General features: G+C 46.7%; 1 protein-coding gene across 1 annotated transcript; it reads left to right on the top strand.

The window, feature by feature from the left end:
- Positions 1 to 15,977: 15,977 nt before the first annotated feature.
- Positions 15,978 to 62,123, top strand: ESD (esterase D). The gene is made up of 9 exons (XM_075334392.1): positions 15,978 to 16,060; positions 22,827 to 22,897; positions 39,662 to 39,750; positions 42,634 to 42,732; positions 45,136 to 45,260; positions 47,500 to 47,619; positions 54,486 to 54,584; positions 54,727 to 54,894; positions 60,759 to 62,123. Exons 2-9 carry the CDS (start codon positions 22,830 to 22,832, stop codon positions 60,837 to 60,839), a joined length of 849 nt encoding a protein of 282 aa, XP_075190507.1. The 5' UTR covers positions 15,978 to 16,060; positions 22,827 to 22,829; the 3' UTR covers positions 60,840 to 62,123.
- The last annotated feature ends 9,966 nt before the right edge of the window (positions 62,124 to 72,089 follow it).

Below are 72,089 nucleotides of genomic sequence, written 5' to 3'. Positions count from 1 at the left end.
TTACCGGCGTGGTTGTTAAGTTCAACCAACAAGAGGGGTATGGATTCATCCGAGAAGTAGAGACCGGGGATGACTATTTCTATAACAGAGTTCATCTGGACATAGAAGGACTGCCCAAGCGACTTCATACCCTGTGGCCGGGCGAGCGAGTTCAATTCCTGCCGGACGCAGGCAGCCGCGGCCTGTTTGCCGTCTGTGTCTCCCGCATGCCAACCACCCGGGAAGCGGAGCAGTGGCAACAGGAGATTGACTGGGAGGAACAACAAGAGCGACGCCGGAGCCACGTCAGACCGACCCCGTCTGCGTCCTCTCACCCCCGGCGCATCATGGCTGCTGACCCGGAAACAGCGACCGAACCGATCCTCGACCCGGAGAAGATCCCACCCGTGGTAGCGGTAACACAAAATGTTACCAACAAGCCGGTCATCATGCTGGACACGTCGCCATCCGCGCCACCACCGTCCCGGGCAGCGACGCCTTCACCACCGCGAGGAGCTGCCGCAGCTGCGCCTGTGGAGCCACCTTACGCCCCTGTTTCCTTTAGGAGGATCCGCCGCCAACCAGGACAATCTCTGGGGGCATACATCCAGGCGCAAGCGGAGGAATGGAAGAGGGCCTGGCCCCCAGAGTAAGTCTCCACTGTTCCTTGTTGTTAAGTCCGGTGCTGTTTGGCCGGCAGAAGTTCTTTTAAAGTTTTACGGGCCGTTGCCCCATTCTGTATGTTTGTACGGGCAGTTGCCCCAACTAAGACCGGGAGCGCTGTTGAGCCTCCGGGCGCCCAACTAAGACCGGGAGCGCTGTTGCCAAGCCTCCGGGCGCTAATTGAGAAGGACCGGGAGCGCAGCGGAAGCCGCCGGGCGCGGGACTGGTGCCCTCCTTGTGGGTGCTGCGCCTATTGTGGACGGTACTGCAGATATTATGTGTTCCTGTGTGTTTTAAGTAAGAGCCGTGCCGGGAGGCTCGGGTTTTAAGAGGGGAGGCATGTAGTGGGTGGCCATAACCCCCTACTGAAAGACCCGGAAATGTTATTATTAAAAATGTTTTAATATTTTATGTGATGTGTTAGGGCACCCCCTAGTGGCCGGGTGGGACGGCTGTTGCCACCGGGGAGGAGGAGTCGGCCGGATATCTAGGGAGAGTCAGTGTGTGTGTGGAGAGAAGGATCCGGGACAGCAGACAGGGAACATCTTGAGCGGCAGATGTGAGTGTGTGAGCGGAACATCAGGGGACACCGGAGATAAGGAGGTGGACGCAACCTCAGGGTCTATTCCGCTGGTGTGGGTTCCAGTGTGTGCTTGACCGGAGAGTGGGAGCCCGGAGAAGAGGAGTATCTAGGGCATATCCCCACCAGAGGGCGCGTTTGGGCAGGTTGTCCCCAGCTCCACCAATTCTGCCGGATTCTGCTGACCGGAGTGTTGTTTTTCCTGTGTGAATAAATGTCGGTTTTATTGCATCTTAACTTTTGCCTGAAGACTTTTTATGCATCGGCCGATGAAGATATTGACACACACTGTCCCTGCATTGAAGAAGTGATGAAGCCAGGGATGTGCCGTGAATACAGTGCTGCCACGACTACACAGCCGGAGGCCTCCCTGGCTGGTCACTTCATGAGCACCTACTTGTACTTTACAGTTTACATTCAGGAACCACAAGAACCAGTTTGCATAGAGGCCAGTCAGCAGCACTCCTCTCCTGGCTTGGTAAAGCCATTTCATGCTGTACGTCTCTGTTCCTCACTTCAATGGGGTAAGTGAATGCAGGAAGAGTGACCTGCCACAGGTTGGTGAGACAGGAGGAGCTGAGCACAGGTTCGCATAGTGGGAGTTACTCTTTGCCACGTTGTTGAGTACAGAGGTCAGTGGAGTGGATTTGGTTTAGACAGCTTCCTCCATCCCCCTTCCTGGCTTGGTATCGCCCACATTGCGCTATACATTCCTGTAAAGCACTTTAATGTGTGGGTGTATAGCACAATATTGTCCTCCCTCAACCACCACCCACTAGTGACTGCAAATCAAAGCATCCCCTATAATTAGGTGTCAACTCCCCCTCGACTGGTCCAAATATATAAATATGTTGTGCACATGCTGTGGTTTTGATGTGTTTTTTTTTTCAAAATCTGCACCAAAATCTGCATGCCTTTCCTAAAGCCAGCAAAGTCTATGAGATTTCTGAAGTGCTGTCTCAACATTGCATTTTTTTCCTTGCAGATTTGGTGCAGATTTTGATCCAGAAAAAATATGCAACATGTCAATTGTTGGGGCATTTTTTCCTTTGTTTTTTTTGCCCTTCCAGCCATTTACGTCACTAAAAAAGACAATGAAAAAAGCACCAAAACCCCATGCGTTTTTTGGTGCATTTTTCTGCCAAAAACTGCAGTTTTGATGCAGAAAATTTCTGCACAAATCTGCAATGTGTGCACATAGTCTTAAGGCCACTTTACACACAGCGACATCGCTGGCGATGTCGCTGGTGAAAGCACCCGCCCCCGTCAGTTGTACGTCACGGGCAAATTGCTGCCCGTGGCGCACAACATCGCTAACACCCGTTACACATACTTACCTGCCTAGCGACGTCGCTGTCGCCGGCGAACTGACTCCTTTCTAAGGGGGCGGTTCGTGCAGCGTCACAGCGACGTCACTAAGCGGCCGCCCAATAGAAGCGGAGGGTCGGAGATGATCAGCTGGAATATCCCGCCCACCTCCTTCCTTCCTCATTGGCGGCCGCCGCAGGTACGATGTTGTTCCTCGTTCCTGCGGTGTCACACATAGCGATGTGTACAGCCGCAGGAACGAGGAACAACATCATACCTGCAGCAGCAACGATATTTGAGATTAGAACGACGTGTCAACGATCAACGATATGGTGAGTATTTTTGATCGTTAACGGTCGTTCCTGCGTTTCACACGCAACGACGTCGCTAACGAGGCCGGATGTGTGTCACGAATTCCGTGATCCCAACGACATTTCATTAGCGATGTCGATGCGTGTAAAGTGGCCTTTAGAGTATCATGTGATCTTCCAACCACATGGTGACAGTACTTCAGTTACAAACTGACACATACGATGTTAAAGAAAACCTGTCAGTATAATTTTGCATTTTAAAGGCATGGCCATAATGGCACTGTTGTACTGAATAAGTCAAAACCTTTAGTGAAGAAACCTGCTTTCTGGTAGTATTTTAATCTGCTTTTGAAGTTTTCATGTAATAAGGGTTGGGTGCAAATGGACAGGAATGTGGTTAAGGTTTTGGCTCCTGTCCCGCCCCTCCACCTATCTCTGGTGTCTGTATGACAGGTCACAGCCTTCTGAGTGACCTGCCTCCTATCTGAAAGTTTGCACCTTTGGTAAGCTCACTGCGGATGGTGCTTGAGCAGATTGTATGCAAGTATACAAGTATGCGACTTGTATACTTACCGTCATATTCCGACTAGTTATACTCGGTCCCTATCAATACAAGTGAATTGAGCGAGGTGGTACAATCAATACAAAATAGAATGGAAAAATAGACAATAATCCAACACAGATTTGTATGAGATTCACTGCTGTCTAATAAATAACTAAGTAGATCATAATACTTCCAGAAATTCCAAAACAGGTCTTTTGATGCTGGGTACAAATAATCAGTTCACAGATTATAAATAAATTGCAGGTGCATTAAAGAGCTGACAATGTAGCATAAGCAATATTGTTAAATGAACAAGGTGTAAATGCTGAACCAACAAGGTATACTGCTCCTGTGAAGAATATAACATCCACACGCACTGTAAATATTATATCAAATATTAAACACAGGACAAAAAAAGTCCAAAACAGCTCAAATGAAAGGATCCAGATTAATCCTGTAAATGTTTACAAAGTGCAAATGCTGAGGAAAAATAAGCAAGCAGTGTATCCTCAAAATATATTCAAAAACAAAGAGCAAATGCTGGATCAATACAGGTCTGCTGCTCCTGTGGAAAATAAAATCTACACATATGCTATGCCTGTCAGTATGTAAGCTATAAAATGCAGTACAATGGTCCAAATGGCCCCAATAGAAAAACATCTGATGAACGTTAGTAAAAAAGTACCCACAAGGAAAAAGCTGAATATAAAAGGTTTCCCTATCATGAGATATATATATATATATATATATATATATATATATATATATATGTGTATATATTATATGTATATGTATATATATATGAGAAAAAATTCCAGCCGCACACTGTTAAAAACTAAAGTAAATTCTACCTTATACATAAATGGAGGTATTTAGATTAATATGGCCATTGTAATACTAGCCCAGCACCCCTTCACGGCACCCTCCTTTGCTGGGTCCTACACTGCATCTTCTCTGGGTTTTAAAAACCTACAAGATCAGCTGGTGAACAAAAAGGAGGCTAATGAAGCGGCCAGGAGCTGGGGTGCAAATCCAGCAAACAGAGCACCACTCCCTGTTATATGCATTATACAATAGAAAAAAACAGAATGAAACAGGGGTTCCCTCGCTGGTTTCCCATGCTGGTACTAACCTGACTTCAAACCGAACCGGCAGCACCTTTATAATGTGAACAGGTGCGTATCTGGATAATGTATAAATACTAGAAAAAATTCCAGCCGCACACTGTGAAAAACCAAAATAAATTCTACCTTATACATAAATGGAGGTATTTAGAAAATTATAATAGCCATTGTAAATGTGTAATATATATATACTGTACTGTATATGTAAGGGCCATGGAAATCATAGATTAAATAAATCAGTACCATATTCCCACCTTTGAGAGAATGCACATCTAACCACATAAGTCACATACATAAATAAGTCACACACAAAAAATTACCACAATGCATATGCCACTGGAACCCCCTGACGTACGTTTCGTGAGTGTACTTCCTCAGACGGGGTTTCACTCCTACAAAATTCCTGAACTTTTGCAAGTGTACCTAGACTTGATTCAGAAGACCAGAGAACCCTCTTTAAGGCCTCCTTCACACATCTGTGCAAAACACTAACTTTTTGCACGGTCCGTGGTGAAGGTGCCTATGTGTGTTCTACGTGTGCTGTACCTGTGCTATCTGTGTGACATCCAGATAGCACACAGACAGCATGAGCTGGTATACTTACCCGTTTCTGTCTCTGCTGTCTCCGGCACTGCTATTACTTTAAGTTCTGCAGTGAATATGCAATGAGCATAATGAGCGAGCCCGGAAGCAACAGCAGTGCTAGAGACAGGTGAGTATAACAATTCTTTATTGTTATTTCACCTGTCTTTTCTCCGGTACGTGTCACACAGATCACATCAGTGTGCAGGCCGTATGACACCAGTGCTGCTGGCAGAAAATGAACATGTCGCTGTGTGGAGCACACGGACATACAGTGCATGTCAAAACACGGACGTGAGCGCAGACCCATTGATTTTAATGGGTCTACGTGTGTTCGTGTTTCCAGTATGTGTGAAAATGGACTTCACACGTTCCCAGAGACACGGATGTGTGAAGGAGGCCTAACTCAAATTGTCTCTCCAGGAAGGAAGGAGAAAAACTCTAGCGCCACCTATTGGAAGTAGCAATCCTACAAGTCAAAAGTGGCCTTTCAATAAGCCTTTTCATATGACTTAGGATTTATACTAGATCAGAACCCCAATTTGCAGACACAGTGTTTTGGAATGATTGCCCCTCGTCAGCCTTCTGAATTCTCGCAGTGTGAACACTGCACGCTGTCAGGATTCTCTGATGCCGGCGGTGAGAGTGGGAGGTTATGAAGCTGCAAGTATGCGATTTACATAGATGTGGTCACGTGCTGAACAGACATGCTCAATGAAAATGAATTGACTGAGGCTGGAACATCAAATCAGAATGTGGCCACAAGCATACCACTCTCATACTTGTGTGCTCATATTGTCCACTCTCTCCACTGGCACCGGCATTCCCCCCCCCCGCTCCTCAATGTCGACCGGCGGCGCCTGACAGCAACATCCCCCGCTCCTCGCCTCTGGGATGAGTACCGGCAAATATTTTTTTACAAAAAAGCACTGAAGAAATGTATTAATCTTTTAGGTGCTTCACAGGAACTAAAGAAATGTAGAAGGAAAAAATTAAAATGTAGCTTTTTCCCTCCAAAAAATGATACTTTAGTCCCAAAATTCACAAGCGTAACAGGACAAAATGCACCGTACAATTTATTGTGTAATTTCTTCTGAGTACGCAGATACCCCATTTGTGGTAGAAATCTACTTTTTGGGCGCACTGCTGGAAAGGAGCCCCATTTGAATTTTAGAGCGCAAAATTGTGTGGTATAGATAGCAGACACTATGTCGCTTTTGCAAAGGCCCTGAGATGCCTAAACAGTGGAAACCCCTCACAAGTAACCCCAATTTGGAAACTACACTCCTCAAAGAATTTATTTAGATGTTTGGTGAGCACCTTGAACGTGGAGCTGTGAAAATGAAAAAATACATATTTACCAAAAAATGTTGCTTTAACCCCAAATCTTTCCTTTTCACAAGGTAACAGGAGATAATGGACCATACAATTTGTTGTGCAATTTCTCCTGAGTAGACAATACCCCATATGTGGTCAAAAGCTACTTTTGAGGCACAGAACAAAGTGAAGAAGGGAAGGAGCGCCATATTTGATTTCAGATTTAATTTGAATGGTTTGCAGGTGCTATGTCACATTGGCAGAGCCCATGAGGTGCCAGAACAACAGAAATCCCCCACAAGTGACCCCATTTTAAAAAACTGAATTCCCCAATGTATTCATCTAGCGGTGCAGTGAGCATATTGACATTACAGGTGTGTCACAAAATGTTATACTATTCAGCGGTGAAAAAAAGGCCCTATAATATGTTACACAATTTCTCTTGAGCATGGCAATACCCCACGTGACTGTATAATACTGTTTGGCCACACTGCAGGGCTCAGGAGGGAAGTAGCGCCATTTGATTTTTGGAGCATACATTTTCCTAGAATAGCTTACGGATCCCATTTGCAGAGCCCCGAAGTGCCAGAACAGCAGAAACCATGTCAAATAACCACATTTTTGTGATTACACCCCACTGGGAGTTCATCTACTGGTGCACTAACGATATAGTCTCTGGAAAATACCAAAGAAGTTATATGCAATGAATGTTTCAGAATTAAAAATTGCAAATAAGCCCTTGTAATGATCAGTACATTGTAATGCCCATACAGTGTGCACAGCTCGTGAATGTGAAGACACACACCTGGAAATTAAGTGGGCTCTCCTCACGACAACAATGCCAAACATGTGAACGTTAGTGTGGTTTAGACACATTTTGGTGCTTAGAGGGAAACATTTAGATTTGGAAGTGCAGAATTTCCTAATTTCCTTTTGGGGGGGCAGGGGGGCATAGCACTTTTTGAGAGCCTTTGTGCTACCAGTAACATTTACGCTCCCAATACTTTCGTTAACATATGATGGACCTGAAAGGTGACTTGTCTTTTTGTGGGTTAAGTTGAATGCTATTTGGTGGCAATTTGGGTACAGAACATTTTGGATTAGTTGCCATTTATCCTGTGCTCTATGCTGAGCACTTAGTTCAGGGCTTCCATATATATATCTAAAATACGTGATTCATATAAAACAGCGTCTCCCATTCATACACCACTTCCTCATCTCGCCCCCTATCTGTCGGTGTCCCCCAAGGTTCAGTTCTTGGACCCCTGCTGTTCTCCATCTACACCTTCGGCCTGGGACAGCTCATAGAGTCCCACGGCTTCCAGTATCATCTCTATGCCGATGACACACAGATCTACCTCTGTGGACCTGACATTAACTCTCTACTAACCAAAATCCCACAATGTCTGTCTGCTATTTCATCCTTCTTCTCTGAGCGATTCCTAAAACTTAACATGGACAAAACAGAGTTCATTGTCTTTCCTCCTCCTCACTCATCTCCTCCAACAAGCCTTTCCATCAAACTTGATGGTTGCTCACTCTCTTGAGTCTCACAAGCTCGTTGCCTTGGAGTAACCCTCGTCTCTGCTCTATCCTTCAAGCCACACATCCAAGCCCTCTTCAACTCATGCCGATTACAACTCAAAAATATCTCCCGGATCCGTGCTTTCCTTAACCAAGAATCAGCAAAAACATTAGTGCGTGCCCTCATCATCTCCCGCCTCGACTACTGCACCCTCCTGCTCTCTGGCCTCCCTTCCAACACTCTTGCACCCCTCCAATCTATCCTAAACTCTGTGGCCCGCTTAATCCACCTCTCCCCTCGCTATTCCCCAGCCTCGCCACTCTGCCAATCCCTTCACTGGCTTCCCATCACCCAACGACTCCAGTTCAAAACATTAACTATGACATACAAAGCCATGCACAACCTGTCTCCTCCCTACATCTGTGACCTAGTCTCCTGGTACCTACCTGCACGCAACCTCAGATCCTCACAAGATCTCCTTCTCTGCTCCTCTCTTATCTCCTCTTCCCACAATCGCGTACAAGATTTCTCCCGTGCATCCCCCATACTCTGGAATGCTCTACCTCAGCACATCAGACTCTCCCCTACCGTGGAAAGCTTCAAGAGGAACCTCAAGACCCACCTCTTCCAACAAGCCTACAACCTACAATAGCCCTCAGTCCAGTAGACCAATGTGCAACCAGCTCTGTCCCCACCTATTGTACCATCACCCATTCCCTGTAGACTGTGAGCCCTCGCGGGCAGGGTCCTGTCTCCTCTTATACCAGTCTGTTTTGTACTGTTAATGATTGTTGTACGTATACCCTCTTTCACTTGTAAAGCGCCATGGAATAAATGGCGCTATAATAATAAATAATAATAATAATAATAAAACCCCCCAACAGATCCATTCACTAATGAGGCAGCAGAGTTACTCTGGACTCCATTTGGCCTCTGTTCAGTGGTGTCCATCTTTTTAAAGGTGCATAACATTGTTGTTGACCACACTTTTGCTTACGCCTCACAAAATGTGCAAGATGGTACACCACTGATCCACAGGCCAGACGGGAGTTCAAAGTGATGCCCTCTGTCTTGTTACTGTAAATTTTCCATTGAGAATTTTGTCTGAATCATGTTCTTAAGAGATTTACATGTAATTCCCAGTGTAAGTGCTTAGAGTAGAGTGCAAGGTAAATGTGAGCCGTACCTTACTGAAATCGTTGGATAAATAAATCAACAGCAGTTGACTAATTGGTTCTTTTACTATTTTTTACTCTGCTCACATTGTGGTGTACATGAAAAATAAAGGTTTTTTGCATCACCAGATTTTGAACCCTTTTTTTTATTCCTTGGTCAACAGTCATGGGAGGGCTTGTTTTTTGTGGGATGAGTTGGAGTTTTATTCGTACCATTTTGAGGCACATCATGTTTTTTGATTGTTTTCTATTCCACTTTTTGTGAGGCAGAAACAAGTAGAAACAGCAATTCAGGATTTTTTTTATGTCGTTTATTGTGTTGTAAAAGTGATCACATGGTTTATTCTTTCGGGTCAGTATGATTACAGCGATACCATATTTATATTTTATGTTTTGCCGCTTTTACACCATAAAAACAATTTGATAGAATATAGAGATGCAAATACTATTTTTCTTCTAAGAGCTATAGCATTTTATTTTTTTGCTAATGGAGGCATATGGCAGCTTCTTTATTGGGGATTAACTAGTATTCCAGTTTTATAGATCGGGTTGTAAAAGACTCGGCAATACCAAATATGTGTATTTTTTTTGTTTGTTTTTCTTTTTACATAAACATACATATTAGAATATTTTTTATTGTTCCTTATCTTTTAAAAATATTCTTACAACTTTTTTTACTTAGTCCCTATATGGGACAGTACTTTTTATTGTGCTGATATAATGTATTTCAATAAATCAACAGTTCACTATGGCAACGATCGGGCTTACACGATGACATTGAGGGGGCACTGATCGAAAGAGAGAGTGAGCACACTCCCTCTCCCAGCCCCCTAAATGCTGCGATCGATATTGATTGCAGCATTAAGGGGATTTAACAGAATGAGATGACGTGGGGACTGTCCCTGGCTGTGAAAGTCCTGTGGCGATTGCACAGGCACAGCTGTTATGATCCGGAACCATGGAAGACCACCATAAATCATTGTAAAAGGTGACAAGAGCATTGGCAACTAATCTGGCCGCCATCCCCTTACTAACCATCAACACTAGAAGTAGCTGAGGGGTGAACTAACATCCTATGCACCGCGAACCCAGCCGGAGAACTAGCTATCCTAAAGGAAGGAAAGATGAATAACTCTCTGCCTCAGAAAATAGATAAAGAATAGCAAGCCCCCCACATTCAAAGACTGCGGTGATATAGGAAAAAACACAATACACAGATAGATGATAGGATTAGCAAAAGGTGAGGCCCTACTGACTAAATAGGACAGGATAGGAAAGGGACTGATAGTGGCCAGAGAAAAACCCTGCAAAAATCCAAAAACCTGATAGTACAAAAGACCCTCAGATCGCTAGATCTGAACTCCGTCCTATACCAGGCGCTCTTTTCATACCAATGAACAGAAAGCAGGAACCATTACAAATTCAAGAAGCAACAAACACATTGACTAATAGGAGCAATACTCCAAACAGAACTGCAGGGAGCTTCCCAGCTAAGCAACTGGGAGGGAAGATCCCTGCATGCAAATAAAGTGACAATAACCACAGCAAATGACAAACTCAGATAAGAGCAAAAAGAACCAAACAACAAATAAAGAGCCAAGCACTTATCTGGGGTAGATGTGGTCTGTAGCAGGATGAAGCAGGCTGGTGAACAAAGAACAACTGACATCTGGCATAGCCTGCTAGCAGACCAGAGTTTAAATAGGCAGAGTTAGCAATGGAAACGCTCATTGCTCAACACACCTGGTCTCTGTCCAAACCATTCCTGGCCACAAGAGGGAGCCTCACAGCAGCAAAAGCATAACTGACATTCACAACACACAGCTCCTGTGCCTGCACGATCTCAAGGATGTACGAGGGGCTGCTGATAAGTCTGTCTTTACCCAGAAAGAAACTAAATAGGATAATGAAACTTTACATTTATTTCACATACTCTTCACTGATGTCAACACTTCTTACATCGGTATTCCAAGTTCTGGAAGTCTAGCAAAAAGAAGGATTTTGGTTGTGCCTCAAACCAGGGATCCGTAGCAGCCATGGCATCAGAAATGGTGTGAAATTTGGTACCCTTGAGGTGTTTCTTCAGGTTTGGAAACAGATGATAGTTGAGGGGAGCTAGATCTGGTGAATAAAGTGAATGGTCAACCAGCTGGAAGCCAAACTCTGCCAGTTTTGTCATGGTTGCTTGTGCAGTGTGAGCGGAGGCATTGTCTTGCAGGAACAGGACACATAGAGACACTGCAGACTTTTCATTTTTGCCCTTTAAAATTAGGTTATTAAACTGCAAAATTCTGCTACAAAGGTGAGGTCATGGAAGTCAGTTTCAAAGCTATAGCTTAAGCCCATAGAAGAGAACTACACGGAAAACACAGAATAGTGACTGTATGCTTATCACATACAGCTCTTCTGCATGTACATTACACACAGCTCTGCAGCAGGCACATGTTACACACACCCAGATCTGCCTCTGCTGCATGCACACATTACACACACAGCTCTTCTGCAGGCACACGTTACGAACACACACAAGTCTCCCTCTGCTGCAGGCACACGTTATGCACACAAACAGCTCTGCCTCTGCTGCAGGCACACATTAAACACACACACAGCTCTGCTGAATGCAGGTTACACACACAGCTCTTCTGCAGGCACATGTCACACACAGCTCTGCTGCAGGCACACATTACACACACAGGTCTGCTGCAGGCACACATTACACACACACCTCTGCCTCTGCTGCAGGCACACATTACACATACACGTCTGCTGCAGGCACACATTACACACACAGCTCTGCTGCAGTCACACGTTACACACACAGCTCTGCTGCAGGCACACATTACACACACACCTCTGCCTCTGCTGCAGGCACACATTACACATACAGGTCTGCTGCAGGCACACATTACACACACAGCTCTGCCTCTGCTGCAGGCACACATTACACACACAGGTCTGTCGCAGGCACACATTACACACACAGCTCTGCCTCTGCTGCAGGCACACATTACACACACAGCTCTGCCTCTGCCATACCTCCCAACCGTCCCGGATACAGCGGGACAGTCCCTCTTCTGAGCCTTTGATCCCGGGTCCCGCCCGTGAGGCTGTTTATCCCGGCTCCACCCACCCACTGTAGCCCCGCCTCGCTGTTTCTCCCTTCTATTCATTACAGAGCCGACCGCGCACCTACTCCTGTGACTGCTGCTGAGGTATGAATCACCCCCTGCAGCAGAGCGACCCCCCTGCAGCAGAGCGACCCCCCCCTGCAGCAGAGCCCCCCCCCCCCCTGCACCAGAGCCGACCCCCCCCAGTCCCGGAGCCTGCGTTTCTCTGCAGCTGTTCTCTGATTCCCCGTGTGCGGCTTCTCACTGCTGCAGACACGCGGGGAGTCAGGAAGCTGAGGAGACCGTGCAATCAGCACTTATCTCCTGCAGATAGCAGTGACAATAACCTATGCAGAGTGGCATCTGCAGACTTCTATTAGCTTACCGATCAGTGGTCTCCTGCCTGTGGAGCTGCTGGGTCCTAGCTTCCCAACAGCTTCAGCTCTGCTTTATCCTGGCTCCCCTACCAGTTAAAGGGAACATGTCAGCAGAAATTTCACAATAAAAGTAATAGATTCCCCTCTGCAGCTCCTGGGCTGCTTCTAGAAAGGTTCCTGTTGTTATTGTGCCCCCTTTGAGACCTACAAAAATACTTTATGAAGTCTTACCTTTTTGTATGCAAATGTGTTTTTATGGTCACGGGGGCGGGCTGTCTGGCGTCCATTATTCCCCCTCCTGCCGCTTTACGCAGTCCCCCATTGCTCATTTACATACACAAGGACGCCTTCCTCATGTAACTGTCCTCCCGAAGTTTTGCGCATGTGAACGCTTTTTCAGGTGATTGCGCAGGCACGAGATTATGGGCGGCGCTGTGATTGTCATCAGCAGCGTTAACCAAGTACCCGCCCATAATCTCGTGCCCGCACTTTTCCCTCTGACTCCACCGTTATGCGCAAGTGCTGGCCATATGAACCATGTTACCTATTACTGCTTGCACGAGATTATGGGCGGGTACTTGGATGACTTTGCTGATGACAATCACAGCGCCGCCCATAATCTCGCGCCCATGGTAATAGGTAACGTGGTTCATATGGCCAGTGCTTGCGCATAACGGTGGAGGCAGAGTGAGAAGCACGGGCACGAGATTATGGGCAGGTTCTTGGATGACGCTGCTGATGACAATCACAGCGCCGCCCATAATCTCGCGCCCATGGTAATAGGTAACGTGGTTCATATGGCCAGTGCTTGCGCATAACGGTGGAGGCAGAGTGAGAAGCGCGGGCACGAGATTATGGGCGGGTACTTGGATGACGCTGCTGATGACAATCACAGCGCCGCCCATAATCTCGCGCCTGCGCAATCACCTCAAAAGCGTTCACACTTTGCACAGTGCTTACTCCCGCGAGAGTGGCACTGGGCATGCACAAAACTTCAGGAGGACAGTTACATGAGGAAGGCGTCCTCATGTATGGAAATGAGCAATGGGGGACGGCGTACAACGGCAGGAGGGGGAATAACGGACGCCAGGCAGCCCGCCCCCGTGACCATAAAAACAGATTTGCATACAAAAAGGTAAGACTTCATAAAGTATTATTTTAGGTCTCAAAGGGGGCACAATAACAACAGGAACCTTTCCAGAATTCATCCCAGGAGCTGCAGAGGGGAATCTTTTATTTTTTTTGCTAAATTTCTGGTGACAGTTTCCCTTTAAAGGGAACCTGTCAGGTGCAATCTGCACTCAGAGCCAGGAGCAGTCCTGGGTGCATATTGCTATTCCCTGCCTAACTGTCCCTGTATACACTAGCATAGATAAAGGCATCTATAGAAAAAGTATTTTTAAAGAGCTTATATCTTATGCTAATTAGCGCGGGGACTAGTCCCAAGGGCGTTACTTCACTTGGCTAGTCGGCTCACATAGCGTGTTAGTACTCACACAGGGGCGTAATAACATGCTAACATGCTATGCGAGCCGACTAGCCAAGTGAAGTAACGCCCTTGTGACTAGTCCCCGCGCTCATTAGCATAAGATATAAGATCTTTAAAAATATTTGTTCTTGATCTCTTTATCTATGCTAGTGTATACAGGGACGGTTAGGCAGGGATTAGCAATATACACCCAGAACTGCTCCTGGCTCTGAGTGCAGATTGCACCTGACAGGTTCACTTTAAAGGGAACCTGTCACCAGATTTGGGGCCTATAAGCTGCGGCCACCACCAGCGGATCTTATGTACACATTCTAACATGCTGCATACCTCCCAACCGTCCCGGATACAGCGGGACTTTCACGCTTTACGTTGTTTGTCCCGTTGCCACGGGCGGGACGGCCGGCTCCCGGGCTCCGCCCACCCACTCTCTCTCCGCCTCCCTGCTTTTCCCTCCTACCATCCTAGTAGACGTGGCATAGAGAGGAGCGCTGCCTGTGCTGCTGCTGGTACAGTAAACTAATCTCCCCAGCGCTGATTTCCCTCCCTCCCCCCTCACCCCCGGCCGGAGCCTGTCTGTGCGGTCGGCCGGCCGCCTGTCTGTGCGGTCGGCCCGCCACCTGTCTGTGCGGGCGCCCCCCGCCGCCTGTCTGTGCGGGCGCCCCCCTGCCGCCTGTCTGTGCGGGCGCCCCCCTGCCGCCTGTCTGTGCGGGCGCCCCCCTGCTGCCTGTCTGTGCGGGTGCCCCCCTGCCGCCTGTCTGTGCAGGCGCCCCCCTGCCGCCTGTCTGTGCGGGCGCCCCCCTGCCGCCTGTCTGTGCGGGCGCCCCCCTGCCGCCTGTCTGTGCGGGCGCCCCCCTGCCGCCTGTCTGTGCGGGCGCCCCCCTGCCGCCTGTCTGTGCGGGCGCCCCCCTGCCGCCTGTCTGTGCGGGCGCCCCCCGCCGCCTGTCTGTGCGGGCGGCCAGCCGCCTCATTGTGCGGGCGGCCGGCCGCCTCTCTCTGCGGGCGGCTGGCCGCCTCTCTGTGCGGGCGGCCCGCCGCCTGTCTGTGAAGGCGGCCGGCCGCCTGTCTGTGAAGGCGACTGGCCGCCTCACTGTGGCTGCCTGCGTGTCCGTGCTGGAGGCCCGCCGGCTGCCTGCGTGTCCGTGCTGGAGGCCCGCCGGCTGCCTGCGTGTCCGTGCTGGAGGCCCGCCGGCTGCCTGCGTGTCCGTGCTGGAGGCCCGCCGGCTGCCTGCGTGTCCGTGCTGGAGGCCCGCCGGCTGCCTGCGTGTCCGTGCTGGAGGCCCGCCGGCTGCCTGCGTGTCCGTGCTGGAGGCCCGCCGGCTGCCTGCGTGTCCGTGCTGGAGGCCCGCCGGCTGCCTGCGTGTCCGTGCTGGAGGCCCGCCGGCTGCCTGCGTGTCCGTGCTGGAGGCCCGCCGGCTGCCTGCGTGTCCGTGCTGGAGGCCCGCCGGCTGCCTGCGTGTTTGTGCTGAATGGGTGTGGATGGGGAGTGGATATGGGCGTGACTGTGAAATGGGTGTGGTTAGGGGGCGTGGCCTAAAAATTTGCCGCGGCGCGCTAGGCGCGCCGCAAACTTTGTCCCTCTTTTCCTTCTTTAAAAGTTGGGAGGTATGCCTCTGCTGCAGGCACACATTACACACACAGAGCTCTGCTGAATGCAGGTTACACACACAGCTTCTGCAGGCACACGTTACACACACACACAGCTCTGCTACAGGCACATATTTCACATATTACACACACACACACACACACACACACACACACACACACACACACACACACACACAGCTCTGCTGCAGTCAGGCACATGTTACAGCAGCAGACTGCACGCTCGGCCTGTGCGCGCTCTAGTCTTTGTATTGTGTGCAGTCCTAGCTCTCCCCAGCTCCGGACTCCTCCCCCAGACGTGCCTGGTCACGTGGCCGTGACATCCTGTCGGTCCTGTCGCTCAGTAGGCGCTGCTGTGAGAAGTTGTGCTGCAGGTGGGTGGCGGCTCCGGGCTGCAGTGATGGCAGTCCGGTTACCGCTCTGTCATGGCGGCGTCTTCTGTGACTGTAGACGGCCCGTGTAGGGTGAGGGACTTAGGTGGTGGCACTACATGTCACAGAACACCGGGATAATCTGCTGCTGCGAGAGGCTCCTGTGCCGTCAGTCACCCCCGGTGTATATATACACACAGCCTTTACACGGGCGCCTGTGCGCTATAGAAGTGCCGGACCTCGTGGAGGGGCCGTGGTGGCCGCCCCTGCAGCTATACATAGCCGCTCTCCAGTCTCGGCTCATCCTCTGCACATAGAGGAAACTTGTATTTGGTGATTAATTTTACTACTGAACTACAGTGCCGGTCATTCTAACGGTGTAACCCCTTCACCCCCAGCGTGGATTTCACTTTCCACCAGTGACCAGTGTCACATTATGTTATAAGGCTACATCCCACGACCGTCCTGTTTTTGCGGTTCGCAAAAAAAAACGGGCCTGTTTTTCCACGTTTGCAACCGTGTGACAACCGCAACTGCTTTTTTTTTTTTTTTTTTTACAGATAGCAAAAAAAATTAGAGTTACATACAGTCAAAAGATAGATAAGAAAGACATATAATGTCCCACTCCTCTACATTTTGTAATCTTGCACCCTTTAGTGCCTTTCATGTGGCACTAAAAGGTGTTTAGCCTTGTTTTTAGCCACAAATTCATTATTTTCCCCCCAAAAAATGATGTGGGGTCCTCCCTATTTTTTTCCAGCTAAGGTAAAGCGGACAGCTGTGGTCTTGTATTCTCAGACTAGGGAGATGCAGGATTATTGGACCCTCCCCAGCCTAAAAATAGCAGGCCGCAGCCGCCCCAGAAGTGGTGCATCCATTGATTCAATTGCGCTTTCTGTGTTTCAAAGACTTGTATGGGTGCGTGTGAGCCAACACTTGCCACCAAGCGCAGCATGCTATAATTTTTTTCTCATGCTGATATGGCATGAGAAATCAATCGTAGATGGACACTGCACCATGATTTTGCACTGGTGCAAGTGCAATCCAATATTTTATCGGATTGCTCTCGTTTGTACAAAACGCAAGTGGAGACGAGCCCTTCTCGTATACTGAGCTGTAGTGCATGTTTCAAATCTGAAGTGTGTCAATTTCTCTTTTTGGTGCACTGAGTTTTCAGTGCAGATTTTTCCATAGACTTGTATTAAGGTACGTGCACACAATCAGGACTCGTGTCCTGGGCTCAGCAGGTCCTGACCTGTGGGGCCACGAGTTTCCTCCGCAGGAGACCGCAGCTGCTCGTGCCCATGATCAGGGTTTGGTGCGCTGCGGTCTATCGCTTGTGTTCTCCCTATGGAAGACACTTGCGACTCCACAGCAAACAATTGACATGCCGTGGCTTGATAACTTGCACTGCAGGTCTGTGTTTGCTGCTGAAAAATCAAGTACAGTGGGCATGGGATTTCTAGGACTCTTATCCACTATGCTTGTACTGTACAACGCAGCATTTTGGACGCAGCTGAAGCATGCTACATCCAAAACGCTGTGAACACTGATCGTGTGCATGTACCCTTGGATGCGGGAAAATCTGCAGGTAAAAAAATGTACGTAAACTGCACATAACTATATTACTAATATTTTATTAAATCCTAATACCAGGAAATATTTAAAAAAAACCAGCATTGTTTAAAGCGTGATATACCAACAAAACACAAAAACGCAAGAAATAAAATGAGTTCTGCACCTATTATCAAAAACTCACCAAGAGATCATCGTGGGGACGTAGCATTAGGAGAATATCCATGTGGGCGGAATTATTATGCAACTAAATGAAAAATTTAAATTTTTCATTTCCATTGTTTTTCATTTGTTAGGGCTTGATCACCCTACCATGTAACTCGGATGGGTGATATCTGATGTTTTATTGGATGGCCCTCAGACCTATGTTATTCTGTGGGGCAGCCCGATCAGTGCAGTTTAACTCCTGACGATTCGGCATGAGAAAAAAAAAAAAATCACAGCATGGTGGAAGCGGCAGCACAAATCGAATGGCATCCACACATTTAAGTCTGTGTGTGCGTGGGAAACATCAAACTGCACTCGGAGTTCCACAGACTTGCAGAATGGAGAACATGGAGACTCTTTGCTCTCCATCTCCTCATTCTCATGTTAGAGAATCGGATCACACTAAGGACGCGCTCACACATCCGGCTTTTCGCTAGTTTGACGGATGCAGCGCACGCCAGTACAGTGTGTACAGTGGCAGCGCAACAAGCGCCGGCCACATGCTGTCATGTGACCGGAGCATGTGACCCGGAAGTTGCGGCGCTGCCACTGTACTGTATCATATTGTACCGGCGTGCGCCGCATCCGTCAAACCGGCGAAAAGCCGGATGTGTGTGCGCGCCCTAAGCTGACACTCGGATCCAACTGAGATCAAAGTTTAATCGGAATGTCATTAGCATAATGGATCTGATTCTCTCACAGAGAGAATATACGCTCATGTGACCCTGGCCTTATAGTGAGACTAATAACCAAACACCTCAAAATGTGCAAAAATGAATTAAAAAAAACACAGCAGTGCCCAAAATACTGTAGCTGCCCTTTTTTCATTAGTGATAAACCTTCCATCCATGGCCTCTGTCAGATTCTTAATCTGTTGACTAGCAACGTTTTAGACAACTTTTCCTTGACTGTAAGGCTATGTGCGCACGTTGCGTTTTTTCCCGCGGAAACGCTGCGTTTTTAACTGCAGCGTAACTGCATGCGTTCAGCTTTCTCAGCAAAGTCTATGATAAAGCCGAAAAATCAATGCAAACTCTGCGTTTGTAAACGCAGCGCTTTGCATGCCCAAAATCGCTGTGGAAAAAAAAGCGGCATGTCACTTCTTTTGTGCGTTGTAGCTGCGTTCTCCACCCATTGAAATCAATGATGTGGGTCAGAATGCAACCAAAATGCACTTGGACTGCATTTTTGTTGCGTTCCGCATGCTTTTTTGACAAGCAAAACGCAGGTCTTTTCAGTCTCTGTGATGTCGGTCAATTTCTGTCTCTGGATGTCGGTGAATCTCCCTCTGTCTGTTTGTCAGTCGGTCTCTTTCTCTGTCAGTTGGTCTCTCTGTCGGTCGGTCTCCCTCTCTCTGTCCGTCGGTCAGTCTCTTCCCCCCCCCCCCCCCCCCTCTCATACTCACCGTTCCCCGATCACCGGCGCGGCGCTGCACGGCGTTCACACTGCTCCGGCGGCTTTTCCTCTTTTGCAAATGCCGGCCGCTCATTATTCAATCTCGTATTCCCTGCTTTCCCCGCCCACCGGCGCCTATGATTAGTTGCAGTCAGACACATCCCCACGCTGAGTGACAGCTGTCTCACTGCAACCAATCACAACCGCAGGTAGGCGGGTCTGTATCGTGCAGTAAAATAAATAAATAAAAAAAACCAACGTGCGGTCCCCCCCAATTTTGATACCAGCCAAGATAAAGCCACACGGCTGAAGGCTGGTATTCTCAGGATGGGGAGCTCCGCGTTATGGGGAGCCCCCCAGCCTAACAATATCAGCCAGCAGCCGCCTGGAATTGCCGCATCCATTACATGCGACAGTCCCGGGACTTTACCTGGCTCATCCCGAATTGCCCTGGTGCGGTGGCAAACGGGGTAATAAGGGGTTAATGGCAGCAGCCCATAGCTGCCACTAAGTCCTAGATTAATCATGACAGGCGTCTCCCCGAGATACCTTCCATAATTAACCTGTAAGTGAAAGTAAATAAACACACACACACGAAAAAATCATTTATTTGTAATAAAAGACAAAAAAAACACCCTCTTTCACCACTTTATTAAAATCCCCATATACCCCTCCAGGTCCGGCGTAATCCAGAGGTCCCGCGACGCATCCAGCTCTGCTACATGAACCTGACAGGAGTGGCAGTAGAATACCGCCGCCCCTGTGAGCTCCACGCAGCAACTGAAGTGAATCGCGCTGTCAGCGGGGACGTCGCTGAGGTAATGCCGGTGTGTGTGTGTGCGGTGATGATGAGGGCTGTAGTGTCGGGATGTGTGCGGGGATGTCGGCGGTAATGTCGGGTTGTGTGCGGGGATGTCGGCGGTAATGTCAGGATGTGTGTGGGGATGTCGGGATGTGTGCAGGGATGTGGGCGGTAATGTCGGGATGTCGGCGGGAATGTCGGGTTGTGTGCGGGGATGTCGGCGGTAATGTCAGGATGTGCGCGGGGACGTCGGCGGTAATGTCAGGATGTGTGCGGGGACATCGGCGGTAATGTCAGGATGTGTGCGGGGACGTCGGCGGTAATGTCAGGATGTGTGCGGGGATGTCGGCGGTAATGTCAGGATGTGTGCGGGGACGTCGGCGGTAATGTCAGGATGTGTGCTGGGATGTCGGCGGTAATGTCAGGATGTGTGCGGGGATGTCGGCGGTAATGTCAGGATGTGTGCGGGGATGTCGGCGGTAATGTCAGGATGTGTGTGGGGATGTCGGAATGTGTGCGGGGATGTCGGCGGTAATGTCAGGATGTCGGCGGTAATGTCGGGTTGTGTGCGGGGATGTCGGCGGTAATGTCGGGATGTGTGCGGGGATGTTGGCGGTAATGTCGGGATGTGTGCGGGGATGTCGGTGGTAATGTCGGGATGTGTGCGGGGATGTCGGCGGTAATGTCGGGATGTGTGCGGGGATGTCGGCGGTAATGAAGAGGATAATCGGGACGCCACACACAGACAGAGCCGCGGTATGACAATGAAGTCGGGTGCATCCAGAACGCATGCAAAACGCATGGAAAAAGCAACCAAAATGCATGCGTTGTGGATGCATTTTATTTTATAAACGCAGTGTCCAGTCTGCCAGAGGGTGCGTTCTTTTCCGCACTGCAGAGAACGCAACGTGCGCACATAGCCTAAATCTCACATTTAAAAGAAGAGGGGAGGTGGGGACAGAGGGAAGACGAGCAGTTGGGAAGGTGTACTTGTATGCTTGGCCTCACCATAGTGCACTGAATGCCTGTTTTTGGTTTGAACAGTCATTCTGTTCTGACAGAGCCCCTTTAAGAAGGGCCCACAAGTTCTCAATCATACTTAGGTCAGGTAAGGAATGGGGCATGTCATTATTCTTTTAATTTTAAAGGGAACATGGCAGCTGATACCCACTGCGCAATCTGTGGATAGCATGTATCAGCTGTGGCTGTGTTATCCTAGTCAGGTGTTTTTGACTCTTAAACGTTATGGTGTTTCAAAGAAAAACATACTTTAATATCCACCGTGGTCTGAGCCACATGGCAGACTAGTCTGACAGAAGGGTCCCCAGTGGTTTCTCCCGCGGCTGGCCTGGATTGACAGGCCTCTGCGTATACGTGCATATTGGAAGTGACTGTGGGGGACAAACAGGCACAATAGTGTGTTATCCGGATGACAGTGTTGACTGAGAGGCGGTACTGCTCAGCTGATGCAGTTGCATGAGACACTACACCGCATAGGTCTGAAGGATTTATAAGGCATTGCGGTTACCCTGCGTTGCTGGTAGTGTGGCCACAAAAGCATCCAAATCAGTATAGGGGGTAAATGTGCAGTTTATTTTCGATCTGTTTTGAAATTATCGCACTTCTTCATTTTAACTATAAGGCCCTGTGCGCACTAGAAAATGGAATTTTCTTAAGAAAATTCTGCACTCTGAAAGATATCCGCACCAGCGGTAGAAAACTGCAACAAACTGCACCCGTAATCCGCATGTGTGCGACTTTACTGCGGTTTGCCGCAGTATTACGAATTTTCTGCAGGTTGTTCCCTGCGGTTTTTTTTCCATTATGGCAAAAACCGCAGGTCCCTGTGGAAAAGAAGTGACATGCACATTCTTTTTGCTGTAGAAATTCTGCAGCAAAACCTGTAAGGGAAAAAATGGCAGTGTGCGCGCAGCATTTTTTTTTTTTTTTTTTTACCATAGGTTTTGCTGGGGAATGTCTGCAGAAAGGTTCTGAACATTTTCTGCAGCAATTCATGGAGCAAAACCACAGCAAAAACCGCAGCGTGCGCACAGGGCCTAAAGATGGTTCTTCTGAAGAAGTGGGATCACTTTAAAATGCGTTGAGACTATATGCGCGCTTAGGCAGAGACCTGCCAGCTGCCGGGGAGAATCCTCTGTGATTCACGGACCACTTCCGGGACTTCTGATGCATGTTCAGCAGCCTTGCAGTCCATACTTTGACCGTGACACATGGATAATCCAGCCTATACGGACCACAATGTTTACCCTGACAATTGGTTTCCTGACCCAAACTAACAGCTGAATATATGACTGTGACAGTTAGTTCTTGTCAGGGGACAGGTTGTTGTTCTGGGCATTGTAGTCCATTTATGGACCATGAAAATGAGGCACCTGAATCCCGATTTTGGTTTCTGGACCTTTTAGGGAACGAATAGTCAATGCTTTTATGCCAAAATAGTAGAGTAAAAGCTTTGACTAGTTGTAAAATTTTGTCACAACTCCCGAGTTTTGGCATGGGCGGAACCTTGGGAGTGTGAGACCCCAGCAAGTCTAATTTATGGTGAATTGTGGTTTTCTTACACCAGAAATCTCACTCCAGTCCCTGACTGGAGTAGACCTTTGGCTTTGCGCATGCCACTCATCAGATGATCCAGATTCATAAAGACACATGCACCTACCTGTACATGAATCAGCAGCATCTCACTCCACCACACCCGTTACTCAAGATCGGCCAGACAATACCTTGATTTAGTAAATGATCCTATATATATTTTTTTCTCTTCCACAGAATATGGCTTTAAAACAGATTTCCAGCAACAAATGCTTTGAAGGCTTCCAAAAAGTGTTTGAGCATGACAGGTGAGTAAGGCCCACTGCTCCAAAATTGTCTGACTTCAAAATTACACAGGCTCTAAACGCTGCTCAGGTGTGTGTGTGTGTGTGTGTGTGTGTATACATATGTATGATTGTATGTGTGTGTGTAATATATATATAATTACACACACATACACAGTATATGCACACACACACAACCTCAATTCCCACAGAGTGTGTACGCTCTCTAAGATGTAAAGGAAACAAGAATGCATGAGAGAACATAGATCAGAAGGTGAACACTACACTAGATTTGAAATAATTAACTCTTTTAGAAATTGGTGGCTGCATTATATCTATAAAAAAGTTGGGACAGTGCCATATCTACCATTGGGCGCCATGTCTACCAAGATGTCAATGGAGGCTGATCAGCGATGAGTTCTGCTTTTGTCTTGAACGCATTGATAGCTGGAGGTTGATTTGGAGACCAAGTGGGCAACTCCTAGAAGACACATTGGTCCTTTTCCTTACGGTATGGGGTGGCATAATGTGCAGGTAGCTGGACCCCCCTAGTCGTCAGTCCATCTACACTAACAGCTTGGCATTACAACATTTTGATGGAGGAAAAGTGGTACTGACATTTCTCCAAAGTGTCCCAAGGCCCCTTTCTTTGTCGCTCCATTGGGAGACCCAGACAATTGGGTGTATAGCTTCTGCCTCTGGAGGCCACACAAAGTATTACACTTTAAAAAGTGTAACCCCTCCCCTCTGCCTATGCACCCTCCCGTGGACCACGGGCTCCTCAGTTTTATGCTTTGTTTGGAAGGAGGCACACATCCACTCAGAGAAAAAGAAAAAAAAAAAAAAAAGATTTCTCATACATAGTATGACGGATGGAAGAAAAGAGGTCCCCTATGGGGTCCCCGGCATGCTCCCTTCTCACCCCACTATGTCGGCGGTGTTGTTAAGGTTGAGGTACCCATGGCGGGTACAAAGGCTGGAGCCACATGCCGTCTCCTTCACCATCCCTGATGCGGCTCTGGGAGAAGTGGGAGTCTCACCGGTCATTCACCTGCTGAGACCGGGCTCCATCCACAGCCCCTGGTGGAACCTGCTGGACCGGAGCGTTTTCATCCTCAGGGACCGGGCCCTGCAACCTTGAAGGTACTCTGGTCCCCATGTGGGGTCGGTACGGGGAGAGAGGTCGCCTTTCTCCCCAGTAGCGCCGTCCGTTGTTTTCTCATCGGACTTCCGCGCCGACCGTGCCTGCTTGTCGGGCACGGCCTTAAATTTAGTCCCCGGCTTCATCGCGGCCTAGTCGCGAAAATTCCCGCCCCCGGGCCTGCCTGTCAGGGATAAGGGCGGGATTACCGACAGAGGGCTGGAACATCTTTGCATGTCTCCCTTCCCCTCTCATGGACCACTATGGGGCCTCCAGATTCCTGCCTTTTACCGGCGCCGCCCATGGCTTCACTCCCCCCTGGAGAGCTCCGGCGGCCATGTTTGGCATTCTGCCGGTGTATGCTGCTGCAGCAGCACAGCTCTACAGCTCCGGGGGACCCACGACAGGGAATCTGGAGGACACCAGCGGTTGGTAAGCCACACCGGTCACCCGGTGCTGGTTCCCATAGGGTGCCGTGATATATATATATATATATATATATATATTATATATAGTCGGAACGGCTGTAGAACTTTTCCCATATACCCTCAGTGGTCGCTCTCCTAAGGGAAACTTATTGCTTACAGCATGTCGTCCACTAGTAGCAAAGCCCCTAAGGCACAGGTTTTTTTTCACAACCTCTTGTGGGGCTATGTTGCCTGCGGGATCCACCTACCCTCACTGTGAGCAATGCTCGACTCCTGTCACGCTTGCTCAGCCGGAGCCTAGGGCAACTGTGGGCCCCTCGGCTCATGTAAATCCCCCTGCTCCCCTTGAGCAGGCTGCAGGGACAGAGTCACCGTCATTGGCCTCTTTCGCTGAGAAACTCTCTGTCACTTTCTCAATCCATTGCTCAGTCTATGGACAAATGGTCATCTAAGCTCATTGAGGCATTGCAGTCCAGACCGGGATCTTCACAGGCCCCGGCCCCTGTTAGTTTGTCTCCTCCAGGGCCTTCTCGGTCCGCGCCGCAGCGCGCTCCCAGGATAGCCCCTAGGTCCCAGGCGGAGGACTCCTGCCCGGATCGCAGTCCCAGACTGGCGAAGCGGCCTCGCTGGGACTCTTCCCCAGCCTCCTCACGCTGCTCTGGATCTCAGCTTGAGGACTCTCAGGATGACGAGGCGGACGGGGGAGCTCAGGGCTCTGACCCTGACTTCGCCCTCAACCTTGATACCCCTGAGGGGGACACCTTAGTAAATGATCTTATCTCGTCCATCAATCAGGTGTTGGATCTCTCTCCCCCGCCTCCACCTGTAGAGGATTCGGCTTCTCAGCAGGAGAAACGCCAATTTTGATTTCCCAAACGTACGCGCAATACGTTCTTTGATCACTCTAACTTCAGGGACGCTGTCCAGAAGCCCAGAGCGGTCCCGGACAAGCGTTTTGCTAAAAGGCACTCTGACACACGTTATCCCTTTCCACCTGAAGTTGTTAAGGGCTGAGCACACTCGCCCAAGGTGGATCCGCCAGTCTCTAGATTGGCTGCTAGGTCCGTTGTGTCTGTTGCCGATGGCTCATCCCTGAAGGATGCCACTGACAGACAAATAGAGCTCTTGGTGAAGTCTATTTATGAGGCCACGGGCGCATCGTTCGTCCCGGCCTTTGCGGCCGTGTGGGCTCTCCAAGCAATCTCGGCATGTCTGTCTGAGATTAATGCTGTCACGCGGATTTCTGCTCCGCATGTTTCTTCCTTGACCTCTCAGGCATCAGCTTTTTCGTCCTACGCCATGAACGCCGTCCTGGACTCCGCTAGCCGTACGGCCGTGGCATCCGCTAACTCCGTAGTGGTCCGCAGGGCCATGTGGCTGCGCGAATGGAAAGCAGACTCTGCTTCCAAAAGGTTCTTAACTGGTTTGCCTTTTTCTGGCGAACGTTTATTTGGCGAACGACTGGATGAGATTATTAAGGAATCCTCGGGAAAGGACTCCTCCTTACCACAGTCCAAACCTAAGAGACCTCAGCAGAGAAAGATCCAATCGAGGTTTCGGTCCTTTCGTCCCTCCGCCAAGCCCCAAGCCTCTTCGTCCAACCGGCCGGAGAAAGGCCAGAGGAACTCCTATGCGTGGCGGTCCAAGTCACGCCCCCAAAAGGCCGCAGGAGGCACTGCCTCCAAGACGGCCTCCTCATGACTCTAGGCCTCACCAACCCACATCCTCGGTCGGTGGCAGGCTCTCCCACTTTGGCGACGCCTGGTGGCCACACGTTCAAGACCGTTGGGTGAGAGACATTCTGTCTCATGGTTACAGGATAGAGTTCAGCTCTCGTCCTGCGGCTCGTTTCTTCAGAACCTCCCCACCCCCTGCACAGGCCGACGCTCTTTTTCAGGCAGTGGACGCTCTGAAGATGGAAGGAGTTGTGATTCCCGTTCCCTTTCAGGAACGTGGTCGCGGATTTTACTCCAACTTGCTCATGGTGCCAAAAAAGGACGGGTCATTCCGTCCCGTTCTGGACCTCAAGCTGCTCAACAGACATGTGAGAACCAGACGGTTTCGGATGGAATCTCTCCGCTCAGTCATCGCTTCGATGTCACAAGGAGACTTTCTAGCATCGATCGACATCAAGGATGCTTATCTCCATGTGCCGATCGCACCCGAACATCAATGTTTCCTGCGGTTCGCCATAGGGGACGAACACCTCCAGTTTGTCGCATTGCCCTTTGGCCTGGCGACAGCCCCACGGGTTTTCACCAAAGTCATGGCATCCGTCGTGGCGGTCCTGCACTCTCAGGGCCACTCGGTGATCCCCTACTTGGACGATCTCCTAGTCAGGGCCCCTTCTCGGGTGGCGTGTCAACGAAGTCTTACCGTCACTCTGGCGACTCTCCAGCAGTTCGGATGGATCGTCAATTTCCCGAAATCCAAGTTGACGTCGACTCAATCACTGACTTACCTCGGGATGGAGTTTCATACCCAGCCAGCGTTAGTCAAGCTGCCGCGGGACAAACAGCTTTCTCTGCAGGCGGGGGTGCAGTCACTTCTTCGGAGTCAGTCACACCCCTTAAGGCGCCTCATGCACTTCCTGGGGAAGATGGTTGCAGCTATGGAGGCAGTGCCGTTCGCGCAATTCCATCTACGGCCACTCCAATGGGACATTCTTCGCAAATGGGACAAGAGTTCAGCTTCCCTCGACAAGAACATCTCCCTTTCACTTGCAACCAAAACATCACTTAAGTGGTGGCTCCTACCCACATCTCTGTCTCGGGGAAAATCCTTCCTCCCCCCAACCTGGGCCGTGGTCACCACGGACGCGAGCCTGTCAGGTTGGGGAGCGGTTTTTCTCCACCACAGAGCTCAAGGAACCTGGACTCCAATGGAATCGTCCCTTCAGATCAATATTCTGGAGATAAGGGCAGTATATCTAGCCCTATTGGCTTTCCATCGGTGGCTGGAGGGCAGACAGATCCGAATCCAGTCGGACAACGCCACTGCCGTCGCCTACATCCACCACCAAGGCGGCACTCGCAGTCGTCAAGCCTTCCAGGAAGTCGGGCGGATTCTGCAGTGGGTGGAAGCCACAGGCTCCACCATCTCCGCAGTTCACATTCCGGGCGTGGAAAACTGGGAAGCAGATTTTTTCAGTCGTCAGGGCATGGACGCGGGGGAATGGTCCCTTCATCCAGACGTGTTTCGAGAGATCTGTCGCCGCTGGGGAACGCCGGACGTCGATCTCATGGCGTCACGACACAACAACAAGGTCCCGGCCTTCATGGCACGGTCTCAGGATCACAGAGCTCTGGCAGCGGACGCTCTGGTCCAGGATTGGTCGCAGTTTCGACTGCCATATGTGTTTCCCCCTCTGGCGATGCTGCCCAGGGTACTACGGAAGATCCGGTCCGACTGCAGTCGCGCCATTCTCGTCGCTCCAGACTGGCCGAGGCGGTCGTGGTATCCGGATCTGTGGCATCTCACGGTGGGTCAACCGTGGGCACTTCCAGACCGCCCAGACTTGCTGTCACAAGGGCCGTTTTTCCATCTGAATTCTGTGGCCCTCCAACCTGACTGTGTGGCCATTGAGTCCTGGCTCCTAGTGTCCTCAGGGTTATCTCAGGATGTCATTGACACCATGAGACAAGCCAGGAAGCCAACGTCCGCCAAGATCTATTACAGGTCTTGGCAAATCTTCTTATCCTGGTGCTCTGATAACTGTCTTCCTCCATGGCCGTTTGCTTTACCCACATTTCTCTCATTCCTACAATCTGGAATGGACAAGGGTTTGTCCCTCGGCTCTCTCAAGGGCCAGGTGTCGGCGCTCTCCGTGTTTTTTCAAAAGCGTCTAGCCAAGCTCCCGCAGGTCCGCACGTTCCTGCAGGGGGTTTGCCACTTGGTCCCACCTTACAAACGTCCGTTGGAACCTTGGGATCTTAACAGGGTTCTCACGGCTCTTCAAAAACCGCCTTTTGAGCCGCTGCGGGATGTCTCTCTCTCCCGTCTTTCTCAGAAGGTGGCCTTCCTTGTGGCAGTCACATCACTTCGGAGAGTGTCTGAGCTTGAAGCGCTGTCATGCAAAGCCCCCTTCCTGGTTTTCCACCAGGATAAGGTGGTTCTGCGTCCTGTCCCGGAATTTCTCCCTAAGGTGGTATCCCCTTTTCATCTAAATCAGGATATCTCCTTGCCTTCCTTTTGCCCTAATCCAATTCACCAGTGTGAAAAGGATTTGCACTCTTTGGATCTAGTGAGAGCACTCCGGTTCTACGTGTCTCGCACGGCGTCCCTACGCCGTTCAGACGCGCTCTTTGTCCTTGTCGCTGGCCAGCGTAAGGGCTCTCAGGCCTCCAAGTCAACCTTGGCTCGGTGGATCAAGGAACCGATTCTCGAGGCCTACCGTTCTTCTGGGCTTCCACTTCCTTCAGGGTTGAAAGCCCATTCTACCAGAGCCGTAGGTGCGTCCTGGGCTTTGCGGCACCGGGCGACGGCTCAGCAGGTGTGTCAGGCAGCTACATGGTCTAGTCTGCACACTTTCACGAAGCACTATCAAGTGCATGCCTATGCTTCGGCAGACGCCAGTCTAGGTAGGCGAGTCCTCCAGGCGGCGGTTGCCCACCTGTAAGAGGGGGCCGTTTTTCGGCTCCTTTTATTGAGGTATTCTTTTACCCACCCAGGGACTGCTCTTGGACGTCCCAATTGTCTGGGTCTCCCAATGGAGCGACAAAGAAAAAGGGAATTTTGTTTACTTACCGTAAATTCCTTTTCTTCTAGCTCCTATTGGGAGACCCAGCACCCACCCCTGTGCCCTTCGGGCTGGTTGATTTGTTCTTATGGTTCATGGTTTTCAGTTCTCCGAACATCCTTCGGATTGAATTTACCCTCGAACAATTTATAAGTTTTCTCCTTCCTGCTTTTGCACCAAAACTGAGGAGCCCGTGGTCCACGGGAGGGTGTATAGGCAGAGGGGAGGGGTTACACTTTTTAAAGTGTAATACTTTGTGTGGCCTCCAGAGGCAGAAGCTATACACCCAATTGTCTGGGTCTCTCAATAGGAGCTAGAAGAAAAGGAATTTACGGTAAGTAAACAAAATTCCCTTTTTTTCAGCATAACGCCAGGCTGCATGTTGCTTGTGTTACTACAAGCAGCCTACATGGCGTAAACATGCTACCATAGCCTATAGCGTGTCCGGACTTGTCTCCCATCTGGGAGATCAGTGATCGACATTTGCAACGGAAGCTGCCAGCAGTGGATCTTGATGATTTGCCTAAGTGCATTCAGCGTGACAGAATATTCCTCAGACAACCATTTAATAACCTCAAAGATGGCAGCCAAGGCCTGTAAATTCATATATTTTTGTGCATGATGCTAATTCTTTATACTGAATAAATATGTTTTGAAAATGTTTTCTTCCATTTTATCCTTATTTGCATATCATTAACATGTCTTTCTTGCCTATGCTTTCCATAATTCCATGACTTTTCCTTCTTGTTGCAATTTCAGTGTTGAAGACTGTGTAAACACAATAATACATGAAATATTCAATTGTATATACCGTAGAAAGAGAGAAAAATGGCTGTCAGCAGGTTTTTTCAGTGTAATCTGAGAGCAGCATAATGCTTGAGCTGAGTCCTGATTAGAGACCTGTTAATAAATAGACTGTGTTTTGCTGTTTCAATACAATCAGTATACAATAAGCAGGAGAATATAATTACAGGACATTTTGGTACATGCAGAGGAGTCCAATCAAGCCGCAGTATTGATCAGCAGTTCTCTGTCACTGTATAATGAACACAGAATCAGTAGTTTGGGCCTCGACATCTCCGCTCTGCTCAATCAGCAGCAGAGAAAACTGTTATTCTATAATATTGCTGCTCCCAGTAAACTAAGTGATACATCGCTGGATTCTGGGTGTGTGTTCCTACCTTAGGGTGCTGTCAGAGTACGTACAGTCATTGCCGAAAGTGTTGGCGCCTTTGACATTGTTCTAGAGAAGGAAGTATATTTCCCAGGAAAGTATTGACGTTATGTCTTTTGTTATATACATGTTTGTTTTGTTTCTTTTGCTTATATTGGAACAACACAAAAAAAAAAGAGAGAAAAGAACAAATTGGACATACTTTCATACACAACCTCAAAAACAGGCCTGACAAAATTGTTGGCAACTTTCCAAAATTGTGGTAAACAAGTTTTGTTTCAAGCATGTGATGTTTGTTCACTTTCACTTGTTGAAAGTTACAGGTGTGGGTAATATGAAAATCACAACTAAAACCAGACAAAAAGGGAGAAGTTGACTAACTCTTTGCATTGTATGTCTCTGTGTGCCGCACTAGGCATGGAGAATAGAAAGAGAAAAGAACTGTCTGAGGAATTCAGAACCAAAATTGTTGAAAGATATCAACAATCTCAAGGTCCATCTCCAGAGATCTTGATGGCACTTTGTCCACTGTGCGCAGCATAATCGAAAAGGTTACCACCCAAGGCATTATAGTTAATCTCTTTGGAGGTGGATAGCAGAGAAAAATTGATAAAAGGTTGCAATGCAGGATAGTCCGGATGGTGGATACGTAGCCCTAATCAAGTTCCAAAGAAATTCAAGCTTTCCGGTAGGCTCAGGGTGTGACAGCAAAGTTACAGCTGCACTCTGAATTACTGAGGCATGCACACATGCAATACAATTTGGACATGCATTACTGCTAAGGAAATATATTTTAAAACTGAGATTCTTAGCACACAAAAAAGGCCTGTTTTATGTGAGTCCAGCAGTCAGCGTCAAGGCATATAATTATTTTTTTTATTTTTTTTTTTGCTAGGTCCCTACCTAATGTTTAGTTTGCACCTCTTCACATTTGTCCGTTAGGAAGTGCCTTCAGTTTTCACATTTTAGATTATAGTCATGCTTCTCATCAGCTTCAGGCGATTTTAAATTTACTATTTGCAGGTTCCTGCCTATAAAGTTGTAATTGTAGGCTTTTTTAGCCCGGGGAGAGGCATTAGGTGGGGATCCAGCAAAAAAAGATACGCCTTCACGCTGGCTGCTGGGCTTATATTAAACTGGTGTTCTTTATGCGCTAAGTGTCTCAATTTTTATTTTCTTAGTTGTAATGCATGTCCAAATTCATGTATTCAATGTTTGCATACCTTAGTGTTGCAGCTATAATTTTGTTAGTGTAGGTTTCATGTTCAGTTTACACCTGTTCACATTTGTCTGTTTTCTCATTTTCAACTGTGCAAGGCATCATGAAATCTGAAGATTACAAAAAAAAATTGAAATCTATTTGTAAAAGAGAATGGCACTCACCAGATATATGCTGTGTGGAAACTTATTTATTCAGGCTTGGAGGTTACATGTGCAGGGCGGGTAGGTGGGGAGGGAGAGCTAAACACGTCCAACGACGGCCGTTTCGCACTTGCAAAGTGCTTCAGCTGGTCTGAATAAATGTGACCAGCTAAAGCACTTTGCAAGTGCGAAACGGCCGTCGTCGGACGTGTTTAGCTCTCCCTCCCCACCTACCCGCCCTGCACATGTAACCTCCAAGCCTGAATAAATAAGTTTCCACACAGCATATATCTGGTGAGTGCCATTCTCTTTTACAAATGGATTTCTCATTGTCTTCTTTCATGTGCACCCCAGAGCTGTACTGATCCATGCCATTATATATAGAATTTGACAATATATTTGTCTATGGTGCGGAGTTGTGCCCCGGTTTTTCTCTTTACACATTGACAAAAAAAATTGGGTTGCAATGTAGTGCCCAGTTTCAGAAAACTTGTTATGGGTCTCTCAGCAGGACACTGACCCCAAAACATACTTCAAGAAGCATTGGGAAAAGGATGGAAACAAAGCGATGGGCAGTATTGAATTGGCCAGGAATGAGTTCTGACATAAATCCCATGTAACACCTGTGGAGACAGTGGACAGTTGATAAGACATCTAGATGCCTGACACTCAACAGGTATCGTCCATCTTCCACGTACCCTCTCCTAATTAATGGCACACGTGTGATACCTGCTTGTGTTTGACATTTGCCTCTATAATTGACCTGTAGCTGGTTCTCTCCATATCTGATGACTGGGCAGAGGAGAGGAGCAGTCAGCCCCTCTGCGATCTGTGGCAATGCTTCACCTCTCCACGCAGCTATCGTTCACTAATGTCGCTGAGCAGACGTTGGCCAGCTGGGCAGCACAATCCCACACAGTGTCGCTGCTTGTCATCGTGTGCATGTGTCGGCTCCATGCTGCCATCTTTCTGTGCATTAATACAATACAATAACAACCTCTTTTCAGTTTACATTCTGTGTTTTCCACATATTCAGGGCTAATATCTGTACTTAAAACTGAAAGCAGTAAAATAAATGGACAGCTAACAATCAAAGATTGCTATCATTTAAGTGAAGGTAGCATCGGTTAGGCTAGTGAATGTAATTTCTTGGTTGCATTTATACTTAGCTGGGAATTGCTGTTTTTAGCTTTGAATAGATAAGTGCTGATAGACGTGCACATCAGGAGTGGATAATCGTGAGTCACTCCACTTCTCCATTGATGGCCCACACAGGAGTGCGCAGATATGTTATTATGGGCCTTTCTACCTCTTGTTGGTTTACATAAGGGTGCTAACTAACGTTGAGTGTCTGATGTACTTGGGCACCCATGCATTCACATATTAGCCTTGTTTTTTAATTCAAGCACATTTCCGAGAAAATAAAAAAACAATGAAGACAGAAGTGCAGAATTTGTCATTCAGTACAACAAGGAGCATGCTGACATTGGTCATATTCCCAATCCCAAACCAGGCAAGAACCTTAAAGGGAACGTGATAGCTGATACATGCTGCCCAAAACGTGACGGCATGTATCCGGCACTGGCTGTATGATCCCAGCCAGGTATGTCTGACTCTGAAATGCTGTGGCGTTTGAGAGAAACATATACTTCAGAGGGGTTTTCCCATGAACAAAGTTAATTTTAATCAATACATCTTGGAATAATACTTTCCACAATTGGACATGTTTAAAAAATGTTCCTGTGCTGAGATAATCTTATATGTGTGTCCCTGCTATGTACGGTGTAATGGCCGTGTCTGACCGTACAAGGACAGAGTGTGATCCTTCCACAGCTCCTGGGCAGGGGAGTACGCAAGTGAGTATAAAGACATTACAGCGTGGGATCGCAGCTAATTCTTTAATTTGAGGTTAATAATTTAAAAAAACAAACAGGCAGGGAAATGTTTTACCTCCTAAAAAGAATCAGCTGTGATCCTGTGCTGTGCTATCTGTATACTTTCTTTTGCCTTCTTCCCTGCCCAGGAGATGTGGTATGATCAGACCATGCCCTTGTACAGTCAGACACGGCCATTACACAGTAGACAGCGGGGACACGTACATAAGATTATCTCAGCGCAGGAACATTTTTTTCTTTTTATTAAATACATCCAATTGTATAAATTAATATTTCAAGCTCTATTGATTAAAATCAACTTTGAAATTAACTTTTGTTATTGGGAAAACCCCTTTAACAGCTGGCGGAGGGGACTGATCCGCACAACAGAGTAATCAGACAGGCGGGTCCGGCGGCTTCTCCCCGCTGTACCAGCGTTACCTGGCTGAGATAATACAGTCAGTGGATGATACATCTGTGTATCAGCTGTCAGGTACTCTTTAATCCAGGAGACCACATTGGTCCATATTGGTTTTAGGATTACCTGTCATAAACTGACCAGCAAGGAATGATCTCTGTCTAGCTCCAGGATCTTAGTGATACATCCATGGCTAAAGGGTATATGCGCATGCTGCATTTTTGGTTTGACAACAAAACTGCAATCTTTGACAACTGTACACGCTGCGTTTGACAAAAAAAACGCAGTGAAAACGCATCCGTTTGTTAATGCGTTTTTTAAAGGAGAAAAAAAATAGGAAAAAATAAAATATTTGATAGAAACAAAATAAAAAGAATAGAACATATAGAATAGATAGAAATTAAAAAGGATAGCTCAATAGAGGGATAGCTAGTTTGGCCACCTGTGTTTTTTATTTTTTTGGGGAATAAAAAACATTTGGTCCCCCCCGTTTTTCTAAAACCAGCCAAGGTACAGCAGACAACTGGGAGCTGATATTATTAGGGTGGGAAAGGCCATTGTTATTTGGCCCTTTCCAGCCTAACAATAGCAGCCCATAGCCGCCCCAGAAGTGGCGCATCCATTAGATGTGCCAATTCTGGAGCTGGGCCTGGCTCTTTTTGTTGCCCTGGTGCGGTGGCAATCGAGGTAATAAGGAGTTAACAGCCAACAGCTGCTACTAAGCTCTAGCTTAGTGATGAGACACCCCCATTACTAATCTGTAAGTGAAAGTAAATGAACACACAACACCCAAAAAATCTTTTATTTGAAATAAAAGACAAAAAAGCCCCCTCTTTCATCACTTTAGCCCCCCCTAATATCCCTGCAGGTCTGACGTAACCCACACAAGATCTTGCGATGCTTCTAGCACTGCTACATCTGATGCTCACAGTGAGCGCCATAGAACATGACCACCCACTGTGAGCTCCACGCAGCAACTGAAGTGAGTCATGCTATCAGCGGTGACATCACTCAGGTTAGCCACAGCCACAGCTGAAGTCCTCCACATGTGACCGCAAATCACCCGAGTGACTGAAGTGAGCCATGTGATCAATGGTGACGTCACTCGGTTGACGGAATGTACAACGCATTCAAAACTCGACCAAGTTGATACCAAGCGTTTTAACATCCGTTTTTCATCCACTCATTGAATTCAATGGGTGACAAAACATGAGAAAAACGCAAAAATAAAGAACATGCTGCTTTTTTTTTTGTCAAAGATTTTGACAAATATTTGACAAAATGCAGACATAAAAAACTGCAACGTACGAAATTCAGATTTCTCATAGACTGCTGCAGAAGCAAAAGCATGCAGTTTGTCATTGACACAGTGCAGTTTAAAGCGTGACAAAAATGTGAAATCACCCCGAAACACTGTGTGTCTGCAAACTGGGATTCTGATCTGGCAAATAAATCCTAAGTCTTATGAAAAGGCTTGTTTAAAAAGCCACATTTGACTTTTAGGATTGCTACTTCCAATAGGTGGTGCTAGAGTTTGTTTCCTTCCTCACTGGAGGGACAATATGAAAAATGTGAAAAAAAACCACGACCTGTGCATGCAGCCTAACAAATTGTCTCTCCAGGACAGGAGACAAACTCTAGCGCAGCGCCACCTATTGGAAGTAGCGATCCTAAAATGTTCCTTAAATGTGGATTTTTAACAATCCTTTACATATAACTTAGGATATATATGCCAGATCAGAATCCCAATTTGCAGACACGGTGTTTCGGGGTGCTTGCCCCTCGTCAGTGCAAAGTATGGGGTGTCTGATCTGGCTAATGAGAAGCTTTGTGGGGACCACGGGGGACCACTATTCTCACTTTACAGTTTTACACATATTTTGGTGCAGATTCTACTTCTCAAACATGTAAACTGTGTTTCCACAACCCTATCCCTATGCAAACCCCCCTTCCCCCCCCCCCCCCCAAAAAAAACAAACGAAAAACACACGAAGGTCAGACGTACATGTACCATAATAATCTGGAGGGCAATCACATAAACCATATTGGTAACATATCACATAGTAGCTTATGATGCGCACAGAAGGAAAAACTGTAAGGCTATGTGCACACGTTGCTTTTTTTTCAGCGCGGAAAAAACGCACCCTCTGGCAGAGGGGAGAATTGTAAACAATGCTTTTTGAGAAAAACGCATCGAAAACGCATGCGTTTTTCATGCGGTTTTCATGCGTTTTTCATGCGTTTTTTTAGGTGCGTTTTTTTAAGACTTGTCAGTGTGAATAACATTGGTTGAACACAGACCTTTGGAAAAAAAACCCTGTGATGTCATTTCCTTCTCCACATTCTGTTTGGATAAATGGGAGGGCTTGGAATGGAAGGAGCACCATTTGAATTTTGGAAAAGTTGAAATAAACTTCGCGCACCATGTCACATTAGCAGGGCCCCTTGGGTACCTATACGTCAGAAAACCCCCACAAGTGACCCCATTTTGGAATCTGCACCCCTCAAGGATTTTATTCAGGAGTATATTAAGCATTTTGAATCCACAGCTACTTCACCCAAAATGTTGCTGTAGCAACAATATTCTCACTTTTAGGCCCGTTTCACACGTCAGTGAAAAACACTGACGTTTTTCACTGGCGTGTAAAACATGCATATGTCCCTCCGTGTGCCGTGAATCACGGCACACGTGGGTTGTCTAAGTGCAATCCGGGCTCCGTTCTCCGTGGCCCGTGATTGCACTCAGTAATCATCTCATCTGCGCCCGCTCCCGCTCTCCATGGTGCTGATCGCTCCCGCGGTGCAGCATCCGGCTGGTGCTAACCCCCGCAGCAGCTGCTTCCGGGTCGGCTGTGTCGCGCATCATGAATATGCGCGACAATAATGAGCCGGCTCAGAAGCAGCAAGCTGCACGGGCTGCAGAGGACATCGCTGGACGCTGGGTGAGTTAAAATGATTTTTATTTTAAAAGCATGTTTTTTTCTGGCACGTGTTTCACGGACCACACCACTGCGTGGTCCGTGGAACATCAGTGATGCCAGAAAAAAATGGACATGTCTCCGTGCGGCAATCACGCACACGCGGGTACGCCGCACGTTGACACGTGCAGTGAAAAATCACTGACGTGTGAGCAGACCCATTCATTATAATGGGTCTGCGTATGTCAGTGATTCTGGTACGTGTAAAAAAAAAACACAAACGTACCAGAATCACTGACGTGTGAAAGAGGCCTAAGGCTATGTGGCCATGATCCAGCGACACGGCGTCTAGTACACAGTGCCAGCCTTCCTGCAGCTGCCCATGCCCACGATTTGGGTTCAGGCTGCTGTGGACTTTAGCTCTATTCTACCTGCAGAGAATACTCTCGTCTCCGCAGCATAAATTGACATGCTGAGGCTCGGGAAGCCACGCCACCGGTCAGTTTATGCTGCGGAGAAAAGAAGCACAGTGGGCATGGGATCTACAAAAATCCTTCCACTGTGCTTCTACTGCACAACGCAGCGTTTTGGACGCAGGGAAAACACTCAGCGCCCATAACGCTGCAAACCCTGATTGTGGACACACAGCCTAAAAAAGCATCAATGGATGAATGTATGTCAAATATATATAACGTCCCACCCCCGCCTGCATATTCTAAGCTGGCACCTTTAGTACCTTTCATGTGGCACTAAAGAGTGCCTAGCTTAGTATTTATCCAAAAAAAAACCAAAAAAACAAAACAATGAAAAAAATGGCGTGGGCTCCCCCCTATTTTTGATAGCCAGTCAGGTTAAAGCAGACAGCTGTAGCCTGCAAACCACAGCTGGCAGCTTCATCTTGGCTGGTGATCAATTTGGAGGGCTCCCCAGGCTTTTTTTATTTATAAATAAAGAATTAAAAAAAAAAATAACGTGGGGTCCCCCCAAATTAGATCACCAGCCAAGGTGAAGCTGACAGCTGGGGTCTGGTATTATCAGGGTGGGAAGAGCCATGGTTATTGGACTCTTCCCAGCCTAAAAATAGCAGGCCGCAGCCGCCCCAGAAGTGGCGCATCCATTAGATGCGCCAATCCTGGCGCTTCGCCCCAACTCATCCCGCGCCCTGGTGCGTTGGCAAACGGGGTAATAAATGGGGTTGATACCAGATGTGTAATGTCACCTGGCATCAAGCCCAGCAATTAGTGATGTCACGGCATCTATCAGATACCAGACATAACTAATTGACAGTAAACAAAAGCAAAAAAAAATGACAAAAAATTTTTTATTAGAAAAAACACTCCCCAAATCATTCCCTTGTTCTCCAATTTAATCAAAAAATTTGAAAAAAAAATGGGTCCGCAGAAATCCATTTGGACGTCCCACGTCGCCTCTGGACCTTCTAGAATATGGGGGCACGTTCAGGGAACGTATCCCCCATTTTCTAGGAGGGCAGACCCTCCATTTGAGGAGAGTGGGTGCCAAAAATCTGCACCCACTCTCCCCGGGTCACAGCTGCAGAGTGCCGAGCAGCCAGCACAGCTCACACTGAACACTGTGCTGGCTGTCAGCTGCTCTGCACATGTGACCGGCCAGCGTGCACTGTGAAGGAGGAGGGGGCCGCGGGGGATCAGCGCTGCGACCGGACAGGTAAGGGGGAATACCGGGGGAATAGGGGGTGACCGGGCAAGGCCTGGGGGGCATTTTTCTGTCGCATGTCTCAAGGCACATGCGACAGAAATCATAGGAGCAGGGTGGCCGGTGCGCTACTGTGCGCGCGGCCATGTTGGATTTTCGGGAGGGGGGTCGGGGGTTGGGACGGGCACTTTGGCGACACCGGGGGCTTTCCAGGACTTTGCCAGGAAGTGAGGTCAACAGGAAACCTCTTGACCTCACTTCCAGGTAAATGCATGCGTTCTGTGTGCCGACAAAGCCCGCGGACCGCAACAAAAAAGCAGCTCACTGCGGTGTAGCTGCGTTCTGACCCCACATCATTGATTCAATGGAGGAGAGAACGCAGCCACACCGCACAAAAGAAGTGACATGCTGCTTTTCTTTCCGCAACGATTTTTGGCATCCAAAACGCTGCGTTTAGAAACGCAGCGTGTGCACTGATTTTTCGGCTTTCTCATACACTTTGCTGGGAAAGCTGAACGCATGCAATTTGCCACTGAAACACTGCGGTTCTAAACGCAGCGTTTCCGCGGTAAATAACGCAACGTGTGCACACAGCCTAAAAGTTCTGCATACAATATGGAATTGGTTATTTAGCAACGAGGAGAGTTATACCGGCCAAGGATGTCCCACAATCAGGATAACACAGTGCTGACATAGTTACCCATAGATAGTGATGGAGAGTAGCCACAGCGGCAAGGTGCATCAATACATGTAAATAGGGAATGAAGTCCCGGGTACTGGGTATGAGAGCATGCTACCAGCTCTAAATAGTTGTCCCAGAGCCCAAGTCAGCCCCACGGGTATCACTGTAACATTACAGCTTCCTCAGGGGATGGGAGAACCTATACATAAGGTGGTATCGCAGTAGATGTAGCATGGCTTGCGGAGCTCATGTTGATATATATCTACTTTTCATGTATTTTTCTGCTCATGCAAAATATTGTGGCTTGTTGTCACAGGTATATATCATTGTCATTCCTCTGCTGCTTTTGAATGACATCTGCTTTGTATTTTTCTTACAGTGCTGAACTGAAGTGCAAGATGAAGTTTGGAATCTATCTTCCCCCTAAGGCTGAGAGTGGCAAGTGCCCAGTGCTGTACTGGTTATCAGGTGTGTGGGGTTCACTGATGATGCATTTCAAGCCTGCTGGCTAAATACAGATCTTACATTGGGCGGATTCTGGTTTTACCACACACGTTCACCAGATGCAGCACCTTGTTTGGACAAAAGACATTTTCTGGGGGGAGGAAAGTTTCATTGTACTCGCATGCAGCTCTTTTAAAATTCTGTTTCCAGAAAATATTCTGGTCTGGACTGAGTGGTTTCCAGGACTGGCTATGTGAGAAGGTAAAAAGCAGAGCGGACAAGATTATATACTGTGAATAATTGTATCCTCAGTAAATAAAAGAACTGACACACTGTGTTACATCTATGGCAGGGTCAGGAACTGCAGTACACTACCTCAATTCATTTAAAGGGGTTGTCCAACCTTAGGCTACAAGTCTCCAGTCACTCTCTGTCTGCAAACTTGTGACTCATCATTTCACATTGTCAGGATTCCCCAAGTATTCGATCTGGATGCATCTGCACACATTGCCAACTAAACTGTGTCTGGCCTCACTCAATACACTTGTAATGTGCAAGGCTGCTCCCATCTAGTCAGTATGTGACCACATTTATGCCAACTCCATACTTGCAGTCACATACCCGCTGCTTCTGGCATCGGAGAATCCTCAGTCTGCAATGTGAGGATTCACCAGGCTGCAGTCATAGCCAAACCACTCTATTAACAGTGTATTAGTTTTTCCTGTAGTGTTAAAGATTTTTTTTTTTTTTAATTTCTTAACCTGTGATATTCACTTATGTCATGTGTGAGGTACAGTGGAACCTTGGTTAACGAGAACAATCCGTTCTGGGACTGTGCTTGTAAACCAAGTTACTCGTCTAGCAAAGCAAGATTTCCCATAGGAAATCATTGCAATGCAGACAATTCGTTCTGCAACTTGTTAAATGTCCCATCCTGGTCTCCTGTTGTGCCATTCCACACATACACAAGCACGCACACGCACACAAACTCACACACACGCACACAAACACACACACAAAACTCACATGCACATATTATATGCTCACCTTACCTTCCGTTCCATTGCCGGCCTGCTGGGACTTGCTGTTCTCTAGCACGGGCTGTGTATCGGGTAACCATGATGACGAGGGAGGAACTTCCGCACCCAGAGCGCTGACGTCAAAGGTAGGAGCCTCTGATTGGTCAGCGCGCTGCCTTTGAGTAGCGTCTGACAGCGGAAGTTCCTGCCTCGTCGCCGATGGTTACCGATACACAGCCTGGAGTGGCAAACTACAGGACCCAGGAGGCCGGCGATGGAGCGGAAGGTACACATATGCTCACCTTACCTTCTGTTCCATCGCCGGCCTCCTGGGTCCTGTAGTTTGCCACTCCAAGCTGTGTATCGGTAACCATCGGCGACGAGGCAGGAACTTCCGCTGTCAGACGCTACTCAAAGGCAGCGCGCTGACCAATCCTGGATCTTGTAGCTGGCCGCGAGGATTTCTCCCTCGTCGCGATGCACCGGCGAACTACAAGACCCAGGAGGCCGGCGATGGAACGGAAGGTAAGGTGAGCATAATACTGTATGTGCGTGCATGCGTGTTTGTTTGTTTGCGTGCATCTGTGTGTTTGTGTGGACTGGGTCAGAGCGCGGTGGATGTACGGAACCGGAAGTGTGTGTGGTGAGTATTTTGCTCGTACAGCAAAGCTTGCTCATAAACAGAGTTACAAATTTACAGAAAGCTTTGCTTGTTGAGCGAAATTCTCGTTAACTGGGTTACTCGTTAAGCGAGGTTCCACTGTATATAGAGTGGGCTCAGGAGCAGTGCCCACTCTATACCGGGCACGTGCCAGGTGTTTTGCACAGCCTGCATCTGCCTCTAGTAGCAGAGACTTGTGGTAGCACTGTTTGACAGCTGCATCTAAATAAATAAACAGCAGCAAAGATTATAGGGACACAATGAGCTACCATTTATAGCTAGGGGCTTGCTTAAGTCCCCGTGGCTGCCTTCTTAGCCTCAGGCTGGACTTTAAAGGAGGATGCCAATAGTATTACAGTTTAGAGTATGAGCATGCAGACTCCACCACAAGTTTCATAAGGGGATTAAACAAAATAAATTAACAAAATATGTATATATTATACAAAGTAGTGAGATTATTAAATGAAGACAATAAGGTAGAGTTTAAATCCTCCTCCTTTTCACCATTGAAAAATCCTAACCCTAATATTGCACCTGTAAAATTAAAAGCAATTAAAATATAATTTATTTATTTTTATTTGTTTATTTTTTTTAACCCTTAAAATTTCTTAAGTTTTTGATCTCCAGAGTCTTACTCCCCTGGAGAGGGATGTTGCCAGCTCGTTTTATGTTTACCATGCAATGAATACGGTAAACCCCCAGAAAACATTGATGGCATTGCATCTTTTTTTTTCCCACTGTGTCACACCACAATTATTTTTTTTTCTTTGATTTTCAGTACATTTTATAGTTTACTGAATGGTGTTTATGAAAACTACAACTTGTACTGCAAAAAAAGCAAGCCCTATTATTGCCATATCGGGGAAATGTTTTTAAAAAAAAGTTGTAGCTCTTAAAAGAACAGGAGAAAAACACTAAAGAACAAAATGAAGAAATCTTGGTTCTCCTGGACTACGTTGTGCTTACCTTTTGTAATTTATTTTAAGGGTTGTGTATTGCAGAAAACTCGTGCCTTTTTTCTATGTTCACTTTGTAGTAACCTATGGTCTGGTTACATTCTATAAAGTTACTGTTTCGGGATGTGTGAGGAGTTTACCTCTGAGATTTGTATACGTTTACTGGGTTGTTTTTCTGGGCAATTATTGCTCTGGTTAATATATAACAGAATAAAGCTGTAAGAATATGACGCTCTCTGTGAAGTAACTGGATCTATTTTCATGTTTGCAGGGCTGACCTGTACAGAACAGAACTTTATCACCAAGGCTTCCTACCACCAGGCTGCCTCTGAGCTGGGCATCATTCTAGTAGCGCCTGATACCAGTCCTCGTAAGTGTCCTTATTTGTTTCGCAACGTGTAAGGCTGCTTTCACACTACGTTTTTTTTTTAACATGCGTCATGAACTTTTTTTGCTGTAAAAGTGGATCTTGTTTTTACAAAGAAAAACGCATGCAAATGCATGTGTTATTTTGCAGGATCCTGCCACTTGAAGTTTATGGGCGGGCATTGAAGTCATGTGATCGGGAGTGAGGGGAACTGAACGTGATAGACTGGGAGCCGGCATCTGACAGTTGCAGACGCTGGTAACCAAGGTAAACATCGGGTAACTAAGCAAAGTGCTTTTCTTGGATACCCGATATTTACCTTGGTTATGAGCGTCTGTAGCTGCTAGAAGCCGGGCTGCCTGCTCCCTGCACACGTAACCAAGTTAAACATCAGATAACTAAGCGAAGCTCTTTGCTTGGTTACCTGATATTTACCTTGGTTACGAGCGTCCGCTGCTCTCAGGTGGGAGAGAGAGATAGGAGGGGGAGAGAGAGACTGATCACGCTAGGCCGGTTTCTGGGCATGCTCAGAGCAAGCAGGATCCTGTCTATCAGCATGCCAGCGTTCACATGCGTTTGCGTGCAGTATAGTCAGGATCCAGTGAAAAACAGTATTTGGACGCAGCTCAAAAACGCTACAAGTAGCGTTTTTGAAACAAGTTAAAAAAACGGAAGTCGCTGGATCCTCACTATAACGCTCGCAAACGCATGTAAACGCATGTGGATGCGAGTCCATTGCAAATGCATTGAAATGAAAACGCATTTGCACTGGATCCGTTTTTGCGTTAAAAAAACGTTCATGACGCATGTTAAAAAAAACCGTAGTGTGAAAGCAGCCTAAAACATACAAATACAATTGTGATGCCCAGGAGATATCACTTGAGATCTGTAAAATTTTTATGAATGTGTAACCAATGTGGTTCTGCTGATCCTTAATATGCCATGTAAAAGGGGTTGGTTGTCCCTTACTTTTAAATTTATTGGGCCCACATTGGGGTAATAAAAAAACAAAAAACCTTTCATCCCAGACTAGCATTGCTCCACCTCAATTTGTCATCAGTGCCTCACCAGTCCTATGGCACCAATATCTGGTAGCACCGGCGACACAGACAGAAAAGGGCCCCTGTGCAAGAATATATGGCCATTTTCAGCCGAATAATTCATCAAAAAGCACAATTCCACCTGATTTGTAGGTAGAAATGGCCCCCTGACCTCTTGGACCCCAGTCCAACTGCCCATGTTTGGTAGGCTGGAGAGGCGTCAGTCAACAGGAGCGCAGATTGACAACAGCCTTCACATTCTCTCCTAGCAGAAGAAACTCGAATAGTTGTTTCTTTGCTGTGACCTTCAGAGTATGTGAAAATGGTTATAGTTTGAAGTTAAATTTTCTATCGATCATATATTTATAGTACTGGATTGTAACACTTACACTGCCATTGATAACTAGAACATTTAATCTCTCTAGCTGCTATGCACCAAACCCTTTGGAGCTTACATATGGATATCAATATGATCGGTTTAAAGGGAATGTATCATGAGAAAATCATCTGTCATTTATGAGATTTTTGTGTTAAAAATATTTTCATTTTGGCATTTTTTTTCTTTATTATGATTTGTATTCCAAAAGTAAAATGAGAAATCTTGCAATTTTCACACTGGCTACTGTGGATATTATAGATCCTACATTTCAGGAAATTCAGCTCGTACAATAAGCAACAATGAACAGTCTCAGACCCCATTTTTTTAATTGAAGCATCTAGCAAGTATGTGCAAAAGTCATTATGAAGGCGGGGAAGCAGGGTCAGGGGTGACCTCGCCTCCTGTGATTGTTGGATCCTGTGTTATCTACAGTGTGTGGATGTGCTGCCTGTAGAGTTGGTGCAAATCTATTTGCCCTTTCCTGACAGACGGCTGTGCGTGAGTGGGAGAACCCCCTCTTTCCTGTCGGCATCCACAGCTCTTCTTTTGAATAGGTGGCACAGAGCGATATCACATGTGCATGGTACAACAGTGTTGACTTTGTGCCACGCGGCTAATCAAAAGAGGAGCCATGGAGGCTGGCAGGTACGAGGCGGGTACTCACATTCAGCGCACAGTCCACCGTTATCGGTGACCGATGGAATAGGATGTGTGAATAGATTTGCACCAACTCTAGTCACTGGTCGTTGTAATCCAGCTTCTAAGGACACTGCTCGAAATTTCCTGAGAACAAAGGCAGAATGTATCTAAAATGCCTCAGTCACTAGTGTGAAAATAAATTTTTGTTTTTTAATACAAAATTGTGATGATAGAAAAAAAAAAATCATTGTCAAAATTGTTTGATAAATACATTTACCATACATCTGATTTTAATAGATTAATTCTGGATTACACATTCTCGTTAATTATTCTTAATCCTTCTGGTAGGTGGTTGCAATATCGATGGAGAAGATGAGAGCTGGGACTTTGGCACTGGAGCTGGATTTTATGTCAATGCTACTGAGGATCCCTGGAAAACCAACTATAGGATGTATTCCTACATCGTGGAGGAGGTAACCTGAAACCCTACATACATTACTGGCCTATACAAGGAGACCTGTGATGTACTCAGTGTGTGATGGATCCACCATTGTTAGAATGTACAGAATATCACCATTTAATATAATAGATTTATTAAAGGATCTTACAACTAACAGTGCTGCCACGTAATAAGTATTGGAAAAAGACCTGTTCCAATATCTGCTAATAATTTCTGGTGTCCCCTGTAGGCCATAAGTCTTCTTTTGGTTCCTCGGACCGGACATGTATTGCAGTGGGTCCAAATGGCCTTCTATGAGCATATTAAGTAGCCAGCAAAACTGTTGTGTGTTTCTGTAAATGATACTATGTGTACAGTGCCTATGAAAAAGTATTCATATGCTGTGAACTTTTAAATTTTTTTTTTTTGTTTTTGTTTTTTTTTTACTTTACACATACAAACTAAATGTATTTTATGCGATCTGCTAACATAAAGTTGCACATTTTTATGAAGCATAAAGGAAATGATGCATTGTTTTCTAGATATTAAAAAAAAAAAAAGTATATAAATCTGAAAATTGTGAAATGCATTTATATTCAGGCCCCCTGAATCAATACTTTGTAGGATCACCTTTCACTGCCATTACTGATGCAAGTCTTTTGGGATATCTCTCTACCAGCTTTACACATCTAGAGGCTCAAATGTTTGCCCATTCTTCCTTGCAAAATAGCTCTAGCTCAGTGAGATTGGATGGAAGGGTCTGTGAGCAGCAGTTTTAAAGTCTTGAAACAAATTCTCAATGTGATTTAGGTCTGGACAACAACATTCAAATACATGAATATGTTTTTGATCCAATTCCATTGTAGCTCTGATAGAATTTTTGGCATCGTTGTCTTGTTGGAGGGTGAACATACACCCCATTCTCGGGTCTTCTGCAGCTTCTAACTGGTTTCCCTCTAGCATTGCCCTGTATTTAGCTCCATCTATCTTCCCATTAACTCTGACCAGCTTCCCTGTCCCTGCTGAAGAAAAGCCTCCCTACAGCATGATTCTGCCACCATCTTGCTTGAAGATGGGGAAGGTATTTTCAGAGTGATGTTGTGTTAGTCCTGCAAACGGGACTTCTAATGGCTTTCTTTTTGTCACTGTTCCATAAAGGCCAGATTTGTGGCGTAGGCAACTAAAGGTTGTCATGTGGACACATTCTCCCACCTGAGCTGTGGCTCTCTGCACCTACTCCAGAGTGACCATGGGCTACTGGCTGCTTCTCTCTTGCTTGGGATGTCAGTGTAGGTGGACGGCTATGTCTTGCTATGTTTGCAATTTTCCAATATTCCTTCTATATTTGGATGATGGATTGAACAGTGCTTCTTGAGACGTTCAGAGCTTGGGCTATTATTATTATTATTATTATTATTATATTTTTTTTATTTTTTTTTTTAAATAACCTAACCCTGCTTTACTCTTTCACATCATCTGCATTGTGTAATGATGCCATGGGTCAGCACTGTAGGTGTGCAGCATTGGGGTTCTAGGTTCAAATCCCTCCAGGTATTTTATTCTAGGGGTCCGATTCATCAGCAGTTCACGCCAGAATTCTTGTTGTAAAAGTTGGAAAATTTAGGCGCAACACAGAGTTGTGCCAAAATTCAGAGGCTTTTGGTGCAAATTTCTCCAAGCTCTGCCAAATTTGGGACGAGGACAAGGTTAGGGTGTAATACATCTAGTCTATTTCGTAATGAGCTGTGGCGTTCCGTGAATCCGAGTTAAGTGAGATTTCTGGTGTAGCGCACCGAGGCATACGATTCATGAAGTATCGTACAGCACTGTGGAGTGTGATGGCGCTATACAACTACATAAATTATTGGGCCTCAGGGCATTGTAGCATAATTCTCATTGTAATAATGCTAATTATGTGACTAATATGCAGAAGAAACTACATGTACCATTGCCTGAGGCGCTAATGTTAATTTCAGTGTCATTTTGTTCGTGCCAGAAGTGACATGTAATATTCATGCTAGCAAACCAAATTATTATTAGCTACATTGAGAATGATGCTACATGGGCCTGATCCCAATACATCTCCACATCTGATTTCCCACCTGTCACCCAGGCCAACTGCCCATGGGTAAAAAGTGAATTATTAATGATAATTTCTGGTCTGATATCATTCATCTGCTGTCTTTTACGTTTGACCATTGCATTTTTAATTGCAGTAGTTTGTGTTTATTAGAATTACATTTCTGAATCATTTCATATTTCATGTTTTCCAGCTACCTCAACTCATAAATGGAAATTTCCCAACAGACCCAGACAGGATTTCTGTGTTTGGACACTCTATGGGTGGACACGGGGCTTTAATTTGTGCTCTGAAAAACCCAGGGAAGTATAAGGTAATGTTTGAAGAACGATCGGGCGCAACCACCTATCGGTCATCTGCTGCAGGATGGAAACCGATCACGTCTCCTCAGATATCGCATGATGGTTTACAATGCGCTCTGCTGCTCAATAAACAGTTCCTTCAAGTTAAAATCTTTCAAACCCTCCAGGGACAGTAGGAGTTAATAGGATGCTTTAATGATGTGTACAGTGTCCTATAGTGAAACAGTTAAATAGTGACAGGCAGTCATTTTGTGATGAATGTTGCTGGCCACGTCTTTGTGACAAGTGTAATCTACAGTGAAGCCATCTCCAGGATCCGCATGTTTGATGACTCAGTCGCTGTGTTTAGATCTCCCGCTAATGTCTCCTGACGTGCGCTGCAAATGTTAGTAATTAAGTGAAGGGCAGGGATGCTGGAGAAAACACAATTAATAAAGTTCAAGTACAGAGGTAAATAGTAGGAACATCATCTAACCAGAGGTAACCTTATAGGAGAGATTCCATCATATTTTAAGAATGTTTTCTTGTGTTTCTCTAGTAGAAGGACAATGATACAGACTAGGGAAGAAAAAGGGCGCAGATAGGGTCTTGTATATAAAAGGGCAATGTGTAGTGATATACACTCACCTTATGTGGTTGTGAGGGTCACAACCACCAAAGATAGCATACAGAGAATGGCGACTGCCGTAGCCCCACGTGGATGAGTCTTCAAAGCTGGAGAGGAGAAGGGGTTAATGCCGCGCTGTCGCCAAAAAGGATGAAAAAAATTGTTGATTAATAATTATATTATTGCATAGGTCTACGCGTTTTGAGGTATCGGACCTCTTCCTCAGGACCAAAAAGGTATAATGATTTTTATCGTCCTGAGGAAGAAGTCCTATACCTCGAAACACGTAGACCTATGACAATTTTTCATCCTTTTTGGCAACAGCGCTGCGTTACCCCTTTCTCTCCAGCTTTGATAACTCTAGTAGAAGGACAGCACAGTATTGGGTGGTGGTAAAAACACCTTTCATTATAAGATCCGACCCTTTGTTTGACCTTGTTAGTAGACTTGAGTATCAAAATATTCGTGTTTGTGATACTCGTAACGAGTATTGTGTAATACTCGCGTATTCATTCCGAATAGCTAGTACAATGCAAGTCAATGGGATATGCAAGCATTTTCCGCTGATTGGCAAATGTGAGTCATTTTCTGCTGGATTCCAGCAAAAAATTACTCACATTTACCATTGACTTGCATTGTACTCTCTATTCGGAATGAATATGTGAGTATTACACAGTACTCGTTACGAGTATTGTGAACACAAATATTTTGATACTTGCTCAACTCTACTTGCAACTAATATCCCTATATTAACCCCTTCACCCCCGGCCACTAAAACACCCTAATGACCGGGCCATTTTTTGCAATTCTGACCAGTGTCACTTTGACAGGTTATAACTCTGGAACGCTTCAACGGATCCTGGCGATTCTGAGATTGTTTTTTCGTGACATATTGTGCTTCATGTCAGTGGTAAATTTAGGCCGATATTTTTTGCGTTTATTTGTGAAAATTTAGGAAATTTGGCGAAAATTTTGAAAATTTCGCAATTTTCAAACTTTGAAAATTTATGCCCATAAATCTGTGAGATATGTCACACAAAATAGTTACTAAATAACATTTCCCACTTGTGTACTTTACATCAGCGCAATTTTCGAAACAAATTTTTTTTCCGTTAGGAAGTTAGAAGGGGTCAAAGGTCATCAGCAAATTCTCATTTTTCCAACAAAATTTACAAAATAATTTTTTTAGGGACCACATTACATTTGAGGTGACTTTGAGAGGCCTAGGTGACAGAAAATACCCAAAAGTGACCCCATTCTAAAAACTACACCCCTCACACTGCTCAAAACCACATCCAATAAGTTTATTAACCCTTTAGGTGCTTCACAGGAACCAAAGCAATGTGGAAGGAAAAAATGAAAATTTTACTTTTTAACACAAAAATGTTACTTTAGCCATAAAATTTTCATTTTTACAAGGGAGAAAAGAGAAAGTACACAATACAATTTATTGTGCATGTTCTCCTGAGTACGCTGATACCCCATATGTGGTAAAAATCAATTGTTTGGGCGCACGGCAGAGCTCGGAAGGGAAGGAGCGCCATTTGAATTTTTGAACGCAAAATTAGCTGCACTCATTAGCAGACGCCATGTCGGGTTTGAAGACCCCCTGAGGTGCCTAACCAATGGAGCTCCCCCACAAGTGACCCCATTTTGGAAACTAGAGCCCTCAAATAATTTTTCTAGATGTTTGGTGAGCACTTTGAACCCCTGGGGGCTTCACATAAGTTTATAGCGTTGAGCCGTGAAAAGAAAAAAAAATTTTTTTACCACAAAACGGTTGCTTCAACTAGGTAGCTTTTTTTTTCACAAGGGTAACAGGAAAAAATGCACCATAAAATGTATTGTGCATTTTCTCCTGAGTACGCAGATACCTCATATGTGGTGGAAATCAAATGTTTGGACACACAGCAGTGCTCGGAAGGCAAGGAGCGCCATTTGAATTTTTGAGTGCAAAATTAGCTGCACCTGTTAGCGGACGCCATGTCGGGTTTGAAGACCCCCTGAGGTGCCTAAACAATGGAGCTCCCCCACAAGTGACCCCATTTTGGAAACTAGAGCCCTCAAATAATTGTTCTAGATGTTTGGTGAACACTTTGAACACTTGGGGGCTTCACAGAAGTTTATAGCGTTGAGCCGTGAAAAGAAAAAAAATTTTTTTTACCACAAAACGGTTGCTTCAACTAGGTAGCTTTTTTTTTCACAAGGCTATCAGGAAAAAATGCACCATAAAATGTATTGTGCATTTTCTCCTGAGTACGCAGATACCTCATATGTGGTGGAAAGTAATTGTTTGGGCGCATGGCGGGGCTCAGAAGAGAAGGAGCGCCATTTGACAGCAAAATTGGTTGGAATCATTAGCGGACGCCATGTCACGTTTGGAGACCCCCTATGGTGCCTAAACAGTGGAGCTCCCCCACAAGTGACACCATTTTGGAAACTAGAGCCCTCAAATAATTTTTCTAGATGTTTGATGTGCACTTTGAACACCTGGGGGCTTCACAGAAGTTTATAGCGTTGAGCCGTGAAAAGAAAAATTTTTTTTTTTACCACAAAACGGTTGCTTCAACTAGGTAGCTTTTTTTTTCACAAGGGTAACAGGAAAAAATGCACCATAAAATGTATTGTGCATTTTCTCCTGAGTACGCAGATACCTCATATGTGGTGGAAATAAATTGTTTGAGCGCATGGCGGGGCTCAGAAGAGAAGGAGCGCCATTTGACTTTTCAAACGCACAGACGCAGTGCACTGATCGGCCGCTGCAGGACGCACGGTCGGATGCGATAAAAAAAAGCGTCGGGGATACGTAAAAAAAAAAGTCACGCCAAAAATTGACCATGGATGCAGATCCGTTATGTGCATCCCTGATCAGCGCTTGGTGGGACGCACGGACGGATGCGATACAAAAAGCGTCGCAAATATGGAAAAAAGTCACGCCAAAAATTGACCATGGATGCCGATCCGTTATGTGCATCCCTGATCAGCGCTTGGCGGGACGCACGGACGGATGTGATACAAAAAGCGTCGGGGATACAGAAAAAAAAAAGTCACGCCAAAAATTGAGCAGGGATGCCGATCCGTTATCTGCATCCCTGATCAGCGCTTGGCGGGACGCACAGACGGATGCGATACAAAAAGCGTCGGGGATACGGAAAAAAAAGTCACGCCAAAAATTGAGCAGGGATGCCGATCCGTTATCTGCATCCCTGTTCAGCGCTTGGCGGGACGCACGGACGGATGCGATACAAAAAGCGTCGGGGATACGGAAAAAAAAAAGTCACGCCAAAAATTGAGCAGGGATGCCGATCCGTTATCTGCATCCCTGTTCAGCGCTTGGCGGGACGCACGGACGGATGTGATACAAAAAGCGTCGGGGATACGGAAAAAAAAAAGTCACGCCAAAAATTGAGCAGGGATGCCGATCCGTTATCTGCATCCCTGATCAGCGCTTGGCGGGACGCACAGACGGATGCGATACAAAAAGCGTCGGGGATACGGAAAAAAAAGTCACGCCAAAAATTGAGCAGGGATGCCGATCCGTTATCTGCATCCCTGATCAGCGCTTGGCGGGACGCACAGACGGATGAGGTGTAAAAATGGACAGGGGATACGGAAAAAAGTCACGCCAAAAATTGAGCAGGGATGCCGATCCGTTATCTGCATCCCTGATCAGCGCTTGGCGGGACGCACGGACGGATGAGGTGTAAAAATGGACAGGGGATACGGAAAAAAAAAAAAAAAAAAGTTATACTCACAGTACCCAGAGGACTAGCAGGAGGAACACTGACCAGAAGAGCTGCAGAGGAATAGATGGCAGAGAGATGGACAGCTTTACAGGAGCAGCAGGCAGATCAGCAGAATGCCCAGGAAGGACCCAGCGATGGACGCAGATGTGATCAGGCCGGTGAAGACAGGTAAGAGGACGTCGGGGGAGAGCAGAGGGGGAGAGGGGGGGGGAGTGAGAGCAGAGAGGGGGGGGGGAAGCAGAGGGGGAGGGGGTAGAGCAGAGGGGGAGACCGGAGAGGGAGCTGCAGAACAGAGATAATGGGGGAGGCAGTCAGATCGCGGGGGGAGCAGATCGGGATGTCGGGGGGGGGGGGGGGGGGGGTTGGGGGGAGCAGATCGCGGGGGGGGGCACGGCAGGGGCTACCATGGCAGCGCGCAGGGGCACCACGGGAGCGCGCAGGGGCACCACGGGAGCGCGCACGGGCTGGCTGCAAAGTGAGCACAGTACTCACGTGCAGCAGCGGTGACAGCTAGGGCTGCGGCGGCGGCGGCAGCAGCGGCGGTGGCGTGGTACCACAAGTACCAGCCACTGCACGCTGCAGCCATGTTGGGGGAGGGCTCGCAGGCCAGCACAGGCCTGGGGAGGGCGGCCACCGGCAAATCACACCGCCCCACTGCACACTGATTGGAGCGATTGCGCGTCATAGCACGATCGCTCCAATCAGTGCTGCAGGGGCTGGGGGAGACATGTTTGAGGTCCACCTATGATATGCTGCAGCAGCTGCGGCATCTCATAGCTGGATCTCACAGGATCGCACTAATTCGGGCATTATTTTTGCCGAAATTAGTGCGATCGATGTGGTTGGCGGTTCAGATTTGAACAGCCAATCACATCGATCGTCGATAGGGGGTGGCGATGCCGCCCCCCCTGGGGTCAAGCAAAGGTCCCCTGCTGTAAGAAACAGCAGGGGACATCATTTGAAAGCCGTTGCTATGGCCACGGCAATCAAATGAAGTTTAGGCAGTAAAATTACGTCCCTGGTCGTTAAGTCACGTTAAAATAGGACGTAATTTTACTGCCCGCGTTCGTGAAGGGGTTAAAGTTGCCATATATTTACTAACTACATTATGTAATCCTCTACTTATGTGAGGTTCAGATAGCAGCAATGTACTGAGACCTCACATGCCCCATAGCCTGTAGGAGCACCAAGCTGTGGACAATAGTACCACCTAACAAGGGATAACCACATGGGTCATGAAGATGTATTAGCAGTAGTTTATATTTATAACTGCTTTTTACTTTGTTTTACTTTTATTGGAATGATTTAGAAATATATGGCTAATTGTAATCTTTATAAATAAGGGATAAGTCACCTCTCCGTACACCCTTATGACTCGGCTCCTTATTCAGCACGGGTAAGCCCTGGCCTGGGCCGAATGTCCAAATACAGGAGAAGGAAGGAAGAGGACAACTTCTCCTGTTCTTTCTTATGAGCTCTAGTTCTAATATTATATAAAGAACTAATTAAATGTTTCTGTAAATAATATATACAGTGGTATTTTCAGTACTCTATGGCTTCTGCCATATCTGACGTCATATCTGCTCTTCAGAAGCTAGAAGAGCTCTCTTTGGCTTCCTCTAGTGAACAAAACAGCAGCAGAAATGCCATTTAAAATCCACATTTGGCAGTTGTCTGCTGAACGTGACGGACTGAATCCTTGTATTGTGCCCACCAAATCATTGAAAACGTCCCTTTAAAGGGAACCTGTCACCATGAACATGCAGTCTAGTCTACAGGCATCATGTTATAGGTGAAGGAGTTAAGCAGATTGATATATAGTTAAATTTACTAGCAACAATGAAATAGTGAGAAGGACAAGTACATTTTGGGTTTTGCCCACAGAAGGGAGTCACAACAACTGTAACTGGCACCATGAAATTGCAGTCATTCCAGTCTGCAGCCACCATCTCCTAGAACAAGGGGGGAAAATGGAGTAGATTTATATATAGTTTTGTGAGAAAAGATTGAGTATAACCGGTGTTTTCATCATTTAATCCTCTGCTTTTTCTGTGATCATCAGTCCAGTGGGCGGTCCCAACAGTGACTGACAGCTTTCTTTGTATAAATATACACACAGATATAGCCGTCAGTCACTGTTGGGACCGCCCACTGGACTGATGATCTCAGAAAGAGCAGAGGATTAAATGATGAAATAACAGGTTATACTGACTCTTTACTCACAAAACTATATATAAATCTACTCCATTTTTCCCTGTTCTATGAGATGGTGGCTGCAGACTGGAATGACTGCAATTTCATGGTGCCCGTTACAGTTGTTGTGACTCCCTTCTGTGGGCAAAACCCAAAATGTACTTGTCCTTCTCACTATTTCATTGTTGCTAGTAAATATAATACTGTAAAGAAACAGCTGCTTTTTATTGGTTTATAATAAAATATATTTATATACTTCCACCGTGGACTACATGTGATACCCAATGGTAAATTACAGGTTTTCTAACTATATATTTCAATGTCCTTTCAGAGTGTTTCGGCTTTTGCTCCTATTTGTAATCCTATTCAATGTCCCTGGGGTCAGAAAGCGTTTAGTGGATACTTGGGATCAGACAGCGGCAAATGGGAGGTATGTACGTTTCTGTATTTGTGTATGGTACTATATATGCACAGCCGCACGACACCTTTATTCCTTATATCATTAGCTTATTTAGCATTTATTTTCCAGGCTTTGTGAACAATAATTTCATTTTTTTTCCTTTATACTCGAGGCCTTTGATGCAACTCATCTGGTGAAGACCTACTCCGGCTCACAGCTAGACGTTCTAATTGACCAGGGGAAAGATGACCAGTTCCTCTCTGCGGGGCAGCTCCTGCCTGACAATTTTATTGCTGCCTGCACTGAACGGAAAATCCCTGTCGTGTTTAGGCTGCAAGAGGTAAGACTCGAGAATAAATGCTCCACATTAACTTTTATCAGTAGTTTCCTAAACCATATAGATCCAGGACTTGTGGCTACATAGGAATATGATGAACATGTGTGTAATTGATTGCTTTTTAAAACCTGATTTCTTTGTCGCTCCTAATTGGGAGACCCAGACAATTGGGTGTATAGCTATGCCTCCGGAGGCCACACAAAGTATTACACTAAAAGTGTAAAGCCCCTCCCCTTCAGCCTATACACCCCCCGTACTGCTACGGGCTCATCAGTTTTTATGCTTTGTGCGAAGGAGGTCAGACATCCACGCATAGCTCCACAGCTTAGTCAGCAGCAGCTGCTGACTATGTCGGATGGAAGAAAAGAGGGGCCATAACAGGGCCCCCAGCATGCTCCCTTCTCACCCCACTTTTGTCGGCGGTGTTGTTAAGGTTGAGGTATCCATTGCGGGTACGCAGGCTGGAGCCCACATGCTGCTTTCCTTCCCCATCCCTCAATTAGGGCTCTGGGTGAAGTGGGATCCCATCGGTCTCCAGGCACAGGAGACCGTGCTCCATCCACAGCTCCTGAGGACCCTGCTGGATAGGAGCCGAGTATCGTTCAGGGACATGGCCCTGCTACTTGGAGGTACTCTGTGTCCCCGTGGGGACTGCGCACAGCAACACTCCAGCATTGCTGGGTGTGCTAGTGCACCGGGGACAGCAGCGCTGGCTGCATGTGTGCCACTATACACTCAGCATCGCTGAGTGTATTTGTGTAGGGGGACTGCCGCGCTGACCGCCGCTGCCATGGTTATGCCTGCGGCGCGGCTGGGACTGTTAGTGCGCCGGGGACTTCCGCGCCGACCGCGCTTATACGGCGGCCGCGCTTATAACTATAGTCCCCGGCTTCTGCGGCCTAGTCTCATTCTTTTCCCGCCCCCAGCCCTGCCAGTCAGGGGAAGGGCGGGACGCTGTACAGGTCGGCAGCACTGAGGCTGGAGCATGCTTTGCATACTCCACCCCCCTCACTCTGCACAGTGGGGCACCAGTTCCCGCACTTTTCTGGGTCACGCCCACGGCTCCCTCCTCTCCCCACTCTGCTAACGCTGGAGAGGAGAGACAAGCTCAAAGAGACCCAGGCAGGAATTCTGGTGCCCACACAAACGCTTTGCGCAGGCGGTAAGCAGCACCTGTGGTGCTGGCCCCACTAGTGCAGAAGTGTATTTATAGTTTATGTGATTATAGTCTATACTTTACACTGTAGGGTGCACTGTTGATTTGTGGCTATTTACCCTCCTGTATTGCTCAGAGGAGACAACAGCATGTCGTCCACAAATAGCAAGGGTGCCATGGCACAGACTTACTATGCTGCCTGTGCAGCATGTACGGCTATACTGCCGGCAGGTTCCACTGACCCTCATTGTGTGCAATGCTCGGCCCCTGTGGCACTTTCTCAGCCGGAGCCTCTGCTAGGGGTGGCCCAGGGAGAACCACCTGTTAACACTGTCCAGGTGACAGGGACGGAGTTTGCAGTTTTTACTGAAAGACTTTCTGAGACTATGGCTAAGATATTAGAAGCCTTGCAGTCCAGGCCGGCATCTCAAGCCAGGGGCACTGTGTTATCATTGTCCCCTGGTTCCCCTCAGTTGGAACAGCAATGTCTTCCCGGGGTGTCTCATGGATCCCAGGGTGAGGTCTCTGACACGGACCGCAGCCCCAGACCGACTAAGCGAGCTCGCTATGAAATTCCCTCGACATCATCACAATGTTCAGGGTCTCAGCGAGAGGACTCTCTGTATGATGAAGCGGAGGTAGCTGATCAGGATTCTGATCCTGAAGCCGCTCTCAACCTTGATACTCCTGATGGGGACGCCATAGTGAATGATCTTATTGCGTCCATCAATGAAATGTTGAATATTTCTCCCTCAGCTCCTCCAGTGGAGGAGTCAGCCTCTCAGCAGGAGAAATTCCGTTTCAGGTTTCCCAAGCGTACAAAGAGTATGTTTCTGGACCACTCTGACTTCAGAGAGGCAGTCCAGAAACACCGAGCTTATCCAGATAAGCGTTTTTCCAAGCGCCTTAAGGATACACGTTACCCTTTTCCCCCTGACGTGGTCAAGGGCTGGACTCAGTGTCCCAAGGTGGATCCTCCAATCTCCAGACTGGCGGCTAGATCCATAGTTGCAGTGGAAGATGGAGCTTCACTCAAGGATGCCACTGACAGACAGATGGAGCTCTGGTTGAAATCCATCTATGAAGCTATCGGCGCGTCTTTTGCTCCAGCATTCGCAGCCGTATGGGCACTCCAAGCTATCTCAGCTGGTCAGGCGCAAATTGACGCACTCACGTACGTCTGCGCCGCAGGTGGCGTCCATAACCTCTCAAACGTCGGCATTTGCGTCCTACGCTATTAATGCTGTCCTGGACTCTGCGACCCGTACGGCGGTTGCAGCCGCCAATTCGGTGGTAATACGCAGGGCCTTGTGGCTGCGGGAATGGAAGGCAGATTCGGCTTCCAAAAAGTGCTTAACTGGATTGCCATTTTCTGGCGACCGTTTGTTTGGTGAGAGATTGGATGAAATCATCAAACAATCCAAGGGAAAGGAAACATCCTTACCCCAAGCCAAACCAAAAACACCCCAACAGAGGAGGGGACAGTCGAGGTTTCGGTCCTTTCGGGGTGCGGGCAGGTCACAATTCTCCTCGTCCAAAAGGCCTCAGAAGGATCAGAGGAACGCCGACGCATGGCGGTCTAAATCACGCCCTAAAAAGACCGCCGGAGGTGCCGCTACCAAGGCGGCTTCCTCATGACTTACGGCCTCCTCACACCGCATCCTCGGTCGGTGGCAGGCTCTCCCGCTTTTGCGACACCTGGCTGCCACAAGTAAAAGACCGTTGGGTGAGAGACATTTTGTCTCACGGTTACAGGATAGAGTTCAGCTCTCGTCCTCCGACTCGATTCTTCAGAACATCTCCGCCTCCCGAGCGAGCCGAGGCTCTTCTGCAGGCGGTGGGCATTCTGAAGGCAGAAGGAGTGGTGGTCCCGGTTCCTCTTCAGCAACAGGGTCACGGTTTCTACTCCAACCTGTTTGTGGTTCCAAAGAAGGACGGGTCCTTCCGTCCTGTTTTGGACCTAAAACTGCTCAACAAACACGTAAGGACCAGGCGGTTCCGGATGGAATCCCTCCGCTCCGTCATCGCCTCAATGTCCCAAGGAGATTTCCTAGCATCGATCGATATCAAGGATGCTTATCTCCACGTACCAATTGCTCCAGAGCATCAGCGCTTCTTGCGCTTCGCCATAGGAGACGAACACCTTCAGTTCGCGGCACTGCCGTTCGGCCTGGCGACAGCCCCAAGGGTTGTCACCAAGGTCATGGCTACAGTAGTTGCGGTCCTCCACTCTCAGGGTCACTCAGTGATACCTTACTTAGACGATCTGCTGGTCAAGGCACCCTCTCAAGAGGCATGCCAACACAGCCTCAACGTTACTCTGGAGATTCTCCAGAGTTTCGGGTGGATCATCGATTTTCCAAAGTCAAATCTGACACCGGTCCAATCACTGACATATCTTGGCATGGAGTTTCATACTCTTCCAGCGATAGTGAAGCTTCCGCTGGACAAACAGCGTTCACTACACACAGGGGTACAATCTCTCCTTCAAGGTCGGTCACACCCCTTGACGCACCTCATGCACTTCCTGGGGAAGATGGTGGCAGCAATGGAAGCAGTCCCTTTCGCGCAGTTTCACCTGCGTCCTCTTCAATGGGACATCCTACGCAAGTGGGACAGGAGGCCGACGTCCCTAGACAGGAACGTCTCCCTCTCTCAAGCAACCAAAGCTTCCCTTCGGTGGTGGCTTCTTCCCACCTCATTATCGAAAGGGAAATCCTTCCTACCCCCATCCTGGGCGGTGGTCACGACGGACGCGAGCCTGTCAGGGTGGGGAGCAGTTTTTCTCCACCACAGGGCTCAGGGTACGTGGACTCAGCAAGAGTCCTCACTTCAGATCAATGTTCTGGAGATCAGGGCAGTGTATCTTGCCCTAAAAGCGTTCCAGCAGTGGCTGGAAGGCAAGCAGATCCGAATTCAGTCGGACAACTCCACAGCGGTGGCTTACATCAACCACCAAGGTGGGACACGCAGTCGGCAAGCCTTCCAGGAAGTCCGGAGGATTCTGCTGTGGGTGGAAGCCACAGCATCCACCATATCCGCAGTTCACATCCCGGGCGTAGAAAACTGGGAAGCAGACTTTCTCAGTCGCCAGGGCATGGACGCAGGGGAATGGTCCCTTCACCCGGACGTGTTTCAGGAGATCTGTTGCCGCTGGGGGATGCCAGACGTCGACCTAATGGCGTCACGGCACAACAACAAGGTCCCAACATTCATGGCTCAATCTCAAGATCACAGAGCTCTGGCGGCAGACGCCTTAGTTCAGGATTGGTCGCAGTTTCAGCTTCCTTATGTGTTTCTTCCTCTGGCTCTGTTGCCCAGAGTGTTACGCAAGATAAGGGCCGACTGCCGCCGCGCCATCCTCGTCGCTCCAGACTGGCCGAGGAGGTCGTGGTACCCGGATCTGTGGCATCTCACGGTCGGCCAACCGTGGGCACTGCCAGACCGACCAGATTTGCTGTCTCAAGGGCCGTTTTTCCATCTGAATTCTGCGGCCCTCAACCTGACTGTGTGGCCATTGAGTCCTGGATCCTAGCGTCTTCAGGATTATCTCAAGAGGTCATTGCCACTATGAGACAGGCTAGGAAACCAACGTCCGCCAAGATCTACCACAGGACGTGGAAAATATTCCTGTCGTGGTGCTCTGCTCAGGCGTTTTCTCCCTGGCCATTTGCCTTGCCCACTTTTCATCTCAATCAGGACATCTCCTTACCCTCGTTTTGTCCTCATCCAGTTCACCAATGTGAAAAGGATTTGCACTTGTTAGATCTGGTGAGAGCACTCAGACTCTACATTTCTCGTACGGCGCCCCTGCGCCGCTCCGATGCTCTCTTTGTCCTTGTCGCTGGCCAGCGTAAAGGGACACAAGCTTCCAAATCAACCCTGGCTCGGTGGATCAAGGAACCAATTCTCGAAGCTTACCGTTCCTCGGGGCTTCCGGTTCCCTCAGGACTGAAGGCCCATTCTACCAGGGCCGTGGGAGCGTCCTGGGCCTTGCAACACCAGGCTACGGCTCAGCAGATGTGTCAGGCAACTACCTGGTCGAGCCTGCACACTTTCACGAAACACTATCAGATGCATACCTATGCTTCGGCAGATGCCAGCCTAGGTAGGCGAGTCCTTCAGGCGGCAGTTGCCCACCTGTAGGACGGAGCCGTTACGGCTCTATTATGAGGTATTATTTACCCACCCAGGGACTGCTTTTGGACGTCCCAATTGTCTGGGTCTCCCAATTAGGAGCGACAAAGAAGAAGGGAATTTTGTTTACTTACCGTAAATTCCTTTTCTTCTAGCTCCAATTGGGAGACCCAGCACCCGCCCCTGTTTTTTGTATACACATGTTGTTCATGTTAAATGGTTTCAGTTCTCCGATATTCCTTCGGATTGAATTTACTTTAAACCAGTTTATAATTTTTTCCTCCTTCTGGCTTTTGCACCAAAACTGATGAGCCCGTAGCAGTACGGGGGGTGTATAGGCTGAAGGGGAGGGGCTTTACACTTTTAGTGTAATACTTTGTGTGGCCTCCGGAGGCATAGCTATACACCCAATTGTCTGGGTCTCCCAATTGGAGCTAGAAGAAAAGGAATTTACGGTAAGTAAACAAAATTCCCTTCTTTCTACTGATAATGATTGTTGCTGCATCGCTATACTGAATGACAATACATTGTATGTGATTGTTTTTTATGTTATATCTTTTTTTTTTTCTTCTAGGGATATGACCACAGCTACTTCTTCATCACTACATTTATAAATGACCACATCAGGCACCATGCAAAATATCTGAATGCTTAAGTTATTCACTGTTCTGAGGCCAGACTGGGAAAAACAATAATTGCTTTATAACTGACATCATTTACTAATCCATGGGAAAGTTTGTGATTTTATAAGGGGTTGTCCAGTTTAAAATCTGATGTGGCTATATGGTTACAGACCTATAAAATAACAATCACTGATGTTGGGCATGGTTGTTTCATTTGTACTACTCTGGCCTTTTATAAGTTGTGCGGTGACATCACATTTTTATCGTATGGCACCGCTGCAGTCAATGACAGTGTAGATGGCACAAGCCACTGATCCCATTGATCGTCCGCAATGTTGTCCTCGGTAGAAGTGACCGCATGATTGCAGCCCATGAAGAAGAGCAAGTGCAATGGCAATGAGGCAACATTGGACCCTAGAAGGGCGAGTAATGACTAGGATAGTTATTTGTTTTTGTTTTTTTTTTAGAATCTGCAGCCGCATAGATACATAAGATTTGAAACCCGACAACCACTTTAAAGATGTTATGCACTACTTTAACATTGATGGCCTATCCTAGGATAGGTAATCAGTGTCTGATCGGCCAGGGTCTGACATCTGACACCCTGCCGATCAGCTGTTGTCAGTGTCGGTGGCCAGTGGCTGGAAATGCTCAGTTCCAGTGGCAGTGAGTGGGTACTGCAAATCTGCCTCCTATGTATTTGAAAGGGAGGCAGATGGGCAGTACCTGGCCACTGTCCGAATACGGAACAGCTCCGCAACTGAGCATTTCTGCCGGCACTGAAAACAGCTGGAGTGCAGGGTGTCAATCAGACATCGATGATTTATCCTATGGATAGGCTATTAATGTTAAATTAGTGGACATCTTTAATAATGCGGCACTGCCCATGTAACATGGAAACTCTGAGCAATAAGCTAATTTTTAGCTGTAGCCTGGAGATTAGGCCCCCTACTTATTATTGAAGGTTCACTTACTGATAAGAAAATCCTCCACTTGTTTATTACACCAACAACTTGCATTAGGAAGTTGACTCGGAAGTCCTAGTAAGGGTCTCATTGGAAGGCAGCAGGAGACTCCTCATCCACAGCAACTAGGTATTTGAGGTTAGCTAGTATATCTACTGTTTAGATATTTTGAAATATTTTTTTTTTGTTCAAAGACTTTCATAAAATTTCTATATTTGCCAACAAGATTCTGAATCAGCGATTAGCAGATTAGTAAACCCGCAGATGGGCGTATTTTCAGGATTAACGATTTGTGACCTCTTGAGGCGGTAACTGGCCTTTGTACTTAATAAAAAAAAAATCTTAAATCATTGGTGACTTGCTCTCTTTTTTAACAAACATACGACATATGACTTATCTCTCATCTGTGATATATGCCGGTACCTGCTGTGATGTCGGATGTTGTGCTTCTATGTCACTCCTCAAAGATATTTATAGTTCTTCTTAAAAATAAAAGTAATATTTTCTGTAATGAAGTTACAGAGTTTAGAGTATGAAATGGATCTTACAGAAGAAAATCTAGATGTGAGGAACAGAGCGAACAATAGGTTGATACCCTATAGAGTGGATAAATGCTCACCTGGTGGACTTGTGACCAGCACAACTCCTATGTAGCCATGAAGAAAAACAGCTGCTGCCGGATCAATTCTGGTGGATGAATCCTCCAGGAATTATTGGATCCGGTTACATAAAGCAGGTTGGGTGACATTTGTTGTTTTCCATTGATGAAGTCGCTGGGTACAGCGTTGAAACGCGTTGTGAAGTAAAAAAAACCTTATCGATTTACTCCAACAACGCAGCCAAGCTAATGTGTTTTATCCAACTGGGTCCAGTGTTACGGAAGGAAGATAAATAATATTTTTTTTTTCTTTTTTTTGGATGGACCATTTACTGTAGAAGTTTAAAGTGGTTGTCTGCCCTAAAATAAGTCTGCAGTCACCCTATGTGACTTCAGACTTAATAATCCTCCCGGCATGTACACTGCGCTGTAAGGATTTCCAGTTTCTGAACTGGGAGCTAGATGGACTCTCCCATTCCATACAGTGAGAAGTATACAAGGCACTCCCAAGATGATTTGAAGAAATATTTATTCATGTGCGTAACAAAACATTTTCGGTCCTATGTGGACCTTCCTCAGTAGCACATGTGTGAGGGAACCTGAAGTGCACCCCAATATTTCCTAGACGCATATATAGGAAGTGCCATTCTCTTCTTGCTATAACTCTCCCATTCCACACACTTGTATTGAGTGAGGCTGCACCCATTAATCAGGTTCTGGCTGGAATAAGAATATCACACAAATGCAGTCACGTGACCGCCGTTCCCGACCCAGAAGCAAACTGATCCTCTCTGAGCACAGTGCATGCGCTGTGAGGGTTATTACATCTGCAGTCACATAGAGTTAGGTCCAGAAATATTTGGACAGTGACACAATTTTCGCGAGTTGGGCTCTGCATGCCACCACATTGGATTTGAAATGAAACCTTTACAACAGAATTCAAGTGCAGATTGTAACGTTTAATTTGAAGGTTTGAACAAAAATATCTGGTAGAAATTGTAGGAATTGTACACATTTCTTTACAAACACTCCACATTTTAGGAGGTCAAAAGTAATTGGACAAATTAAACCAAACCCAAACAAAATATTTTTATTTTCAATATTTTGTTGCGAATCCTTTGGAGGCAATCACTGCCTTAAGTCTGGAACCCATGGACATCACCAAACGCTGGGTTTCCTCCTTCTTAATGCTTTGCCAGGCCTTTACAGCCGCAGCATTCAGGTCTTGCTTGTTTGTGGGTCTTTCCGTCTTAAGTCTGGATTTGAGCAAGTGAAATGCATGCTCAATTGGGTTAAGATCTGGTGATTGACTTGGCCATTGCAGAATGTTCCACTTTTTTGCACTCATGAACTCCTGGGTAGCTTTGGCTGTATGCTTGGGGTCATTGTCCATCTGTACTATGAAGCGCCGTCCGATCAACTTTGCGGTATTTGGCTGAATCTGGGCTGAAAGTATATCCCGGTACACTTCAGAATTCATCCGGCTACTCTTGTCTGCTGTTATGTCATCAATAAACACAGGTGACCCAGTGCCATTGAAAGCCATGCATGCCCATGCCATCACGTTGCCTCCACCATGTTTTACAGAGGATGTGGTGTGCCTTGGATCATGTGCCGTTCCCTTTCTTCTCCAAACTTTTTTCTTCCCATCATTCTGGTACAGGTTGATCTTTGTCTCATCTGTCCATAGAATACTTTTCCAGAACTGAGCTGGCTTCATGAGGTGTTTTTCAGCAAATTTAACTCTGGCCTGTCTATTTTTGGAATTGATGAATGGTTTGCATCTAGATGTGAACCCTTTGTATTTACTTTCATGGAGTCTTCTCTTTACTGTTGACTTAGAGACAGATACACCTACTTCACTGAGCGTGTTCTGGACTTCAGTTGATGTTGTGAACGGGTTCTTCTTCACCAAAGAAAGTATGCGGCGATCATCCACCACTGTTGTCATCCGTGGACGCCCAGGCCTTTTTGAGTTCCCAAGCTCACCAGTCAATTCCTTTTTTCTCAGAATGTACCCGACTGTTGATTTTGCTACTCCAAGCATGTCTGCTATCTCTCTGATGGATTTTTTCTTTTTTTTTCAGCCTCAGGATGTTCTGCTTCACCTCAATTGAGAGTTCCTTAGACCGCATGTTGTCTGGTCACAGCAACAGCTTCCAAATGCAAAACCACACACCTGTAATCAACCCCAGACCTTTTAACTACTTCATTGATTACAGGTTAACGAGGGAGACTCCTTCAGAGTTAATTGCAGCCCTTAGAGTCCCTTGTCCAATTACTTTTGGTCCCTTGAAAAAGAGGAGGCTATGCATTACAGAGCTATGATTCCTAAACCCTTTCTCCGATTTGGATGTGAAAACTCTCATATTGCAGCTGGGAGTGTGCACTTTCAGCCCATATTATATATATAATTGTATTTCTGAACATGTTTTTGTAAACAGCTAAAATAACAAAACTTGTGTCACTGTCCAAATATTTCTGGACCTAACTGTAGAGTGACTGCAGATTTATTATTTTAGCCCAGACAACCCCTTTTAAAGGGGTATTTTGGTTATAACCATTCATCATCCTAGTCACAGGATAGGTGATAACTGCTAAGTCAGTGTTGGTCCAGCCAATAAGTACCACAACGACCGCCAGACACAGGTCCTCCATTTGAATGTCACAAATGAGATCTGCTGCTCCATTTAGAGTCTATACAGCTGACGATCCCACTTTCCCATGAAGATTGAATTAGGCGGCAGCACACAAGAATGAGTAAGGGCTCATGCGCACGTTGCCGAATTTCATGCATTTACGCTGCGTATTGCACCGCAGCGTAAATGCATGCGACCAGCGTCCCCAGCACAATCTATGAAGATTGTGCATGAGACGTGCGCACGTTGCGTTTGAGAGCGCAGCGATTTGAATGCCAAAATTTTGTTCCAAATCGCTGCGTTCTAAAAGTCAACATGTCACTTCTTTCGTGCGCTTTGGATGCAGGTCCTGCTCTGTCTATGGGAGAGGCTGCATCCAGAGCGCATGAAATCTGCTTTTTTTTCTGCAGAAACACTACATTCATTATGCGGTGTTTCTGCAGCGATTTGACGCGCACATGTGCTGTCAAATCCCTGCAAAAATTTCTGCAGGGACACGATGCAACGTGCACATACAGTCTAACACTCCATTGCAAGAAACACAATTCCCCCATTCTGGTGCTCAGTATGGATCTCAACAATTAGACATCCACTATTTTAGTAGTATCCATCCAGTGAATAATTCTTTAATTGTTATAACCTGAACACCCCTTTAAATAAAGTGTGCAGAATATATGAGGGAGTGGTGAACTTAAAAGCATTCCAACTGTATCAAGTAGATGTTATTTGTATAATGACTGGTCCTACAATTATGCAATATTACCGTATTTTTCGTTTTATAAGACGCATCGGATTATAAGACGCACCCCAAATTCAGAGGAAAAAATAGGTAAAAAAAAAAAGGGGGGTCTGTTTTATAATCCGGTGGTGACTTACCGCTGTGCTGGGGCTGCAGGTTCTGCTCCACGCTGGCTCTGCTCTGTTCGTTCCTGCCTCTGCCCCATGCTGGTTCTGCCTTGCTCCGTGCAGGCTTGGCTCTTCTCTGCCTTGTGCTGGTTCTGCTTTCTGCATGCTCTTTTCTGTGAGGGGGGCGGTGAGGCAAGGGTTATTCTGAAGACGTGCTTCAAACAAATGGCGTCCAGAGACAGCGTGTGCGCAGATGGAGCTCTTGAGCCAAGAGCTCTATCTGCGCACGCGCGGATTCTGGGCGCCATTATTTGAAGTCTTTACCTGTACCTCGCCGGCTGCCGCTGCACACAGTAGCTCCGCCGGCCGCCACCGCACACAGTAGCTCCGCCGGCCGCCACCGCACACATCAGCTCCGCCGGCCGCCACCGCACACATCAGCTCCGCCGGCCGCCACCGCACACATCAGCTCCGCCGGCCGCCACCGCACACATCAGCTCCGCCGGCCGCCACCGCACACATCAGCTCCGCCGGCCGCCACCGCACACATCAGCTCCGCCGGCCGCCACCGCACACATGAGCTCCGCCGGCCGCTGCCGCCGCAGACATGAGCTCCGCCGGCCGCCGCAGACATGAGCTCCGCCGGCCGCCGCAGACATGAGCTCCGCCGGCCGCCGCAGACATGAGCTCCGCCGGCCGCCGCAGACATGAGCTCCGCCGGCCGCCGCAGACATGAGCTCCGCCGGCCGCCGCAGACATGAGCTCCGCCGGCCGCCGCTGACCACAGCAGCTCCGCCAGCCCCTGCACAGAGTGCTTGCCTCCTGTGATCTCTCTCAATCACCCCCCGGTAAGCTACATTCGGATTTTAAGACTCACCCCTCACTTTCCTCCGAAATTTCTGGGAGGAAAAGTGCGTCTTATAATCCGAAAAATACGGTATTTAATTTCTCCGAGTTTTCAAGCTCTTTTCTTAGTTATTCAATAGGAGCTTAGTTTATTGGCCGTGGATACAAAGCTGTCCTGGTGATGTGAAGGATCACACATCGGCTCAGCCCATAATCGCTTAGGTAACATATGTAAGGAGCCATACACTGGTATCTTATCACATCACAAGCATAGACTTTTATCCACTATAATGCATATTGAAGATGGCTATGACAAAAAATAAAGTAATCATAATGGAAAATAGTATAACTGTAAATTACATGATTAATAACAAAGAGCTTGTCCACTATTATTAAGAGTCATAACCTATCCTTAGGATAGATCATCAATGTCTAATCAGTCGGCATCCCCGCCGATCAGCTGTTATCGGCGCCGTTGGCAGCATGTGGCCAGAAATGCTCAGCTCCGGAGCTGCTTCTTAAACTGATAGTGGCCGCGGCCAGGTACTGCACATACGCCTCCTATTGAAATCACTAAGAGGCGGATGTGCAGTTCCTGGCCGAAGCCGTCATTAGAAAATGGAGCAGCGCCAGAACTGAACATTGTGGGCTGTCCGCTGCTGCCGGCACTAGCCACAGCTGATCGGTGGGGGTGTCGGACCCTGCCAATCAGACATTGATGACCAAAGTAGTGGACAACCTCTTTAATAGCTGTATTTTTAATGCATCCGCATAATAGTTGATGCATGGAGAAAATGAGCATTAACATGTGGTTCATGAGGATTTGTGAAAGTAAACACAAGTTAGAGTTTATGCCTCAGGCAACCAAAAAAAAAAATATATTTTTCAAGCTTGGTGCAAACAAATTACACATAACTTTAGGGCATGAAACTCTGAAACTGCTGAGAATTTCTACTAATCCTATAAATATATATTTAAGGTTGTGGTGACATTTTAACGATACACATCCAGACAAACTTCTCTGAGCTACACATGATGTTCTCCCGGCTGATCTGGACAACATAGTGTAAATTGTGTTTTAGAATTAGTGCAGGTTTTGTAGCTTTGTGTTTTTCAAATGTCCTTTTTTATGCTCTAAATGTTTCAATAGCAAATATTTAACACCTTTACGACATTCGCTGTACATGTACGCTGCATGTGGGAAGCGGGTCACTCATTGGTTGCTATGAAAGTAGGAGGTCTGCTGAAGACCTCGAAGCTTGTCATAGCAGTGCTCCTTTGAAAACTGCATATAGCCGGGCTTCAAAGGAGACTGTGATTTTTATTATATACAGAAATGCTATGGCATTGCTGTATATAGCATAAGCGATCAGATGATCGCAGGTTATAGTCCCCTAGAGGACTATTAAAAGTGAAAAGTAAAAATAAAGTTTTGACAAAAATATAAAAAAAACAGAAGTTCAAATCGCCCCCCTTTTGCCCCATTAAAGATAATAAAAACAATACACGTGGTAGTGTGGCGTTCAGAAAAGTCTGATCTATCAAAATATAAAAATAAGTAACACGATCGGCAAACAATAAACAAAAACTATTCTAGGACGCCAAAGTTACGTGTTTTTTTTGGTTGCTGCAAAACCCCCCAAAAATGCAGTAACAAGCAATCAAAATGTCATTGCTATCCCAAAATAATATCTATAAAAAATGTAAGCCCCGCAAAAATAAGCTATCACAACACTGCTCCATCAACCTAAAAAATGAAAACATTACGAGTTTTGGAAAATGGCCACACAACTCAGTTTTTTTTGCAAAACTCAGATTTTTTTTTTCACCACTAAAATTAAAAAAAAAATGGACATCTTTGGTATTGCTGTAATTGAATTGATGAGGAGAATCATATTTAGAGGTATTTTTTTTACTACAAAAATGTACACTGTAAAAACAATTCCCAAAAAACATGTCAGTTTCTTTTTCATAATTTCTCCACATTTTGGATTTTTTTTTTCCCGTGTGTTCAGTAGGCTATATGATAACATGAAAGGTGTCATCCAAAAATACATCCCACAAAAAAAAAACATGTCTGTGGACAGAAAAATAATTTATGGCTCTAGGAAGAAGGGGAGTAAATGATGAAAACGTAAAAAAGAAAACTGGTCGCTTCATGAAGTGGTCAACAGCCTACAGCAGATTTTTAAAAGTCTGCACGTCAGTGTTAAAATGCCAGGTTTTAGTCATGTAAAAAAAAAAATTGCATCAAGAAAAATAATCTCAGAACTTTATCCACCTTTTAATGTCACCCATAATCTGTATATTTCAATTGAAAAATAAAGTGAAATTATTTTGGGTGGAAAGAGAAAAATAAATTATGTGGTTGAATAAACATGCACACCCGTAAATTAATACTTTGAATTTATTACAAAGGATACTTCTACAATCTGCAGCCTCCTTGGGTATCTGCATTGTGCATCTAAAATTGGCGAGATTTGCCCACTAGTCTGTCAGACTGCGAGGGTTTCTCCTGTGTACAGCGCCCTCTTCAGGTCTGGGCAACCCACAGTTTTCTATTGGGTTCAGGTCTGGGCTCTAGCTGGTCAATGCCAAAACTTTGATCTTCTGGCAAAGAAAATATTTTGTTGATTTGGAAGTCTTGTTATGGTCATTGTCATGCTGACAAGTGAAATTCATCTTCAGCCTTTTGCAGAGGCCTAAAGGTTATTATGTAAAATTGACTGATATTTGTAACTATTCATATATCTCTCCAACTTGACTAAAGCCACAGTTCTAACTGCCTATAGCCAGCCCTAAAGCAAAATGCTGTCTCCACCAGGCTTCAGTCATTCACTGATGGAAGTCACGTTATGAAATTGAAAGACTTTATTAGAAAATTGCATGATATTTCTTTGAACTCCCCAAAATAATCCAATTTCAAGTGATTTTCTCTAGTTATTACATTGCTTTAAATAGCATAAAAAGGACATTTGCAATTGTCTTGCTTTTTCTATCTGCGGTCATTCTCCAGCAATAATAGCTTTCATCTTTCACAGTGTACAGCTGGTTTCCATGAAGCTCCGATTCCAATGAGCTTGGCCACCTGTCTACCCAGATCCTCACCAACAACTGCGTTGGCAGTAGTTACATTCCAGAAGAGGGGTTGCCACCTAACGTACTAGAACCTTTCTCTAGCCCTTTGATTTCTTTACAGCAGTTACTGCATTTTCTTCCATCTCCGCTAATGAGACGCTACAAAATCACCAGCCTCCTAGAGCAGGTCTCATAATCACAGCTCTGGCTCTTGTTGACTGGAGCTGCGTGGTTATTCAAATGCCGTTATCTCTACAACAAAAGTGAGTACACCCCTCACATGTTTGGAAATATTTTATCTTTTTATGGGACAACACTTAAGATATGACACCTTAATACAATGTAAAGTAGTCAGTGTACAGCTTGTATAACAGTGTAAATTTAGTGTGCCCTCTAAATAACTCAATACAACCATTAATGTCAAAACTGCTGGCAACATAAATGAGTACACCCCTAAGTGAAAATGGCTAAATTATGCCATAAGTGTTTATTTTGTGTGGCAACAATTATTTTCAAGCTCTGCCTTTTTAAAGGGAATCTGTCACAAAGTTTTTACCACCTAATCTGAGAGTAGCATAATGTAGGGACAGAGATCTTGATTCTAGCTGTGTGTCACTTACTAGGCTGCTTATTGTAGTTTTGATAAATTCACGGTTTAATCAGCAGTATATTATTAGAGGACTACTTGGCCTGCTGCCAGGTAGTCCAGCATATTCGTGAGCTCTGTATAACTGTTAGATCTGCAGCAGAGAAAACATTGATTTTATCAAAATGACAGCAAAGAGCTCATTAACACTAGAACTACTGAGGTAGTCATTTTGACTACTTTGCACCATGTATTTCTATATAGGTGTCACGAGTCCAATAGTTCTAGTGTTAAGTGACACATCGCTGGAATCAGGGTCTTGGTTTTTGTATTATGCTGCTCTCAGATGATGACAGATTCGCCTTAACTCTCTTGGTCATGGAGTTCACTGAAGCTGCACAGCAACTGTAATCCTCTTCCATGACTAACGACATCACGGAACTGGTGGATGTTGGAAACCTTGTGCTCCACCACTTTCTGTTTATGGATGACCACAGATACTCAATAGGTTTTAGGTCTGGAGACATGCTTGCCCAGTCCAGCATCTTTACCCTCAGTTTCTTTAGCAAGTTATTGGTTGTTTTGGAGGTGTCTGTGGTTGTTATTGTGTTGGAATACTGCTCAGTTTCCGAAGGAAGGGGATCATGCTCTGCTTCAGTATGTCACAATATATGTTGGCTTTCATGATTCCTTCAATGACCCTCCTACCACCATGCTTGACGATAGGCAAGACGCACTTGTCTTTGTCCCCCTTACCCGCTTGGCACCACACACTTGACACAATCTGAAGCAAATATGTTTATTTTGGCCTCATCAGACCACAGGACATGGTTCCAGTATTCCATGACTAAGAACTAAGGAGTATGCTTGTTTTCAGTGGCGTACCGTCAATAGAGGCAGACCACGCCAGTGCTACGGGGCCCGTGAGGTGGAGGGGCCCAGAGGCAGCTGCCCGCTGTGTACATTTTCACTTTAGTTTCATGCCCCCGTGGCGTCACCAAGCAGCTGATTAAGGCCGCTGGGTACCTGCACTGATTCTATAGCTGCAGGCTGGCCGCAATGCAGAGATGCAGTCTCACTCACTGCACACTGTGCGCAGCCTGTGCTGAAGAGGAGCGAGTGGCCACGCAGCTTCCTCTTCCAGTCAGGGAGCAGTGAGAGATGCCAGGAGAAAAAAAGCCAATCAGTAGAGGGGGCAGAGCTTCTTTAGTACAGCGCGGGAGAAGCAAAGATGAACAGGAAAACAGAGTAGAGACCATAGAAAAGAGAGAAGAGCAAAAAAAGCATTAAAAACAGTGAGAAGCAAGAGAACAGAAGGAATTGAAAGAGAAAGTGGAGGAGAGGAGGAGACGCCAGGACTGACAGGAAGTGCAGCAGTGAGGCCAGAGTCACTGACGATCTCTCACATCACAGGAGCAGGTGAGTATTATAATGTGCAAATGTCTGCCTGTAACACTACTGAAACTGCCCTGTGCTGTGCCATCACTGTGTGTGTGTCTGTCTATGTGTTGCTCCTGTGCTGTGCCACGTGTGTGTGTGTGTGTGTGTGTGTGTGTGTGTGTGTTGCTCCTGGGCTGTGCCATCACTGTGCGTGTGTGTTGCTCCTGGGCTGCCATCACTGTGTGTGTGTGTGTGTTGCTCCCGGGCCGTGCCATCACTGTGTGTGTTGCCCCTGTGCTATGCCATGACTGTGTGTGTGTGCGTTGCTCCTGAGCTGTGCCATC

Source organism: Anomaloglossus baeobatrachus, chromosome 2, assembly GCF_048569485.1.
Source record: "Anomaloglossus baeobatrachus isolate aAnoBae1 chromosome 2, aAnoBae1.hap1, whole genome shotgun sequence".
Lineage (NCBI taxonomy): Eukaryota > Metazoa > Chordata > Amphibia > Anura > Aromobatidae > Anomaloglossus > Anomaloglossus baeobatrachus.
This window is presented reverse-complemented; position numbering and strand designations above follow the sequence as displayed.

Bases quoted from the DNA above. Each gene is read 5' to 3' on its own strand.
- ESD (XM_075334392.1), top strand. From the start codon at position 22,830: ATGGCTTTAAAACAGATTTCCAGCAACAAATGCTTTGAAGGCTTCCAA. The intron at 22,898-39,661 runs GTGAGTAAGGCC...TTTTTCTTACAG, and splicing joins AAAGTGTTTGAGCATGACAG to TGCTGAACTGAAGTGCAAGA. The intron at 54,895-60,758 runs GTAAGACTCGAG...TTTTTCTTCTAG, and splicing joins TCGTGTTTAGGCTGCAAGAG to GGATATGACCACAGCTACTT.